At 46.5% G+C, this 72,089-nt stretch overlaps 2 protein-coding genes, 2 non-coding genes and 1 pseudogene across 11 annotated transcripts; 3 read left to right on the top strand and 2 right to left on the bottom strand.

Moving 5' to 3' along the window:
• Positions 1 to 15,581: 15,581 nt before the first annotated feature.
• On the top strand, positions 15,582 to 58,057 carry LOC135900384 (uncharacterized). 8 transcript variants are annotated; one of them, XM_065429865.2, is made up of 4 exons: positions 15,582 to 15,688; positions 24,218 to 24,303; positions 30,890 to 31,191; positions 51,195 to 58,057. In XM_065429865.2, the coding sequence occupies exon 4, from the start codon at positions 51,833 to 51,835 to the stop codon at positions 52,898 to 52,900; it is 1,068 nt and encodes a 355-aa protein (XP_065285937.1). In that variant the 5' UTR covers positions 15,582 to 15,688; positions 24,218 to 24,303; positions 30,890 to 31,191; positions 51,195 to 51,832; the 3' UTR covers positions 52,901 to 58,057. The 8 variants fall into 8 exon arrangements, 7 of the variants coding, with proteins under 7 accessions (XP_065285937.1, XP_065285938.1, XP_065285933.1 ...); XR_010563856.1 differs by lacking the exon at positions 15,582 to 15,688 and having other exon boundaries at positions 24,044 to 24,303; positions 51,195 to 52,699; positions 57,836 to 58,057; XM_065429861.2 differs by lacking the exon at positions 15,582 to 15,688 and adding an exon at positions 36,137 to 36,328 and having other exon boundaries at positions 24,044 to 24,303.
• TRNAG-CCC (transfer RNA glycine (anticodon CCC)) lies at positions 20,785 to 20,855 on the bottom strand. Its single transcript has one exon. It is a non-coding gene; the product is annotated as a tRNA-Gly (tRNA).
• On the top strand, positions 21,125 to 21,996 carry Blos4 (biogenesis of lysosome-related organelles complex 1 subunit 4). The gene has a single exon (XM_065429940.2). It carries the CDS (start codon positions 21,185 to 21,187, stop codon positions 21,797 to 21,799), a length of 615 nt encoding a protein of 204 aa, XP_065286012.1. The 5' UTR covers positions 21,125 to 21,184; the 3' UTR covers positions 21,800 to 21,996.
• TRNAK-CUU (transfer RNA lysine (anticodon CUU)) lies at positions 22,520 to 22,592 on the top strand. Its single transcript has one exon. It is a non-coding gene; the product is annotated as a tRNA-Lys (tRNA).
• A 9,779-nt stretch (positions 58,058 to 67,836) lies between the features above and the next one.
• LOC139054262 (piggyBac transposable element-derived protein 4-like) lies at positions 67,837 to 71,586 on the bottom strand (annotated as a pseudogene).
• Positions 71,587 to 72,089: the final 503 nt, after the last annotated feature.

Here is a 72,089-nt window from a genome sequence, read left to right as displayed (position 1 = left end):
TCCTCGTTTAGGTATTCGGTGAAGTCCTGGATGTGCATCGGGCTCAGGTTTCTAATCATGGCATTGGTGATTTTGTCAACTCCGGGAGCAGTGTTGCGCTGTGAGGCTCGTGCCGCGGCATACACCTCTTCCTCCGTGATGGGAGCGTCCAGTTCTGGTCTTGGTTCTCCTTCATATTTTAGGAGGCAGGGTTGTATGGCGTCGCTTCCAAGATATCTGGTTATTAGGGTGTCAATCAGATCCTGGTCGTTTCCGGGGAACTTGTGAGCGATTTCTAGGAGCGTCCGACTGGTTGTCGATTTCGTCTTGTCGGGCTCAATCAGGCAACGTAGGATGGCCCACGTCTGCGCCGTACTCAAGGTACCCTTGAGCGAGGTGCAAAACTGTACCCAATTTTGATGCGTCAGCTCGTTTGCGTAATTTCTGGCTTCGTCTGTTATTTTCTCGATTTGTAGACGTAGCTTCCGGTTTAACCGCTGTCGCTTCCACCGTTTGAGGAGGCCCCCACGGGCTTCCCACAGGTGTAAGAGCCGGCGGTCGACTTCGGGCGTCTCGACCGTGCGCTGGATGGTTTTAGTGGTTTGGATGTGGGCGTCCCGGAGGTGCTGCATCCATTCCGCTATGTCTGTTATACCGTTTTCGGGCGGGGGGTACTGCCTGAATGCCTCCCAGTCCGTAAGCCTAATTTCGCCAATTGTTCTCTTGAGTTTCGGCGTGGATACCGAGATGCTGAGGATGTAGTGATCGCTGCCCAATGTTTCGCCCAGGTGCGCCCATGAGTATTCCCTTACGTTTTTGACAAATGACAAGTCCGGAAACGTGTCTCGACTTACACTATTGCCTACTCGGGTTGGTTGGAGGAGATTGGTTATCAATTCGAGGCCCATTTGGTCAACCGCATCGAGGAGCGACCTCCCCTTTTGCATGTCTTGTTGGTAGCCCCAAGTCGTGTGTCTAGCGTTCATGTCTCCCACCACAACCAGCTGGTTGCCGCCAGCGGCTCTCACGCTCTCGTAAATGATGTTGCGGAAGTCGTCTTTCTGAGCCCTCGGTGGACTGTACAAATTCAGGATGAAGGTGCTACGTCTACCCCTCTTCTGCGGGAGGACTTCCACTAGCACGTGATTAATGGCATGATGTTGATAATGTTGTCCCACGGCCGTCACCGTTTTGTGAACTAAAACCGCGACCTTCGGTGATCCCGCGTGTTTAATTACGTAGTAACCCCGCAGTCTGATCGGCTGGTTCCCGACCTCCTGAAGGCAGATGACGTCGGGGGGGTATAGGTGATTTTGGATGAAAAGTTGGAGTGAACTTGCCTTCTTGTTGAAAGAGCGACAATTCCACTGCCAGATCACGAGGTGTTCGGGCGCGCTGCGTGTGGTATTAGCCATTGCTGACGTTCATGGCACCGCCGTCACAGTTTTCGGCGTCCCTGACGTCGCCCGTGTTGTTCATGCGCCTGTACGCCTTCATGCGTGGGTTGCTGCTCTCGTCGTCGACCCGCTTGCGCGAGCCAAACTCAACCTTGCGTATTCTTCTTTCAAGGTCTTCATGGCTAAGTGTGTTCTCGTTGACTTTATTGTTTAATTCACCCATCTGGTAAAGCATCTGTTGTATTGTAGCATAAATGCCTTCGAGGGTGACTACACTTGACTGGCCTGCCGCTGCCGAGGCCGCACCGGGTAGCGATGAGGGCGTGGTGGTTCTTGAGGGGGCAGGAATGGAGATGGCGGGCTGGTGGCCTTTAGTGCCGCTTTGCTGCCCCGCCTGTGTGTTGTTGTTTGTTTTGCTTAGCAACGCTTCTAAGCGTTGCATGCGTTGGTTTAGGTCGTTAACCTGAGCCTTCAGTTTTTTATTTTCTTCCCTGATGCGCGTACATTCTGGGGAGCATTTACTATTTTCACTGGTATTTTGAGCGGAGGAGCTACAAGACTGATTCCGGCTCACCTTGTTGTTGTTGGCTTGGTTCTTCTTGCCCGATTGGTTCTTCGGCTTCGACGTGGATGTCGAGGTAGAAGGCTGGCGCTGCCCTCGCTGCTCTCCTGGCTTTGGCCACTCCGAGCGGAGTCGGGACCTGGACCTGGACTGGGACTGGGACTGGGACCGGGATCGGGATCGGGACCGGGACCGGGACCTTGACCTGGACTGGGCCCGGGACCTTGAGCGGCTCGCCGAGGATTCCGAGCTGAACCACCGCAGGCGGCTTCGTCTTGGCCTTCTTCCATCAATGTCGTCGTCTTCCTTCCTCCTTCCGGGCGGAGGATGCTTTTTGGTGGTAGTGTTGTGTTTTAGCTTTTGCTTGCACTCGCGAGACCCCGTGGCGTGAGCTTCGCCGCAGACGGCGCACTTGAGCGAGCACTCGTGGCCGTCCGTCGGGTCGTGCGTCCCGCAAGCGAGACAGATCTTGACGTTCGGGGTAGGACAAACGTCCGATCGGTGTCCCATGCGCTGGCACACATAGCAGATTTGTTTTGTGGGCTTGTAGGGGTGGCACTCGGTCTCCCCTCCGTAGTAGTAGACGTATCGTGGAACGAAGGCAGGCATTAGTCGAATGAGGTTATCCTCCTTGAGTCCATGATGTCGATTTGATACCCTCCGAACTAAACGAACAGCATTTTCAGTTTTAGCAATTAGCTTGCGCATAGTCTTGCCATTTGTACCCCCTGACTCAACGGTCATGCCCAAGACCTTGATTGAATCGACTCTGGGTATGCGGCAACCGTTTCTTGTATATAGGTTAATGTCTCTGTCTTCTAACGATGTCCGCTCCTTGGGCCTTGGACCGCGTTTCTTGGGACTATACAGCAAAAGTTCCGACTTCAAGGGGGAGCTTCTGAGACCGGTGGGTTCGAGATAGGCTTCGATAGTGTCTATGACCTCCTGTAAGGCTCTTTCAATCTGACCGTCATTGCCTTCTGTGCACCATATAGTTATATCGTCAGCATACATAGTGTGTTTGATGCCTTCAATCTGGAGAAGCTTTCTGCTTAGGTCGACCATGGCTATAGTGAATAAACAGGGGGAAATGACTGACCCCTGTGGGGTGCCCCTCTCGCCAAGTTCCAGTAGTTGTGATTCGAGATCGGCCACCCGGAGGGTAGCCTTCCTATCCGAGAGGAAAGATCTAACATAGTTATGAAATCTCTCACCTAGATTGAGCAGAGATATCGAGGCTAGGATATGCGAATGTAGAACGCTGTCGAAGGCCTTCTCAAGATCAAGTCCCAAAACGGCTCGAGTGTCGCTAGAGTCGTTGTCTATGATTTGATGCTTAATCAGTTTCATGGTATCATGTGTGGATAGGCCTGGTCTGAATCCTATCATACTATGGCGCGCATTCACCAATGCATATACTTTTTTTTATTAGAATGGCTGATAGCGCCGAGTACAATGCCTGCGCGGTCGAGGAAACTATAGAACATCTACTGTGCTACTGCCCATCTTTTGAAAATGAAAGACATGACCTCTGCACAGCTCTCAATCAGTGAGATAGAAAGCAGTTCACCTTGAACAAGACCTTGGGACCACAGCCTCGCATATTGCAGCTACAAAATGCCACAAAAGCGCTACTGCGATATTTGAAAGCTACTGGATTGAGTCACCGTCTGTGATCCGGACTGAGTGGCTGAATGATATCCCCAGTGGACTTTCTCTTTCTCTTTTAATCTTTCTGTCCCCTTTTCCCTTTCCCCAGTATAGGGTAGCAAAAAACCGGGCTCAGTCCTAGTTGACCTCCCTACCTTTCATTTATCATTGCTCTCTCTCTCTCTCTTTCTCTCTCTCTCTGATGCAAAAGGTGCATTGACGTTTCCAAAGTCGTGCTTTAGATTTTCAATTCCGGAACCTTGTGGGTTCCGGAATTGAAAATTACCCGAAAATTACCCGTTGAAAATTACCCGTTCTCGTAAACATTTGATGCCAAAGGTGCACTGACTTTTCTGAAGTCGTACATCGGACCGTATACAACGAGACAAGCCAAATGAACACACTATCAAACAAATTGGCAAGGTACGCAGCGAGGTCCGATGAGACGAAACGTTTTGGTGGTTCATTTGTGCCGTCATGTCACAGAAATAATCGAATATCAACATTTTTGTTTTCACTTGCGCCACAGCATCCACGGCAAGACATCGAAGTGAGCGAAGGTAACTACGCTTTTTATTAGTCTTTTTCTACTTCGACTTTTATTCGCGAGGACACATGCAGCCTCTTCAATTTTCTTGTTCTCGCTACCCGCGGGATGCCGGAACCAGCCAGAGTGCATGCGTTTTTCCCGTGTTGCCCCGATCAATTCGCGCGGCGTACTTCGGTGGGCGTTCGTTTTTCTCTGGCCGAGTGGATTTTGGCCTGGCAGAGTTTTCGACCCTTTCTGGCTAGCAGACGGGAAAAAAGAACAATGGTCGCTCGCCACCATCACTGTGGGGACTCGACGGATTGCAACTCGTTCGCTTGAGGGCATCACCTTCACTTATATGTTATTGCAACTTCTCCGGAAAGTCTTTTGTCTCGCCTGTGGATACTCGACAGTATGCGTATGGGTCTCTGCGGACCAAGTGTCACACGTTTTCTTCGGTATATTCCTTCGGTATCCACATTAGGTGCCCAACGTAGGCATTCCACTGTGGCCAAAAAGCTTTCCTTTGCGTTTTCTTTTTTTCATTTCAGTGCCCCCGCCTCACAAAAGAAGAAAGTATATGTTCGGATTTTCTTACTTCTTTTGCGGAAAGTAATGGGCCACGGTACCCTTCATTTGCCGGATGCTCTTATATTATTGCGATGGCAATTATACTAGCAGTCCGGGTGCGTTCCTGCCGTCGCTGTCATGTTCCGTATAAACTCCAACGGCGATAACGTCGTGTATGCGCGAATGAAAGCGTATGGGAGGTAGGGGGAATGGGTGAACCGACGATGGTTTTGTGAGGTTTGTGATGGTTTTGTGAGCTCTGTCCATGCGCAACAGCGGGTGCCTATGTAAGCAAGCAGTGAGTAGGTGAAGCACCGTGAGAACTGACGGAATCTAATAGAGCAAATGGGGGCAGAGATGCGCACTGGCGCTGAGAACTGATGGGGCCTTTGGGGGAAGAATCGAATTGAAACACAATTTTCCTTAGAACGGATGCGCAAAAACAAAATATATAACTGAAATGTCTCATCCCTATATTATTCAATGAGACAGGGCACACAGAAAAGGCGGTGCTTTTCGGTCGTCGGACCTATGACGACCGAACACCGTATAGGTCTTATAAACGCGTTTTCGTTTCCTTTTTCCTTGTTTTTAACAGCTTGGCTACCGTTAGCAAACGACAGACCGAGGACGGCGTGAGCGAGCCATCCGCCACGTCGCGCCTTTTATTGTCTGTCTGTCAACACACAACGCAGTGCGACCGCCAAGAGGCGCCGGATTACGAGGCTTGGGAAAGAAATTGAAATAAAGAAAACGAGCGGCGATTGTTGCAGCCTTCTGTTTTTTAGAACATTTGTTAAGCTCGATACCCATGACAGACTAGGGAAGGGTTTAGAGTAAGTACATAGGAAGTGGGCCCGCCGCACAAAGTGAAAGCTTATCTCCTATCCTATTCCGTTACGCCGCTGACGGGGCGCCTCCAAACAAGCCCACACATATACCGGAGGGAGAGGCTTGGTTGGGACCCGGACAACGGAGAGCCAGGGGGACGGCTCTTGCGCGCTGCCACGCCGGCTTCAAACAGTCTGTCGGACAGTATAAGTCGTTAGACGCGGCGCTCTTGGGACCAACGTTAAGCCCGGAAAGAGAAAAGAGTGGTCGAAAGTCACCGGTCGCGACCCCTCTGCGGTGGTGCCGAACTCGTCGAATTGCGCGGCGGACGCGAGATGATCGCCCAACTCGTTAGCACCGCCCCCAACACCCAGCCAGCCAGCGGCGCGCCGCCCGGTCCCCCCGGGGTGTTGCGAGCCCCTGCCGCCCGCCCACAGCGAGGCGGGCGACACGTCGGCCGCGCTCGTTCAAGAAAGTTGTCGACGGTGGCACCCAACGATTGTCAGCAGGGGCGCCCTCTTCGACGAACAAAGCCGACCGCGCTGTCGTTCGTGCCGCGGTCGTGTTCAAACAGTTCAGTCGCCGCCTGCGGCCGGGCACAGTGGAAAGCGGAGAAAGGCGCGGAAGCGAAGCGTTGATGTCGTTATCCATGCCCGCGGCGGCGGAAACGTTTGGCGGCCGATGCCCACGCGTCGCCCCGCCTACGTACGTACGCACGTGTCACGTTCTCTCTGCGTGTGCGTCCCTCGTTTCCTCTCGCTCTTACCCGGGTTCATGGACCGGGTTAATTGAGAAAAACGGGTATCGACAGCGGAGAAGAAAGGAAGACGAGGAAACGAGTGTGACACCCCGTTTGCCCGGTACTACAGTGTTATCTCTCTCTCTCTCTTTTTCTTTCTTTCTTCAACATTCAAAAGACGGCGCGTGGCAACCCCCGGAAAGGCGCCAAGTCGTCTGGTTTTGAGGACCTGCCTGTTGCTCCACCAGTGTGGTCTTTCTGTGGTCGCGAAAATGATTTTTCTGACTCTGTTGTTGGCGTTATCGTTGGTGCTGGCATTGGCAAGGACGTCAAAAACGTTGTGTTTGGTTTACGTGTTTTTTTTTTCTTCCTTCTTTTTTTTAAATGTAAGGCTACGGCCACACTAGTGGAATAACACAGGCGGCGCATGGCCGTCGGCGACAGAATGCCGCACCACGATAACAAATGGGTTTCGGGGCTTTTTTATTATTTTGTTTGTCGGCGAGCCGGCGGGAACACCGTCGGATCAGGGAGGTCAATGGCCGACTACTTTACGGGAGTAATGAAACCACGTATACATATTACATTCTACCGGTGCTATATATATGGTGCAAAAACTTGAAGGTTAACAAAGAAGCTTGAGAAAACTTTGGGCACCGGTCTATACCTATCGATGGAACGGAAACTGATAGGCGTACAACGCCGAAGGAGGAATGCAGCAGCGCGGATTAGGGAGCAAACGGAGGCAGCCGATATTCTAGTTGACATTAGGAGGAAGAAGTGGTTTTTCGCAGAATATGTAACGCGCAGGTATGTAGATAATCGGTGGTCTGTTAAATATCGAGTTACAGAATGGGTGCTAAAGGAAGCGTATTGGAACGGTAGAGATTAATTGTAGGTGACGTAACAAAATTAGGTAATCTGCAGGCATACGGTGGCGTCAGCTGGCACAAAACAGGGGATTATTTGAGATCGCCACATTCGACCCGAAGTGGACAAAGATAGGCTGATAGTGACGATAACGATGATCCCACTTATCGCTATTCCTTCCGACTCATTCGAACAACGTCAAAGAGACATTTTGTTCGCTTTTTCTTTTCTCTCTTCTATTCTTTAAGTTTTCATTTCGTTTTCTTGTATACCACCATGAAGAGATTCTAGACGAGCTCTCCCAAGTGAGAAACAAAATCCAAGCAGCGGATATGTATGCGAACCCCGCTTCACGCAGGAAAGTTCGCTGCAGCACTCTTCCCACGCACACATCATTCGCCGCCCAGCGCCGGACGACCATCCCCGAAAAAAACCTCTCTCCCACAAAAGATATAGAGCACCTTCGGCGTTGCGCACATCTCTCCATACCGCGAGGAGCGGCTGCCGCAAACGACGTCGAGACGGTCGGTGCACGGGAGATCGACCGGCGCGAAGCCGCGAGGACCGTGCACGCATGGACTCGAATCGCGCAGGAAACGTACGGTTTCCGTGAGGGGGGGGGGGGGGGGAAGGCGTGAGGCAAGTCCTCACTCGCACTACGCTTTAAAAGAAAAACAAGAAGGGGTAAAGAAAAGGAAGTGGAATAAAATGAAGAAGTTTCTCAAGCCCGGAGTGTAGCACAGCGCTCGCTATATAGTAGGCAGCCGCGCAGATATATACGTAGGTCTTCGCGCAACACAGAGCGCGCCTTGCTCAGCGATTTGCGAGGATCCATGCTCTTCCTCCTCCGGGAGAAGAAGAACTGGGGCACTGTGCCCAGGAGACCTTCTCTCAACGGGAAGATGGGAGGCAAATGGAGGAAGGGAGACGTACGAGCAGAGAAGGAGAAGGAGGGGTTGGAGGGAGGGAGTATGCCCGTATATATATACGCGATTGCCGGAGGAGACATCGCTCGCCTGCCCTGTGTTCCATTTTGAGAGCGCAGTGCGTCTTCTTTGCCCTGCGTGTCAGTTGGCTATTTTTCGGTTTCGTTTCTTTTTGTTTTAAGGAATTCGCGTTCCCGCTCGACGCGGTGCAAACTATGCCGACTGCTGGAATGAAGAAAGAGAGAAAAGATCATCGCTGCGAAAGAATGTACGAAAGATGAGTGAGCAGGGGAAAAAAAAAGGGAATAAAATAGTTCTAAACAAAATTAAGAACCACTCTTCGACGCTCGGGTGATCGCTAGGAACGAGGGCAAAGAGAAAATATTACTTCTTTTTTAAAGAATCACAGAAAAGGGCCGAGGGAAACTTCTCAGCGCAGAGGAAGCTGTGTGTTTTCTTCGTTCCGGCCGTTATATGGTGTATAAGCGATATTTTTAACCTAATGGGGCACTTTTCCTTTATCCCACTCCGAGTTCACGCCGATGACATTCTGGGTCGGTTCAAATGCGCTTCATCTCTTCGTTGCTTAACTCTGGTCTCCTGTTATATATGGAGAGGTTAATGCAGCCAAACGATGCGTTTCCGCACTTGCGGTGCGTGCCTTGTTGTGTTTGTCGCAGTACTCTCCAGGAGTTGGTTACGGTAGGTGTGGGAAAAAAAGGAAAGCTTGAGAAAGTTGCACCAACCCGTAAAGTAATTTTGCCGTCGGCTACAAATGGTCGGCACACACTCACGGAGTGAAGACCTTTTTATCACTGCCGCTACTATACTGCTACACAAACACATGCGTGCCCACGAAATGACACTCCAAAGCAACAACTAAGAGATTATTTAACTTTGTTGAACCATCGACTAGTCACGATGAATGAATGAATGAATGAATGAATGAATGAATGAATGAATGAATGAATGAATGAATGAATGAATGAATGAATGAATAAATGAATGAATGAATGAATGAATGAATGAGCACAGGTTCGCGCTTGTTCGAATTAAGCAAGCCTTTGCTGAAAAGTCCAAGTGACATTCTATACAAATAGACACACAATACATGCAAATTAGGCAGATCCAACGCATATGCTGGAACCTAGGTGAAGGGAAACATTAGTGAAGCGGTTAATTAAATGCCATATAAATTAGATCGACGCTTAAAATTGGCTTCATTTTAATCGAATGTTACGTGTGTGCTCATACAATATTTTGTGATCGTTCACTGCACCAACTTTCATGTCATGCTGTGTCATGCCTATATACACAGTTTCCAAGCTATGTCGAAATGCAAACGGCATGTCCGTGCTGATGCACAATGTGAGGCGTCGACGGAGAATGGTCACGCGGACGAAGGCGAAGTATGATGACGTTTGCAGAGGAAAAAAAAAATGTAAGTATATATAGGCGGGACAAGAATAGCACCTCTTACCTCAAAAGTTTTCGGAACAGGGGATCCGAGCAAAATGTAAGTTTCATCGCAGCGTATTCACAGGTCTTCCAAATGAAAGTTTGCCGTTGGTACTTCTCCACATATTGATCACATTCCTCACATACATTTCACACTCTGTGGTAAAGTCGCAAGAAAATTTAACTTATTCTCCTTTTGCGTGCTCCAAAATATTCCCAGGGTGGCTGTACATGTATGTAAACACATTTAAATGCTTCTATATCCCCTTTGTGTCCCAGTGACACATACGCAGTGGTTCGAGGTTGAGGGATGCCAAGTATACGAAAAAATAAAAGGGCCATTGAAAGTATAGCGCAATTCCTTTAAAGTATGTGGGCTATAGGGCATCGTTACACTTATAGGTTTTCTGTAGTATAGCCAAGTGTTTCAAAAATGCAGAACAAAGGTGCGCTTATACTGCGCTTTCTTGCACAAAATGTTTTACTGTACTAAGCCGAAGCCTCCGATGGCACATATGCGTTTCTTTTTTTTAGAATGGAGTAGCCCAAATTAAGAAAATTAGTTAAGTCATTCAACGTCATGCGCTTTTTCATTAAGCGGACTGTGTGCTACCTATATGAGGCTGCATTTTATGCGGAGACTACATGCGTGGACATCTAGTTCTATTACGTGAAACAGAGGTGCGCTGTCTCGCACTGTACACATTGCAGGTCAACACGCAGTTGTTATAAAGGCCAGTGCCAATATTTATTATCCACAAGCGTATACGCTGCGAGTTATACGCACCGACGGATGCGAAACCGTGGTGGGCTATAGGAAAAGAAAGCTTCGCTTTAATTAATAATGTTAGCCCATGGCAGACAACATGTGCCAGTGTTACGAAGACTTTTATCCTTAAATATCACCACAAGATCATGGTTTGCAATTAAATCATCATGACCGGGCCCACTGTTACTACACATGTTCTCGATAAGAAATATTCATGCTTCATGCTCCCACGACACCACTTATAAATCTACAACCCCTCTTTCGGATTCGTGTCATTTCTCTGAAGAATCCATCAACGGCCTATATACTTTGCATCGACTTCGGCAGCCGATTAATGTGCTAAAGGATTCCCATCGGCAGCATTCGACAGGATAAACTGCAAGATTTTTTTGCGGGCTAGACTAACGGCTATATAAGTACTCTGGTCCACTAAAATTCCTTTTCACTCGGTGAAGCCATTTCAAGGCGAGAACAAAACAAACACAAGGAAGAGAAGTGACTGACGCCATCGAGCCCACCTGGTTTCCGGTCTTCTGTTATTTGCGTTGGTTTCATTTGCGTTTTCAAATGGCTTCACCGAATGTTAGTCAACTTACCCAAGAACAAGTTATTTTGAGTCAACCTTTCCATTCGTAGTAGCTGCCATGCTTCAACTCATTAATGATTAGTATCGTTTCTATAGAACAACGGTGCAGAATATGTTCGCGTAGACGTACATTGTATGTCAAGGCGCAGAAATTAGGTAGAATTTGCAGCAGCAGCCACCGCCGGTTCTTGCTTGTTTGTGTAGGTCGCATCGGGTTATACGTGCTTAGACAGTTCGTAGTTACGCAGAGACGCTCGTGCATACGTTTAAATGAAAGCACGCGTTGAAAATTATTCCGTAAGCCATGCACAGCATTCCTCATATACCATTGCACAGCACTGGACCAGCGTTAAGCCCAGTAATGTCATTGCAGTTACGCAGTACAATTAAGTTGGCGCCACATAACCTATACAAGCTTTAAAATGGTCCCTGTGGATAATTCTTCGAACCCCCGAGAAAGAAACAAAACACCCTATACCTGCTGTCACCTCCCCCCCCCCCAAAATAAAAAAAAAAAAGTTGAGGGTTTGATTTTACCTCCAATTGAAGTCGATCAAAGACAATGCCTTCCTGGGCGAATTGTGGGTGACAATGGGGCGCAGCCACCTCGACAGACGCTCTGGCGCGTCACCCCTCGCCTGAGGGGAATAGAAGGAGCGTCGGACTGTATACCTCTTTCTTTCTTTTTCTTAGTGCTCATCTTCGGAATAGGCCTACATTTTTGGACTACACATTCTTAATAGAACGGCCCACATTATTAGACTTAACTAACTTCGGGATCGGTCCACATTTTTCGACTGCTCTTTACCTTCGGGATCGGGCCACATTTCTAGACTGCCATATATCTTCGGGATTGGCGCCCGAAAAAGCCTAAAGGCCCAGTTATCCGACACGGAAAAGTGTGAATATATATACCCCCATTAACGTTCTTTATTCTTCCTCTCTCTCTCTCTCTCCGAAATTTTAGCAACCTGGGTGGTATTCTGGTATTCTGGGCACTGTCAAATTCTGCCAAGTTGTTGAACTCGCCATCTTGGTGTTTTGAGCCAATAGCAGCTTCGTGAGAGAAATAAAACTGACAATTAAGATAGCAAAATCAACAATACGGAAGAATATGACCAATTTAACAGCGTCAAGAGTGGTAGTATCCCGACCGGAATAGTAAAAAATTTTACAGAACAGCAGGGAGCCTATACATATATGCGCACGCGTATACGCCCTCAGGCGTTTATAGCCGTGTGTGCATACTGCGGAATTGAGAGAGAGAGAGAGAGAGAGAGAGAGAGAGAGAGAGAGAGAGAGAGAGAGAGAGAGAGATTTGCTACTGCAGGTTTGGAAGTTAGGGCAGGTGGCCTAGTGTGTCTCCCAGATGGGGGTGACGTCTTGTGCCCACGAGACGAGTGCCAGTTGTGTTTTCTTGTCTGCTCTTGTCAGCAGCTGGTTCCAACGCTACTCGGAGGGAGCTGGCAGTAATGATCGCATCCCCAGAGAATGTGTGCCCGAGTGGCGAACACTCCGTGGTCGCACTTAGCACAGACGGGGTCGTAATCCCCGCCAGTGATTAAATAAAGCCTAGAATGACTGAGAACGGAATCGATCTGCAGTCTGCGAAGTATGGTTGCTTGCGCTCGGTCGAGGTCGGGGTGGGGAATAGGGTACACGCGTCTTGTCTCCTTGTAGAAGTTAGTAATTTCAGCATAGGATTTGGGGGCCTCTACGAGAGCATCCGGGTTCGAGGGGCCGGCCGCACGGTTAGTTATTAGGCCTCGGGCTAAACGGTTGACCCCTTCGTTCCCAGAGTTCCCCGCGTGAGCAGGTACCCACACTAAGCTTACAGTTCTGTCGAGAGCGCAACCGCGGAGGATGTTTGCGGCGGGGAGACAAAGTGAGTTTTTCGAGAAATTTTGGATGGCTTGTTTAGAGTCACTGAGAACCGGCGGCGCGCTCCTCGTGGACGGTGGCGCAAGGCCATATACCGCGCCAGCTAGGTGACTATTTGTCACCGCCCCGTTTCAACGGGGATGCCAATAAATCATCATCAGCGACAGCAGCGCCCAATTCGATGTGCGGCGATCGCGCTAGCCATCGCGGATCCCCGCATACGGAAGTGGGCGCTGCTGTCGCTGATGATGATTTATTGGCATCCCCGTTGAAACGGGGCGGTGACAAATAGTCACCTAGCCGGCCACCGTATGCCGCATGGTCATGCGGTGGCGCCATCCACCAGGAGCGCGCCGCCGAAGGTGGTATGAGCTAGGGATAACACGGCGCTCTCGTCATACTAGTTAGGCCGTTGGTTCTTTATTCTATGGTTAGGCTGCCGGTACTCAAACGAAGCGTGTGCGTGCTCCCTCCCTGGACATTTCTGCAAGTTCCGCCAATACAAGTGAAGTTGCCAACTGTCAAACGGCGTGGTCTTGGACAAGCTGCAAGCATAGAAAACACTTGACGCCCGCCGTATCACTGCATTCACTCTGTGCGGCCGCGCGCAATGGTGCCCGCCGAGCCAGTTTCTTTTTTCTTTTTTTGCCTGTGTGTCTGAAATAATAGTAATGAAATATGTTCGTGTTGTACGCTGTCTATAAAGCTGCAGCGAATTCTGTCTCGGTGCAGTGATCCCACGAACTCTCAAGGAGCGGTTGCACGTGCACGGGCAAGTGTGTTATGTCGCGCGATATTTCCGTTTCTCTGCTGCATTTCGCATCGAGGTGTCACGCTGTACTTCCATTTTCATTTAATTATCACGCGACATTTCCATTTCGGAGCGAGTGGTACCACCAGCCTGTCTCGTTTCTTTCCTTTCTTTAATGGAACACACTTTTCTTTCGGGATCACCTGTGGAATATAAAGCGATTCGGTCTGCTCCAGGTGCATTATATGAAGAGGCGTACATGCACGACAAATTGTAATCGGCACGTAGCAATAAAAACGATCCACTAGTAAACATTAAAAAAACAAAATTATTCACTTGTTCGAATTTCAAAACTGGAACCGAGACTTAGTGAACATGCAAGATGTGCTCCAAAGCGCATTGGCTTTGCAGTGATTATTATTCCAAGCTGTCGGAGGTACATTCTTGTGTTAATCTGTTAACTGAATTGCCAATATATTTCGTGCCACATCTTGAAAACGCTGATGTCGAAATTGGGTCTGGACTTAGCAGACTCAACTGCTCAATTTAACGATTTCAACACGTAACAAAAAGTGAACAGTTAAAATGGTAATAAGGTGAATACTGTATTTATTTGAATATAGGTCCACCTTTTTCCTTTCTGTTTCTTTCCTTCTTTCAGAATGTTACAAAAAATCGGCTATCGACGTATATTCGTGATCAAAGAATGTCGACCTCTATGAATGAACAAAGCTAGCGGTAGCACAGAGCTAATGTAGTTTCCTCGTCGTGCCCGCCGTAAAGCCAGTCTGCAGATCACCCATACTGGCTTTAGCAAGCGATGCATATCGAACGCACTATAAGCAGCACCGAGGACGGCGTCGTTTGAGATGCCGAGTACGCCGGCGAAGCATCTTCTGCAGGGCGACTTCGCTGGCAGTTACGACGAGTATCGTAGCGCCTTGGGGAATCGACTAGTGACATATACTTACGGCAAATAAAGGTGTGTCATGTATGTTACAGTTCTTTCTAAATAAACAATAAGGGCCGACCTGAATTCAAGCTCTACATATTTTTATTTATCCGCGAATTCAACAAATAGGGGTCGACCTAGCTAGATTCGTATTCGGGCTACCTGCGAGTAAATACTTTGTTTGCAGTTACAGCTTTCTCAATCGACATTGCGACTGGCCGTGCAAGTAATTTCCACCTCTTCAGATAACTCCTCTGAACAGGTAGAATATTGCGCTTCAAGGCATTCAAAAATATTCGCCAACTAAAAAACTGCGTAATAAAACATGCTACATTACAAACGCGCCTACATTTATGCCCGAAAAGCGAAAAAAGAAAAAGCAAAACAATAAAGAGCGGGTAGGGCAAGGCAGTGTTCTTTCCGCTCTTGTACCGCTTTCGACGTAGTTCCTTTTCTTTTTTTTCCTCCCCACCTTATTATTATTTTTTTTCATTACGAACGCGGTACACGTAACGTACGTATTTGTTCCGTGCTGCGGGCTTTATGTCACAGCGTACGAGCATTTGACAGGACAAAAGCAAACATATTTGTGCGAACGCATCTGGAGCTGTTCTAAAGCACTCTCGCTGCGCAGCTATACAGGCAACGCGATAGCCCTTCGCAACGACTCAAACGTTTTTTCTTTTCTGAAATAAAAAAAAAAATGTTTCATTATGTATCATTGGTGAGCTGCGAACTGCAGTGCGGCTAAGGCCGTTGCTAAAACCAGCAGGTTCTCAGCCTACTCTCCTACTTTCGAAGCAGCCGACGCGGCAGCTGTGCGCATGTGAGCCCTTTCACGCTTCGTAACAGAACACCTGTGCCCTGCTCATGCCCCGCACTATGAGGTAGCGTGCCTGAACTCTGGTTCTCCCACGCTCGCGGGGACGAGGAGGAGAGCACTCAGACACCCTACACTGTCATGTTTACTGTCAGATAGGGTACCACCTAAGAATAAAGAACGTACTACGATGTCCTTCTCACTCCAATGGCCCCGCAGCGAAGTATGGCGAAGTGCGCATTGAGGCACCCTACAACAGACCCTACTGTCACGCCGACCGTAGCGCCAGCCTTTCCAGTGGTGACGTCCGGCCTAAATCAGCAATGTTGGATTCCGAAACTACAGGAAGTCGGTGCGTCGAAAAGCATCGGTGTTGCAAAACATGAAGCTGAAGCGGAGGCAGAGCTCGTTGAGCAAGGTATGTATACTGCTGAAGTGTGCACCGATGCATATAACGCCTATAGTGTAACTGCATGCGGAACTTTCATCAGTATACGGTCACGTCTAGGTGTTATCATTTCGTCTACTTTGTTTTATGCAGTCATGGCGTTCGAAGCAAGTTGTTGGGCGCCTTATGCTCTAAAGCTTTTTTTTTTTATTGCATTTGATAAACGTAAAATCGCAGACGACATTAGGTGATTTTTAACAAGTTTTCCGCACTCGAACGCTTCATTCTTGTTGGTGTCTTGTGTTAACCAAGGCGAATATGTCTATCCCAGGGGCGTAGCCAGGGGGGGGGGGCTTATGGGGCTTCAGCCCCCCCCGAAATTTTTTCGTGCTGTCCATGCACCGCCGACCAAAGTGACCTCCGGCGCCGGAAATCACTCTGGATTTTGTCTCGAATGTCTTTTTGACGCTCGAAAAGACATTTAACCGCGAAGATTGCAAACTCGGGCTGGATTTCGTGGCAACGCCCATACACCGGAAGTCACATAACGCCAAGCAGTCCCATCCGAGCACAAATTTTCGAGGGCGCTTTGATGGTGAGCGGGCTCGCCGCGGCATCTCTCTGAGGCCACGGAATCTGTGGAGCGCATGGATATCAATCGCGAAACTCTATGGGTATAAATCTCATAAGCTCTTGATGTGAAAGGTGCATTGACATTTCCAAAGTTGTGCTTTAGATATTCAATTGCGGAACTTTGTGGGTTCAATGTTGTTATAAACATTTGACGCCAAATGTCTATTGACTTTTCTAAAGTCTTACATCGTAACATACAACGAGACAATCCAAATCAACACACTAGCAGACGAGTTGACAAACAGGCAGCGAGGTCCAATGAGAGGAAGCGTTGGGGTGGTTCATTTGTGCCGTCATGTCACATAAAAAATATTAACATTTTTTTTAACCTACGCCAGAACATTCATGTCAAGATACTCAAGCCAGCCAAAGTAAATACGTTCTTATTTATTTTTTTCTACTTTGACTTTTATTCGCGAGGACACATTGAGCCTCTTCGATTTTTTTTTTTTTTTTTTTGTTCTCGCTACCCTAACCACGGGCTGCCAGAGCCAACCAGAGCGCATACGTTTTTTTCGTATGGCCCCGACCACCGTGCGGTACACTTTGATGCGCGTTCGGTCTGCTCTGGCCGAGTGGATTTTCATCGGAAAGAGTTTTGGACGTTTTCTGACTAGCAGACGAGAAAAACAAACAATGGTCGCTCGCCGCCATCACTGTGGGGACTCGAAGGATTGCACCGCATCCCTTGAGCGGAACCTTTCCGGAAAGTCTTCTGTCGCCGTTGTAGGATACTGAGCAGTATGCGTATGGTTCTCAGTGGACCAAGCGTCTCATGTTTTCTTCGGTATTCCTTCCGCAGCCCCATTAGGTGCCCGAAGTAGGCATTAGATTCTGGCCAAGATACTTGCCTATGCGTTTCTTTTTCCTTTCGGTGCCTCCGCCTCACAGAAAAAAAAAATACATTGTTGCGGCGCAGCGAATTGTCGCATGGTGAAAGTTCGATTTTGATACTTCTTTTCCGGAAAGTAATGGGCGACGGGACGCTTCAGTTGCCGGATACGTTTATCATATTATTGCGAAAGCAATTATATGGACACTCCAGGCGCATTCCTGCCATCGCCCTCATGTTTCGTATAAAGTCCAAGGGGGATAACATCGTGACCACGCGCTGCATGCTGTATGTGCGAGTGAAAGCGTAGGAGGGGAGGTGGAATGGGTGAGCCGACGATGGTGGCTCAGTCTTGTGTGCGCAAAGGAGAAAAGCGGGGAGCAAGCGCGCCGCCTTCCGTCGCGCGCAATACATCGGGGGGAGTGGATGGAATGGGGGCGGAATCTAGGATTCTGTGAATCTATGATTGTGCAACATGTTTATTTGCCTTGTTTGACGCATTATATACAGTTACTTCTTTATTACAGTATTATGTACGCATTATACAGTTATTACAGTTATACAGTTATTAGACGCATTATATACAGTTAACTTATACAGTTACATACATAGACTCATTGGAGACTGATACGTATACTTAAATATCTTGTTGCGAGGTTTTGTGTATACATGCAGTGAACTTTGTTTCCAGTGACACTTTTTTGTCCTTTATCAAGCAGTATTTTCGCATTTGCATATCCCATTGTATCTTTGAATTTCTAATGTACGAGGGCGAGTCAAATGAAAGTGAGCCTACCCTAACCGCGCAATAATGGTTCGGTTCATTATCTGCGAGGCATGCGCGTAGGAGAACGGCATGTCTCATTTACAAAAGTGACACGCAGGTGTGAAGATAAATGTTCTTTAATGCTCTCATACACTGGGTTGAATATGGTTGCGTCACATAATGGACACTTCAAAAGTTGAACAACTCGGTGTCGCGAAGTTTTTGACAGCTGAACGTGTTTCCAAAACAGAAATTAATCACCATATGACCGCCGTGTGCGTTGAACACTGCGTTTAATTGACCACTGTGAATCGTTGGAGCAAACGGTTCAAAGGACGTTGCAAAGACATTCCAAGACCGGGCCAAAACCATGGTGCAATCACCCCCCACACAATTTCAAAGGTTCATGAGCTGCTGAAACAAGAACGGAGGATAAGCATCGATGAACTGGCAGACCGTCTGAACATCAGTCACGGTTCGGTTCACGCCATAATTCATGAACTTCTCGGCTATCGGCTCTTTGGTGCGCAATGGATCCCTAAGATTTTTATCCAACGCGAGAAGACGAAGAAGTTTCGCTCTGCCTTGACTCATCTGATCGGGTATCACAATGAGCATGGCGACTTCTTGTTTGCAACTGTGATCGGGGACGAACCTTGGTGCCCCTACTACGAGCCTGAAACACGACGGCAAAGCTTACAGCGGAAACATTCGAATTTACCACGCCCAAAGAACGTAAAGGCCATCATTTCCGCTGGAAAGGTGTTGTTGACTTTTTTTTTTCGATCGACAGGGTCCATTACTGATAGAATTTGCTAAATCTTGAGAGGCTATCAATTGCTTCCGATATTGTGAAACGCCAGAACGGCAGCGTGTCGCAATCAAGAACGAACAACGTGGAAAATTGACGAATGGGGTCATCTTGCTCCACGACAATGCCTGTCCCCACGTCGCTTATGTGGTTAATACAAAATTGGCAAAGTTCAAGTGGGAAACGCTGCAACATCCGCCGTACAGCTCAGACCTGTCACCTTGCGACTTCTACATTTTGGGGCACCCGAAAAAACAGCTCAAGGGAACCAGATACAGACTTTTTGAAGCAGCAACCCAAGGAGTTTTATAAGATGAGAATCACGAAACTCGTTAGTCAATAGGACAAATGTCTAAATTCTCATGAAGACTGCTTTTAAATAAAGTACCCCATTGTTGGCTCATTCATTTGACTTGCCCTCATTTATCTTGCAGAACTCCTGCTTTTTATACGTGCTCTCTGTCGCGACTATAACTTCGGTGCAATTACTCACGATACACGACAAGGGACAGCTACTCCTGCGTAATACAATGGAACAAACGACAGCGTCATTGAGATTTCTCACTGGCCATTGCATATATACAAGAATGTAAGCATGGTTCTTGAATGACAAAGTTTCATTAAGGTATTTGTCCTCAACTTGTTCAGTTCATTGCCTTTTCATTTTTCATATCAGCGGCATGCACTGCTTTCCTGGTTTCGAACTGATATAGTTCTAAAGTTCGTGTGATATTTTCTTTACTTAATAAATAGACAAAAAACATGGAAGCATTGACGTCAGTTATGTTGGGCACAATTTTTGGCACATACGAGTATAATATTTTATGAAAAAAAAAATACATATTTTATTTGTATTTACAGAGCGTAGCTTTCAAGAATTCGTTTGCAGCATCTTTGGCAATGACAATGCAGTTATTATTCATGTATTTGATCCCTCGATAAATTGTTTAAGAGGAAGCTTTAGCTCGGGCCCAATCCGACGCGGCCTATTCAAATACTTGTAAAACGCAGAAACGCTTTTCTGAGATAATCCTGCTAATCGCTTTTATTGAAATTGGTTGCATTTGAGAGAGAAAGTTAAATCCTAGTGTCTGTTGGAAACAGAACTTCGATTTAGGGCCTGAATTTTGTTTAAAATATCTTGGAAAAATCGAAAGTTTGAAAAAATAGAAGCACGGTGTTTACAAACTAATAGTTATGCATGAAGAACAGATATTGTGGTTCTGTAAACGGCATTTATTATAACAGTCAAAGCGGACAAGTTTGCTGTGTCAATTTGTATCTTACGTTAATTGGTTACGTTGTGTACAAGGGTTCTGCAAAAGCCGTATTTCCACAATACTAAATTTTTTTGAGATTCATGTGTAACATATTTATTTTGTCCGCTGTAGATGTACTATTAGATGCAATTCACAGAATTGTGATATCATTTTTCATTGTTGAGTCACGGAGTTTTAAACTTGATAGTTTCGTTTGCAGAAAATTTTCAATTTGGGCCAATTTTTAATAAATAATTCACCTCCTAAATGAAAAATTCGAAGCCAGTAGTCCGTAGAATTACACTTTTTCTTTTAAATGCCACAAACCTCCTCAAATTTTCTGAAGTGGTTGCAGGGAAAAACGTGCAGCTACATACACACACACACATATATATATATATATATATATATTGGGCCAGTGGCGTAGCCCCCCCCGAACAAAATTTCTGGCTACGCCACTGGTCTATCCTGGTCTGCTCTAATAGCGAGAAAAAGAGAAAAGGAATCTAAAATTGCGCAACGCTGCGTGTATTTGCTAATTTGCTCTCAATATCGGGCGTTCATGCTCTGCGTTAGTAAAATCAGAATAACATTTCGCAGCCCATCAACAATTATAATTAAAATCATAGCTACGCCAATTTTTGTTTGGGGGCTGCGAAGGCCGTGAAAGCCCGTATATAAGATCGAATGAGTGACAGGCGAACATTCTTCAAATGTATCGCAAAGCCAGTCTCTCTCTGCCTCGTCAGTCAGGACAATGTGATTGATTAATTCGATGAAATCAGGGTAGAATAACATTACCGTTATAAAGAAGAAAAAATAACGTGCGCCGCCCGGGAATCGAACCCGGGTCGCAAGAATGGGAATCTTGCATGATACCACTACACCAGCGGCGCCTTGCACAGTAGCATGCCTAAGTAAGTATATATTGTCAATCCTGGCATGGCTAATGCTTGTTTGCCGACAGTTCGTTGAAAGGATGCAGCGAAAAACAACACCTGGAAGAAGAGAAACAAACGAGCTGTTTTGTGCTAAATCATTTTTGAGGTTTGTGCTTTATGCTGTCAAGTAACGAAGAACGTCAACTAACCGAGGCCATCCAAAGTGAGCGGAAAGGTCTCGCCATCTATCGGAATATTTGAAAAGCATACGACGACTCGGATACGCCCCCTGCGCTAGGTGCCGTGCGTGGTGGCATTGGTGGCGGTCGCCAGCTTGCGTGAGCATGGAGGCGTCCACAGCTGGTGCAAATGACGGTGCATCGTCAGGAAACGGAGAAACTCGTCAGCTCATGGAAGAACTCGCTGCCGACTACAGCCAGTTCTTTAGGGTGGACATATGCAACGACAAGCGCATACTAGACGAAGGCATCGATGAGCTGCTGGCGCGGCTGGACGAGTTCACTGGCCTCATCAATATGGTACGCAGCGACGACACCTTGTGTTTGACACACACGCTTCCGGACATCTGCGAGAAAAGCAAAGGTTTGGAACAGGTGTACGACCGAATCGACGCGCTGGAGAAGTTCGTCAGTGTTGTTCGCGAAAGTGTCGACGCGATGGAGGAGAAGGTTACTGAAGCTGAGAACGCCTTCGGCGGCAGTACCGTCAAAAAGTTCCTCTCAAGTCTTCCTTCTCCGTTGTTTGCCAAGAAACCGGCACCCCAGTACAAAAAGCAACTGCGTTACGAAGAACCGGACATATTTCGCTGTTCAGACTATCTATCTACCGTCTCGGCGGATGACCCGTTACCGACGAGTGTGTCAAATTTCTCCCTCGATACTACAGCTAGTGACCGCAGCGTTGAAGATGACCGGGCAGCACTGAGTCCAGCCGACTAGCTACAAGAACAAAGTTCGCCACGCACGGAACGCGTTCATCCCGCACCACGCAGAAGCCGTGTTGCGTTCAATAGCATTTTAGCTGCATGATACTTGGTGCATGATAAATGCGTGGCGTGTCAAGATGAAGTTATTTAAGCCTTTTCTTGTCTAATGGAGAAGTACAATTGAGAAAATATTAAACCTTAATAGCCAGATCGTCGTTGCTTATTATACCTACTCTGCTTGGTTGCGTGTGTGCGCTGTAACGATCGATCATGCATTATGCTCGTTTAGTTTTGCTTTCCACTGGACAAGGTGCAGAATTGGGCTGCTGAGCACGAGGTCGCGGGATCGAATCCCGGCCACGGCGGCCGCATTTCGATGGGGGCGAAATGCGAAAACACCCGTGTGCTTAGATTTAGGTGCACGTTAAAGAACCTCAGGTGGTCAAAATTTCCGGAGTCCTCCACTACGGCGTGCCTCATAATCAGAAAGTGGTTTTGGCACGTAAAACCCCAAATATTATATTAAGGTGCAGAAGCCGACACCTTGCGAATGAAGCGTTTGAATGCGTTCAAGGCACACGTGTTTTTTTTCTTTTTTTCTGCTGTGGTTTGCATTATGGTTAGCGGGAAGGAGCATAGTTAAACAATTTTTTTTTTAACCTTTCGCATTGACATAAGTAAAAGGCATTTAACTGTATATAAATACCTTATAATAGGGTGCGGTTCTCGTCCCGCCCGGCTAGCTCAGTCGGTAGAGCATGAGACTCTTAATCTCAGGGTCGTGGGTTCGAGCCCCACGTTGGGCGTAATTTTTTCCATCTCCCCATTTTTTCTTTTTTTGTGTGTGTACAGCACGGTGTTGATCAACTTGTAATAAGTGCCCATTGGTAGCTTGCACGCGCCTGGTTATGTTTTAGCAGCAGTGAGCAAGCTAGAAACAGCAAAGTGGGGATTGGAACAAGCTTCTCAAATTCACTTTACGGAAACACTGGCTTACTGCGAAGTCTTCATTTTTCGCCGCGCTGGTACGTATGCATGCGAATAAGACAATGCCTAAAATCAATAAAGACATAACAGCGGGTCACGTATAACCAAAGTAGTTGAGTCACAATTTAGCGCGCGCTAAAGAGGATGAAGTTTCTCGAGAAAGCCTGTGCGTTCACGAGACATTCATTAAATTACTTTGACAGTATCATTTAAATGCATTGTTACTTCGTGTTATTTTTCCCTTTTTCGGTCGCTTAGACATCGCCAGTGGGTCTGCGTAGCTAATGGCATGTCAGAACGGTCGTGGCAAGTCATAAGGACCATTGAGACACATACACAAAACTTTTTTTTTTATTTTGACACTGTAATCGACGATAGTAGCTACGTGGGCTTGCATATGTGGTGCCTTCTACTTTTTTTTGTAGCGCAGACACAATGAGAGGGGCACAGAAAGGCAAACACACAGCGCTAACTTTTGACAAGACATTTATATTTCGAGTTCTCGCAGGCGTACTAATGCTCCCCGAAACGTCAAAAGTGTACAGTTCTCGGCAAATATGAACACAACCCGGAAACCACACGCAGGCAATTTTGTGACCGCACTGATTACTTCGCAGAGTGTCCGTTGTTTGAAAAACAGATAATGTTGATGGCGCCATCCTTGAAGCACACGCTCGAACTTTGGTCGCCGGGCGGCCGTCAGATTTTTCGACCTACGAGCCATCAAATGCCGTCGCATCAACCGCATTCGGACTACACTGATTTTTGATGTAGCAGACTTAGGACCGCCTGTCGGCGATCCAGCTAGAGAAATAACGGCGGGGAACGAGTTAGAACCTCGATTCTCCGATCCGTAACCCTCAACACGAAGTCGTCAGTTTTCAGGACCTCATAAAAAAGGACCTACCATAATGGTCAAGTGGCAAAGGGCATTTGGGATTTAAGCTTGAGAAAGGCACATAAAAACTGATGTTTAAATAAGAAGTACACGTAAACTATCATCTACAAACATCATATTTAATATGATGAGCATTGTATTTACAATAGGTAGCGAATTTCACACAAGATGTGCACTCTGGGAACTCATTACCGCAGCTGTCATTCTTCACGCTGCTAAGAAAACGCAATCTATAACACAACATTATCATAAAAATAATCATATTTCAATCTTAACGTAATTTTTAGAAAACAGTTACGATATAAGAACAATTTATAAGCAAATAATTAGTGTTACTTATGGTCTCTGCAATTGAAATGTGCGAAGCGCAGTTCTCTGAGGCCATAGCGTCATAGCATAAACTTGGCATAAGCACCCGGTAATGAGGTTTGTTTATTCCCTAGTCACTGTTTTCCGTTTGCCTGTATCCGCACACTCAACAAGTTTGCTGCCTGAAAGCCTAATTTTTCCATTTTGGCGGCATGTTCGGCGGATTCGCCGACGAAGGAGTGCCGTTTCTACAACTTCTCATCAGAGTTCAGACAAGACTGTGGGAAGAACTCGCAGGCTGAAGTGCATCGTCGGCGCCTCAAGTAAGTGTCGCTGTTGCTAATTTATCTCAAAGGAAGTAGTACCTCTATTCTATGGTAGTATCACAGAACACCTATGTAGTACATAGTACGCAAGAGAAAAGGAGCAGCTGTGAAAATGCACAGAAAGCAATAACTGCATGAAAATACGGGAACCGATTCCCGCGCTTTAGAAACATTCGAATGGTTTAGGTAGAGAGGAGACGCGCAAGCGGCGCGGGTGTATGGTAGTGCCAGATATGAGCATAGCGTAATATTGTGGTAAAATAGTAAAAGGTTACTGTGTGTTACTCTATGCTATGAGCGTTATGCATGGTGTAAGATTCGTCGGACGATCTCGCCGCTGCCACCATATGTTAGAGTTGGCGGACGATCTACGAGCTGTAGGCCGATCTCACCGCTGCCATTCAGATGCAAGATTTGGCAGTCGTAGCTGTAGGAAGGAGCTTGACTCTTCGTCGGGACTTAGGAGAGCAGGATTTATTTCCATGTTATTTACAATTGAACATGAGATACATCGACAGTCGAGCGTGACTCCCAAATGGAGCCCGCAAGACGAGCATACAGCAAACAGCTTACGAGCACACAGCTCACGAGTACATTTCGAGCACGACAACAAGCACTCTCTAGCAGCCGACAATCGCTGCTTATAAGCACTCTGCTCGACCTCATAGTTCGACGTCATTGAAGATGACCCGCCCTTTTGGAGGAGGAGGGATCACATACACGTGCCGCACACTGACGTGCCTTACCGCTGGGCTATCTCTCACTTCTACACTCTGTTTTCTTCGCTACCCTTTTTATCCCTCTCACCTCACCCGTACAGCGCCGTGGAGGTGCTCTTGCATGAGAGGCAGTAACAGCGCTGTACTTATCTCTTCCTTTTCCCCTTTAAAACCACTCACACATAATGGTGCGGAGCCGACGTCAGAGGAGCGCGCCCGGGTAGCACATTGTCTTGCGTCTTGGTCGGCGCGTGGGAGGGAGCCTTCGTCGGCGCCCCCGCGGCAACTTCCCCACTCATAGCAGAACAGGGCAGCGTTGTCGTGTTGCGCACAAAGCCAGCTTCGTCGAACTCGGAGCCGTCCCGGGTGGCGCGCCCGGGTGGCACATTGTCTGGTGTCTCGAAAAGCTCATGGGGAGGTTCCGCCAATTACCTCCCCACGAGAAAATCCCTGAGCTGACCCCTCGCCACGTGGCTGCCGGATATCCACAGTTCTCTGAAGTGCACCACCGTCCCAGTTGGATCGGAACACGTGCAGCGGGCTGAAATAGCTGCAGGCCGATCCTAAAAATTGGCGTCTGTGCGCCGACATATCGTGGACGACATGTAAACTTTCGCACGTGTGCTGAAACAAGTTGTGGTTTCGGATCTTTGCTGCAACGCTGGGAGTCGCCACTGGTTCTTTGTCGGGCACAAAACCGATGCCTCTGTTGAGGCTCGGCCTGCACTTTGGCAGGCCAAACGCAAGCATAATAAAAACTCGCATAACTTCATGACTTCCTACAATGAAATTGTGAAATGGTACCGACTAGAGCGAAGGACTATGCCGCCACCTCATCCGGGCTTGACCCGTAAGGAGGCGGTTTTATACAGACAACTTCAAACGGGGTCGTTATTCACCCCGGTGCTGATGAGGCACGTGTGTCCAAGTGTTTATGAAAGTGATCTGTGTTGTGTGTGCCGAAAGGAAAGAGCCACTGCAGCTCACATCCTTTGGGACTGTGCTAAGAATCCGCATGAAGCTGCAACGATAACAACGATTCCGCCGCGGCTCGAGGCCGCAACGAGGTCCTATGACCAAGACGTCCAAACCCAGGCTGTCCAGCAGATCTCGGCGGCCCTCGAAAGGCAACGACCGAGCAAAACCGGAGGCAGGCTGCCACCCCAAAAGAGGGGCAGGCGTGGTCGACCAAAGGGAATAGTGCGGCCGCGGCCGAAGTAGAGGCGCCACAGGCCGCAAAGACGTTATGGCCGCGTCACGGTAACGCCTCCCTAACAGGGGAAGGCTAACTGTTCTGCAGGCGTTCAAAACAAAGTTTCGTCACTCACTCACTCACTCTTCAGCTGTGTAAATGATGATGCCGGTTCTTGTGTTACCTCAGCAGTGTCCTTGCCTTATTACCAGCCTGCAGAGCACATTGAGGACTTCGTCAGTTACTGTTTCTATGGTGTCACCACTGCATGATTCCAGCCACGTCATCGTCAGTACTGCTATCATTGTTTATGTCTTCAGAAACACCATGTGCTTCTCATGTAGCCAGCGGATTTGCCTCCCTCCAAGTCTGCTGATTCGGGCCGAGCTGAGTATCGGGCATTATTGGTGACTGGCAAAATTAGGCTAAGCCAAATTAGCTGTTCATCTTGGGCAGATTTCTTTTGCATTGAACATATGAGAAATCAACCATATGTTCACACATTGTTTCTCATAAACAAAAAAATCAACTTAATCTGCTTTGTGTCAATGGGAGTGTACTGTAACTATTGTAATAAAATGTTAATTGAACAGTAGCTCTTTAGATCTCTGGATTCAAGTAAATGCATATATGTCTTGCATTTCATGACCTCGGTAGTGACTAGGCCATAATCACAAGTATGACAATATCAAGACTGGACAGAACTCGATAAAAGATAGACACTGACCACAAAATGGGATCGAATTGACTCCCACATGATAACCTTGTTCACAGTCTTGTGAACAGGGTTCCCATGTGGGAAAATGGGCACGAAGTTGGACAAACCACTCCAATGACGCAGTGTTTCTCCCCTCTGATGTAAATTTTATTTCATATCCTGCCGTAGTTTTTGTGTTACTAAATTTAAAAACTAAATCATCATGTGGTCCTGACAACCTTCCTAACGTGTTTCTGAAGAGATATGCTGAATCTGTTGCAAAGTTTCTAGTTATTCTATTATGTATTTGATTACTCCATGGACAGTTACTGAGCAACTGGAAGATAGCCAGGGTTGTGCCAATACACAAGAAAGGTGACCGCACATTATTACAAGGTTACCGTCCAATATCACTTAAATCTTCATGTTGTAAACTAATTGAACATATTATTGCCAACCAGAATAATTAATTTTTAGATGCGCACGCAGTCCTCTCTCATTTCCAGCACGGGTTTAGAAACGGATACTCAACAATTACACAACTAGTGACAGTAATACATTCACTCGCTTCATGTCTTGATAAGAACGGTCAGATTGATGCAATATTTCTTGACTTCAGTGAAGCTTTCGATAGAGTTCCCCATGACAAACTAATATTAAAACTCAGATGCATTGGCCCCACGAAAATTTTAATCATATGGATATCAAACTATTTAACCAATCGCTACCAATTTGTAGCAGTTAATGAGCAACAATCAGGTTGCCTTCCGGTCAGCTCTGGCGTGCCCAAAGGAAGTGTGCTGGGGCCATTATTGTTTTTCCTATATATTAATAACATTACTACTGAACTTGATCCAAATGTCCAAATCGGGTTGTTTGCGGATGATTGTGTGCGTTTTCAAGAAATAACTTCAATTAATGACCAAATCCATCTTAACTCCTCTCTTGCTAAGATTTTTGAATGGTGTGAAACTTGGGACATGAAACTTAACACTGATAAGACCGTCTTTCTTTGCTTCTCTCGCAAAAAAGCTCCGCTTTCTTTTAACTACAGGCTAGGTTCGTCACCTTTGATAGAAGGGACTAAATATAAGTGTTTGGGTGTCACACTTACTAATACTTTATCATGGAATTTACATATATATAACATCTGCTCTTCCGCATTTCGTAAACTATTCATTTTAAGACATAAGCTTAGAAATTCTCTCTCTAGCATAAAATTACTTTCTTACAATTCACTAATTTGACCGAAACTTGAATATGCGTGTGTTGTCTGGGATCTGTTTAATAAACAATATCACCCGCCTAGGGAAGGTACAGAGAAAAGCTGTAAAGTTTATTTACTGTAAATTTTCCCCGTATGACTCGCCCTCTGAATGAATGCAGATTAACGGTATCTAATGTCTTGAACAGTGAAGAAAAAATGTACGTTTGCAATTTATTTTCTTGCTTTGGAATCAAGATCTAGCTATTAACTCTTCTCCATATCTGTCGCTTTCAACGTCGAGGCATACCCGCCACCATCATCCTAATTTCGTGACGCCGTATTTTGTGCGAACAGGTTTATTCAAGTTTTCATTTTTTTTCTTGCACGGTAACCGACTGGAATGATTCTTTATTTCCTTTCACCACACTTTGATGTTTTTAACTTTGTTATTATTGTTTTGTTGCCATTTAACCCTCCCTGCTTGGACCTGTACAAAGCTTGCAGTATTGAATAAAGAAAGAAAGAAAGAACCATACATGAAAATTGCAAAAGAAAAAAGAAACTGCAATTTATTTCAGACAACAGAATGGTAAGATTGTCATGACCGCTTCACGTGTTGCTAGCACATTCCAAGATAACAGTTCAATTCACTTTATTTCCCAGAAAGAGAGAGCGAGAAAAATAAAATTTCTGGAGGGGTTTGCCAGTATTGTGTCTCGGGGTCGAAGACGAGAGACGGGTCTCTTGGAGCAGACGAAGAGGAGAAGAAAAGCTTTATACAATATTTACATATAGCAGGTAATAGCATACAAGTAGCAGCACTGCCTTAAAGCCCATCGGCAGGAACGAGGCAGGATCGATCAATGCTGACGTCAACCACGCTACTTTCCTCTTTTGTCGAGGGAGAAATCCAAGCTGCATACCACCGGTCTCCACGCGGCAAGTGGTCAGCAGTGGAATTCTGAAGGCTATGAGTGGATTCGTCGTGTTGTTCTATTCCCCTGGGCTCCTCAGTTCGACCCAAGGAAAAGGCTTGGCAGTTTGTTGGAACTTTGAAGGTTGTCAGTGAATGTTTGAAGCCCAGCACAAGCGCAACCACTTCAGAAGAACGAGGGGGGAGAAGGGGGGAGTGCCTGTTGCCTGGATGAAGGCACACAGTGTGGCATAACACCAGCCAAAAACTGCTTCAAGCAGCTTGACAGGGCCAGGAAACCCGTACAATGTGGATGGCAAGACGACAGACATGATTATAAGTAACTTCCAAAATACAAGCAACAAATGCACTGACTCCTATCTACTATGTTTAAACATTATACATTTAGTTAACAAAAGTAATTTACTACGACATGAATTTAAAACAAAAAGTGAAAGAAGTACAAGAAAGTAGCAAGCCGAAAACATTTCAAGTAAATACAGCACAACGTAATAGAACCTTGCGCTAAAACATGAAATAAACAATAATGCTATTACTCTGTTTACAAAGCACAAGTGCAGGTTTTTAAAAGTGAAATTTATTACCTGATTGTATTGGTGTAGTAAACTTCGTAAGTTGTAGTGCAATGCTTGATGTTTATATTTACTTCTAAACGGTGGAACATAGCAGATGTCATTGTTTCGGGTATATGGGGTAGTATCTTTATGCATTCGGCTTCATTATCTCTCAAAGGGGCCCTGAAACACTTTTCTAAGTAATCATAGAATGGCCTCACTCTTAAAGGACGTCACCTCAAGAATCTCATGCCACACAATTTTTTGAATCCTTCAAACATAAGTGGAGTTATCACATCCATACCCAGCTTTCCCTCTCCTTTCCTCATCACTAGCATGCTGGAAGCTGCATAGCAGAGAAGCCATAAGGGCAAAGCCCCGACCAAAATTTGAGTGTCACAGTGGTGGCAGGGGTCATTGTAGCACCCTGTGGGGGCTGCAATTGACTACCCTGCGCAGCCCGTGGCTGCCATCTCAGAGGCCAGCTACATAGAGTGAAAAGATGAAATTATTTCCCCTCCTTTTTGAGATCGCACATATATATATTTTTCATTTGTTTAACTCAATATTGGCAATTATGTATTGCTTAGAATGCTCTCCCAACCATGAAATTTGCCAATAGCATTGGTGGGCCAGCTGCTTTTAATGATGCAGCATGACAACAGTGTGTAAGCCAGAGCAAGCAATGTTTTGCTGTATTTGACAACAGATTGTTCATTTCCTGCTGCATGCAGGGGGCATATTTTGGAACAATCCATTTCGGCGATAGCATCACCATCAGGCGCGCATTCATTGGCTGGTTGAGCAAAATCGGATGATGCAGTGCTCAACCAGCCAATCAGCGTACAGCGATGGCGAAAATGTGGCCAAGGTGATTGTATCACCGAAAGTGATTGTTTCAGAATACGGCCCCAGTGCAGTAATATCTGGCTCGCATGTTCACAGCAGCCTCTACAACAGATTGGTAACATTTTCTTACTGCGTTTATAAAGTTTTTCAGGGCCCCTTTAATGAATGCTTGAAAGAATCAGAAGCAAAACAATGCTCAGAAGCTACAATCCACAGTTTTACATAAGTGGATGTAAAAAATGTTCATTCTGCTTGTGTACACATGCTACTTGCATCCCTGTGAAACCCAGGCAAAGTTTGGGTGTTGCTTTTTAATGAAAATGGTGCCTTAAAACTAATGTGAATGAACTTTCGCAATTTCATTTTTCAGCCTTGAGGCCATTACATTATTTACGTGATTATTTTCATGATACGAGCAAACTTTATTACAGTCACATCCACGACATCCGGCAATCTTCCACCACTGCTCTCACCAAGTGAGGAGGGAAGTGCAGCTGGCATCTTGCTAGCAGGAGCTGTGCCAATTTTGTGACGTAGTGGTTGAGTTGTTGTCGTCCATAGACAAAGGATCCCACGCACAAGCTTCGACATTGCCTGCAGTCTTACCGGAGTCTCTGGAATTTCAAGGCTACTTCGAATCTTGGGAGTCGCCGTTGCTCCAAGAATTGCTGGTTTTGGAGGATTCCCCGGCGCACAACAGCAGTCCACCGTCACAAGCAACTCAAGCTTCGGCGTGAGTCACGAACAAGAGACATCGAAAAGCATTTGGTTTGCAGCTATGACATCAATGGGAATGAAAATGGAAAACAAGGACGAGGATCAATTAATATTAAACACATTAGTTGAAGTCTCTAATGCAATCAAATCGTGCAAACCACCAGACGATCTCGAATATTTTGCAATGTTTCTGGTCAAGCACATGAGAGAAGTTAGAGAAGAAAAACATCTTGATATGGCAATCAAGTTGTTGCAAGTTGTAAAGGAATTTAAAGAGTAGTGTTTATTTTTAATGTATGCCTTTTGCACAATAAAGCCAAAAGACAATGAAGTGAAGGAAAGCATAGGACAGGTATAACTGCTTTCAATTGAAATCTGGAAGTACTGAGGAAAAGGGAAACTAAAGTGTATGAAAAAGTAACTTACCACTGGTGAGAGCAGAACCCACAATATTTGCATTATGCATGTGTTGCTCTACCAATTGAACTGCTGAGATGGCTATCTCTCTGCCAACTTTCTTGAGTGTAGGTGCATGTATACTATATCTGGCCGTGGTAGCATTAGCCAGCATTACTCGCTGGATCACATTCCCAGGGCCAGATCTAGTATACCCAAGTACTCTAGGAAGTTAATGGAGGGATAGCTGTCGCTTTAGATGAATTGGTTATGGGCCTGGCTTCCATCAGTGGCAAGTTATCTTTTAGTCCACTTTCAAATAAAACCACAGTTAATTTGCTCTGTGGTTTCTTTGGCTTCACTGTCTGTTGGTTTCATATCGAGCCCCTCAGTTCCTTTTCTTGTTATTAATTTTGTGTAGTGCTGTATTTGTATTTTCGAGCATAGTAATTGAAAGAATTTCATGAAGATAATATTTGTGGGCCTAGTTGGTTAATCATTGTTGCTGTAGAGACATGTGCAAACAAGCCTTGTCCTGTCATTTTTCATGTGTCCATTGTTTTGCACTAAACAAAGTAATTATGTGCAAACATGTTGTAGCAACACACTTATGAAAACAAACAAACAAAATGGCTGACTTACAAGTAAATGTTTGTTGTCGCAAAACAGATGTTCAGCTGTTTGATGTGTCCCCGCTCTGATCTCATCATGCCATTGAACTTGTCTTGCAGCGTTTAATCTTTGGTTTTAGTTAGCACCTTCTAGTTTGTGCATGTGTCCCCAAGTGCCTGTACAAAAACAATTTAAAGGACCTTTCACCAGTCCTCATTGGAAATTTGGGTTATGCACTGCAAGTTGTAAAATGTTGTTTTGGAAATGTTCTATTGCAAGCATTTTTTCAATGAATTCATTATTAGAGGATGTTTGCATTTCTGACCTTCTAATTAGGTCAGAAATGGTAAACTTTTGTGGCACAGTAACATGGTTTACATTTCTACTAAATATAAACATTATGTAATGCTGTAATGCTCTCAGAACATTAGAAAATGTAGCTGATAACGGTAGTGTGTCACCTTTAAACACTTGAAATCAACATATTAAAAAAAAAGAAAACCTGTATTTGATCCATATGCATTTCACTTTGCACACAGATTTTTCATAGTGTTCCACTAAGGATAATCTTTTAGTGAGAATTGAGCTACCAGTATTATAACATCTTGAGTAACGTCTGTAGTGTAATTAGGGTATGATATGTCTCAAACCTTCATTTTAATCAGTTGCTTGGACACAATTTTGTGCCCATTGATACTCAATTGCTTATCATATCGGGCATAACATGCTCTGTCTAGTGATGCTGTGGAGAGAGCAATGAATCACTCGAAATTTATGACACTAACAACAAGGTGGCAAAATTAATGTGACATTGAGAGTTCAATGTAACCCGCTAAAAGTGATGAAGGTGATCTATAAATTTTTATAGTTTTACCACTGTTTATAGTTTTATAGTTTTATAGTTTTACCACATTAGGTTGCCCACCCTCCTCCAATGCATGCATGGAAGCACACACATGTAGGAACATATCTGGAAAGCTTCTGCAGAGTAATCGGAATATACAGGGGCAAACATTTCTGTACATTTAAGTTTACTTCATGTACTTTCATTTGTAATCTATGGGCCCAACAAAAAAATGACTGTGGCTTAGCTAAGGTTCAGCCCAGGATGCGAAGCATACTAGCCTTTATTTTAGTTGTTGAACCACTGTTTAGCCTGGTGAACTGCTGTTGCTTGGCTATATTTGGTTCGGCTAGACGAAGAAACAACTCATGCGTTACTCTGCTTCGCCTTCAAGAGTGGAACGCGACAGCGTTCTCGTCGACCCGCCAAGGGGTGTAAAACAATGGGCTACGGCGCAGCGACTACGCGCCCCGCATTGGACGCGGTGAGCGTCGAGCAACGCAGCGTTCGGCGCGGCAACGAAATGTGCGCCTGAGCAAGCGACGAACGCCTGAGCCTTAGAAACAGCTCGTTTCTAAGGCAACACCGCGTTCACTAGAGGCGCTTTTGTACCGCTTTGAAGCATCGTACTCGTGGCTCAGTGGTAGCATCTCCGTCTCACACTCCGGAGACCCTGGTTCGATTTCCACCCAGCCCATCTTGCAAGAGTTGAGCCAAAGCCACCTAGAAACAAGCGCAGCTGCTTATATACCGCCGCGACGCCGCGAGCGACGGCGCGAGTTGGAGCCCCATTTCTCCTCTGTCGTGACGTCACGGTGTCACGTGGTATTGAAGGCGACACCGCCGCGCCTGAGGAGCTGGGTTGAGCTCTCGTAATATGCTTCGCATAAAAGCGTTAGTCTTTGGAAAAGTGTGTACTGTCCAGCTCTCATCCAGCACGTTCCCTGTCGAGCCCACACTATATTACTATGATAATTGAACAACTTTTAGCTTTTGTAGCTTCACAGTGGTGTGCATGTTTTCGTTGTGACATCTGTAGCCACAATGCACAGACGCAACTTCTCTTTGATGCAACCTTTGCTTTTAACTATCGGGTTCAGATATAGCTAGCTCCTGTGTGACTGCATGCTGGGAACAGATGCCTTTTGCCCTGTACCTCGCCATAAGGGGTGCCACATATGTCTGGCTCGAAACAGCAAGGCGCTTAGTTCATATTACAAGCAAGTTGCTCACGTGATGACATTTGCCAACTATTAAATGCCTGTTTTATTTTTCTTCCGTGTTCTTAAAATATGTCCAAATCGGCGAAAATTTCGCAGGTGGGCATTTTCTGGCATATTTTGTTTTCTTGTGGAAAATGAGGAACTCGTGTAGTATTGTGCAATACCTTGCCATACACTTGCTATATTTATTAATAAAACACAAATTCTTCGATATCACGTCCAACAAAAGACAGACAAATACGGACTACAGCACCACATAGTCAAGCACTCTTGAGTTACGCAAAGCAGTTCGCAACACAAGGAGTCCGTTTTTACTCACTGCTCAACTATTGTCATGATCAATTTAACATGATCATCACACTCGACGTCATAAATCTGCTAGATGTCCTTGATTACTGTAGCTGCACCAGAAACATTTCAAATCTTATGCTTCTGCCACTGGATACAAAGGAGTTCAAAATTAACTGTGAAGGTACAGATACACTGAAGCATAGATTGGCGAACTCGCTCAGGAGTCGACTCACACACACTGAGACCGACCTGTGAATCTCCATCTGAATGAGCCTTGCTAATAAAATTTTGGTGAGCAAGTCTGAGTCAGCTTTATTTTGCCGACATATGTGCTGAAGTATATACGTGCAGATTGTTTTGGTGCAAGGTGAAAGTTGTGAGTCACCCACTGCGGCTGCTTAGTGGCTATGGTGTTGGGCTGCTAAGAACAAGGTCACGGGATCGAATCCCGGCCACGGCGGCCGCATTTCGATGGGGGAGAAATGCAAAAACACCTGTGTACTTAGATTTAGGTGCACATTAAAGAACCTCAGGTGGTCCAAATTTCCAGAGCCCGCCACTACGGCGTGCCTCATAATCAGATTGTGGTTTTGGCACATAAAATGCCATGATATTTTATTATTATTAAAGTTGCAAGTAAGTGTAAAGCTTGAGCTGCCTTGCACAGCAACAACTTGGTGGAGGTCTCGCTAGCAAGTTCATTTGCCATCATCATCATCATCATCATCATCATCATCATCATCATCATCAGCCTGGTTGCGCCCACTGCAGGGCAAAGGCCTCTCCCATACTTCTCCAACAACCCCGGTCATGTACTAAATGTGGCCATGCCGTACCTGCAAACTTCTTAATCTCATCCGCCCACCTAACTTTCTGCCGCCCTCTGCTACGCTACGGAATGGATTCCAAGGGAAGGGAACTTCCCTTGGAATCCATTCCGTAACTCTTAATGACCATCGGTTATCTTCCCTCCTCATTACATGTCCTGCCCATGCCCATTTCTTTTTCTTGATTTCAACTAAGATGTCATTAACTCGCGTTTGTTCCCTCACCCAATCTGCTCTTTTCTTATCCCTTAACGTTACACCTATCATTCTTCTTTCCATAGCTCGTTGCGTCATCCTCAATTTGAGTAGAACCCTTTTCGTAAGCCTCCAGGTTTCTGCCCCGTAGGTGATTGGATTGGAAAAACTTTAATAAAAGTCCTGCAGGACGCACGTCAGCGCGCAGTGGGCGTCTCCCACGCAGGGACCGACAGGGAATACCTGGCGGCCGCTGCGCGAGCCTGCTGGACGGCCCATTGCTGGTCTTGTAGGAGCAGGCTTCTTAGGGTCTTCTCCCACCTGTCGGAGGTAGAGTCGGGCGGAGCGTTTCTGCACTCGCAGAGCACGTGTGCGAGTGTCGCCGTGACCCCGCACGAGGGGCACGCATCGTCTGGGTAGACGTCCGGGTAGATTATGTGTAAGGTGGCCGGGTTTGGATAGGTATCCGTCTGTAATAAGCGTAGCGTTAGCGCCTGCGGCCTGCTTAGTTTGGGGTGCGGGGGCGGCAAGAGACGTCGTCCCAAGTAAATGTGTTTGGTTATTTCATTGTAGGTTATTGGGGCATCCCTGTTCGCCTCCAACTCATCGAGACGTAGTTGCCCGGGGGTGACGGCGCGGTCGGTAAGCGCGCACGCAGCGTCGTGGGCTGTCTCGTTGAGGTTGGGCGAGGCGCCCGGAATCCGACCCAGGTGGGCGGGAAACCAGATGACGGTGTGGTGTTTGAGGGTGCTTGGATCACCGTAGGTGAGTACTGGTACATTTGCCATCAGGACTATATATAACTGCCAACATTATTGACTTCTTGTTGTTCTGGAGGCATTCTCTTTTATGGCAGTCAGTTAATTCTCTTTCACTGTGCACTCAGTCTTCTAGCCTTCCAAATTTTTAGTGCTACCTTGAAGACTATGCTATGAGTAATTTATCAAAATATAGTGCATACTGCCATGAGTGATACCACGTTAACTATATACTCATGTTTAAATCGCATATATAGTAAAGGACTCAAGTACACATACATTTCAGTAAACAAACCCATACCCAAACACATCTTTGCATGGGTCCTATTCTTTATAATGTCCAATAACTCCCAATCTAACACGAAATTTGCATAATTTGAAATCTAGAGAAAATAAAGAAATGATAAAGTCCAAAAACATAAGCTCAATATCTTGCCGAAGTTAAATGCTGAAAATGCAGAATCCTAATTGCAGTAAACTGTTGTTGACTCGAACTCTGATACTATCTCGAAATATCAGCTAAGTCGAATTTCTTTTTTCCGGCCATGCTGTCAACCCATGTGTTTTTCACCTCTTATATCGAAAAGCTTCTATGCCTAACTTCGGATATCTCGAAATCTCCACTTCGAAAATACCAAGGAAAAGACAACGGGGCAGCATCGCTTGCACTCGATTTGCACCCGGCGGCAGATTTTTAGCATCGACCCCACGCCAGACCGCGCTCCCCGGTTATCTTTGCCCCTTCTCTCTTTCTGTTTCACTGCTACTGTGCTGTTGCTGGGTTGCTCGCAGCCACTTTGTTGTGGCCTCACAACATGCAGCGGTGAGCTGCAGTCTTTCTTTTTTTTCTTTTTTTCCATCATTTAGGACGCTATCAGTGATGCATCAGTATGGTCACAGCAAAATAATCGTGACCTTGAGGTACGATGATTGCCACTTTTGAGCAGGCATGATCAGCAGACGCACTGTGCCCAAAAGAAGCCAGCTTCCGAGCTCACAGCGATCGGCAAGATCGCCTCTGGATGAAGTCTCACTTCATGCTCGCGTAATTGTACGTGTGAAGCATAAATGCCGCGTCACTCACACGCGTCTGCTAAAGGCATTAGCTCTTGCCCTAGTTCAGTTTCAGTTTTCAAAGTGGAGTTGTCCTGAATTCATTATGATGAAGAAAGTAGCAGCGTCCACTTTTTGGATGTCTGGAATGGTTATGCTCGGATGGCTGGCTTCAAATTTTGCATTAGGATTGTCTTGATTCTTTGACAAGCATAATGTCGGACAGTAACACAATTACCCATAGACCCCAATGTGTACAGTGCCGATCGATGCACTCGAAAGAGACCGAGAATATTACTGGCGGTATTTTAGAAAGGTTCCGTGTGGTCTATGCGAGGCCAGTGGGCTTCTCTTTTCATGATTTTGCTTACCTTGAAAAATTTCCCCGGTTTTTACAGCTTCAAGTTAACGGAGGTTTATGGGATATGAGAATGTGGTGCAAGAATTTGTAAGGTGTGTGTGTGTGTGTGTGTGTGTGTGTGTGTGTGTGTGTGTGTGTGTGTGTGTGTGTGTGTGTGTGTGTGTGTGTGTGTGTGTGTGCGCGCGTGCGTGTGTGTGCGTTTGAGTGAGTGAGAAGGGGGGAGGGGGCGCTCTCTGAACTTGGGGCACCATAACGGAGGACTATTCCAAACTTTGCTATTCCATTTCTGCAATCAGCCCTCCGCGATTGGTCAAAAACATTTTTGGACCACCCCTTTTTCGCCTATCTGTCACGCAACATAATGAAAACCGAGATAGCTCCCCATCTGACATGTCGTGTACATGCTGATTATGCATGATTTGACTGAACAAAAGAAAAATAGCTATTTCTGATTCGACACCTCTTCCCCATTACCCCTCGGCTATTGGTCAAGAGTTTTGAGGCTGCACCCACTGCACCTGCCTCTCACGCGACGTCACAAAAGCGCAAAAACTTGCCATGTCAAAGTGACGTGTATGCGTTAAAGATGCATTAATGTACCGAACAAAAGTGAATTTTCTTCTGAATAGCTGCAGGTTGTCCCATTCTGAAACAAATAAAAGATGGCTGCTGCCGATCACTTAGGCACTGGCTACTCGCACCTCCCGGAGAGCATGGGTTTATTTGTGTGTAATAAAGCTTTCTGTGTAGCCATGTAATGTTTTCGAGCACTTTCAGCACGTTTACGGCCTTGTTCTACCAACGCTTCTTTGCTGAGGATCCATTTTAGTGACATTCTTAAGCTTCTGTCGCATGCCGCGGCGATTTTGGACCAGCCACCGAAAGCTAAGTAAGGGAAAGCAGACCAATCGCAGATACCGGCACCGCCCTCTTCATCTGGTTAACGATTTTCAGTGCACTGGCTCGGCACCATTGAATCCCTCTCCACTTGAGTGTGCTCCTTGTTTCTTGTCAGCCAGTTAGATAAGACAAGCCGCTCAGTGTAGGCAATGTTATTCGTTTTTCAAGCAAACAAAAGTGACCTCCTATGATCGAGGAGAGCGTTTGATTGATCTGTTCAGACACCCTGCGGGCCACCGTCCGATGCTTGCATCGGCAGTTACGCAAATATGATGTCAGGAGGTTGGAATAAAAACATATTGGAATAGTTCTACGTTATAGGGCCTTTGGTTTCATATAAAATATATGACCGTATAACAGCACGAATAAATGTTTTTTTTTGTAACTATGTTCTGATAACAACTCTTTATTCCTCATAATTGATCCAGTATTATTGTTTTCTTACACATAACATAACAAGTAACTGAAGAAAACTGCTACTGAAATTAGTACAGAATAGTTGCAGTGCTTCTCGTCTTTCCTATAGATTCGAAAGTTTTAAAATAGTACTCTTCACAATTTACCTGTGCACCCTGGTGCAACTACCTATGTTTCAATTATAATCTAGTTAATTGTTTGAACTGTAATATCATGAAGGAAGGACCTTGTGGCATATTTGGCTGGCCATTTGAATGTACAGTGGCAGTGCTACTAAGGCCATGAAAGATAGTTCTAAAGCTGTACCACGAAAATAAGTAGGTGAGGGGGCACTTACTTAGCTTCATTACTGCCATTCGAGACCAATTAAAGGGCCCCTAAGCCACCCTGAGCTCGAAACTTATTTGGCTGATGTGTACTAGTCTACAATGAATGCATAAACGAAATAATTTTTTTTTAATGGTGTCATATTAGCAAAGTTACAGGCGTTTGACGAATGACTATGCGGCCACTGCAGTTTCTCACTCACTTTCACTATACTCTCCCCACTGGTGTTCTCTTCTCCTCACCGCATACTCTAATGCAACTCAGTGTAGTGCAGTGAAAGCTACGGGTCCTATCAACACACCAAAGGAAACGATTATCCGTGTACTCTGTGTGATGCCCACTCATTAGAAGTTTCATGAAAGGTTTAGCGGTGCACAATGGGGAGGGGAAGCCCTTCTTTATTCTTGGAACACATGGTTGGTCCTCGTCGTGCTGGTGCTGTCATCCCTCGTCAACCAACCAGTTCAGAACTTTTACCTTGATGACATCACCTGGTGAACCCTGTTGAGACCATGATGTGCGAAGAAGGCACTAGAAAGGCCAGGAGAGAAGCATGGGATTGTTTTTTTTTTTTTAATTTGCGGTGTCACCACAACATATGGTGCTGCCGCATTCACCAAAAAGTGATTGTCACGGCATTCTATACACGATGCACGTGTTTATTTGAAATGTGTCCAGTGACGTCGGAGGTGGTTTGGGACCTTTTAATTTCACATTAAAGCTCCATTGATGTCTAGCATGACCATTGAAGCACAGCAGGGTGCTCCAAAGTAACTAGTAAAACACGCCATTAGTTTGGTTTAACTGTTCCAAGTGGCATTTTTGGAAATGCCCATGCGTAACTTAGAGGCAATATATGCGGCTATTACATCCTTGCAAATCAAAAGCATATACCTAGGATTGTTTTCTGAGCAATGTAAATTAATTTCACAGCAAAGCGGGGTGCGAAGGGAATGTTACCAGTCGCTTAAGTTCTATGTCCATCACTGCCACATGGACAGAGGAGTCTGTGTGAAGGTTAATAGTGTGCACATAGGTCGGCATACTCATTCAGGAGCATATTGACTCATACTCGCTCCATACTCACTTTAGAGGCTTAAGATAGAGCATTAATGAATGATGAATTAAAGGTGCGAGTGGGCATGAGCTCGAGTGAGTGTCGGTAAGTTTGAGTTGATGTGAGCATGAACAGGAGTCAGTGTTTGTTAATGTGAGCATTTAAATGGTAAGAATGGTGAACGTGAATGGTTAATGTGAATCAGTGACGTTGAATTTGAGTGAATGTGACTATCAACATGAATGATTCTTGGCAACTCTGAGTGGATATGAATATGTGTTTATAAGTGCTGGAAAGTGGGCTTGGACAGAACTATGGGCATTAGTGGGTGCTGGTAAGTAGTGGAAGTGACCATGCATGTAAGTGTTGTTATAAGTATGAGTAGGTGCGAGTAGGAACATGAATGAAGGCCAACAAGTGGGAGTGCATATGTGTCTGTGAGTACAAAGCCTGCAAAAATATTGGTGAGTGAGTGCGAGTGGGTGTCCCCTTATTCTGCCAACCTATGAGTGCAGATGATGGCTAGAATGAATGAGTGGTTCATGGTGCCATTCCGTGTTGCCTTTTCCCGTGATGTACAGCCATGGTATTTGTACCTTTAATTTTGTATTCCTTTTGCTATAGGCGATTGCAGAGTTGCAATTGAGTTGATTTATTTTCACACAGATCTTGCAATAAAATAAAATCAGCTGATGCAAGACAAGGGTAAGTGGGGATTGCTGGGAGAGGTCTTTGTCCTGCAGTGGTCATGAAATAAGCCAATAATCATTGTTATGTTTAGTACACACTACCAAAAATGATGAGGCGGTTGTTTTTTGCCCTTATAATAAAGTAGCAGCTCTGTAACCGAGTGTGTACCTGAAAATGTGTCAAGAGCTGCACCATTACTGCCTAAGTGTCTGTAGCTCTGACAAAAAGAATGCACTGGAATGCAAAAGCATGACAAAGAAATGACATGCACAGGACATATAGAGGCTCTGTTTAAACAAAACATCTGATTATGTCAAAAACACTTGCAAGTCTGCACTTGCCAGCCTGCACTTGCAGCTGAATTCAACTGTATTTTAAAGGTTCAAGCTGTGCCCATATTTTTTCTAAGGAGGAAAAGCTAATTGTTTTGAGCTTTGTGTGTTGAACATGGGATAGTTCGAACAAGAGTGGATGACACACGTATATGTCATGTGTGCTAACAGCCACGGTAGGGTTGCTGTACATTATATTTTCTGGCAAAATGGGGGGCTGTGTACAGAAAAGTCAACGAAAACAAGAAGAACTTGGTTAGACAACAATGAGAAATTATAAGGGTAGGAGTGTAAAAGGGTGAGAACTGCATGTAAATGTGTACATGCAGGAGAACATTGACCACGATGAGAGTATGAGGACATCAATTCCTAAATAGGTCTTGTTTGCAGGCTGTAGCCTCGCACAGCCTCTTTCAAGCCATCAACCGAGTCTTTACTACTGCAGCATATCTAAATTGGTCTTGAAATGAAAGCTAGGCTTGGACTAGCAGAATGATCCTCCTTGCATGAAGACAATGCCTATCACAATTTGCAGTGTGTGTTTTCACTGTATAGTGCCTGCTTCTGAAAACTTCTAAAATGTTACGTGAACGAAGGATTAAGACTGGAGACTATTTACAAAGTATATATTTACAAAAGGTAACTGCAGCGCTGGCCAGTTCAGCCGACAGCTCGAGAGCCAGAGAGCGTTCGTCGTCTTCATTGGGGCACCCGCATGCATTGGCCGCAAAAAAATATGCAATATGCATGTATCATTACTCCTGGCGGCAGAAGCACCGTCCCGGGGTGTCCAAATATTGGTGATAACAGGAGAGTAATATGGCTTGAAGCCTGCGGCATGCACAACGTCAGTGGAATTTGGGGCAGATGAGGCACTGGCACTCACTGGGGCGATTTCGTAGGTGACTGGAGTCGCGGCCTGCAGCACTCAATATTGGCCTGTGTACCTAGACGGGAGTTTTTCTGGCAGGCCAATGTGACGAGTCGGGGACCACAGAAGTACCAGAGATCAAGGCGAAAAGTGGACGTCTCTGCATTGGCGATCGTATAAGCGCCGTTGCATCTCTTGAGAGGTCAGGAGGCGAGCACGGGCAATTTCGCGTGCTTAGGCTGCCCTGGTGATGGCGTCAAATGCACACTAGCTGGTCTTTGCTGCGGCGGATAGAAGGGATGCACCCAGTGGCAACGTAGGTTCTCGGCCGAACAGCAGAAAGAACAGAGAATAATCGGCAGTGTCGTGACGTGAACAATTGTATGCAAAAGTGACATAGGGTAGGGCAAGGTCCCAATCAGTTTGGTCGGATGAGACGTACTTTACACGCATGTCTGTTAGGGTATGATTCAGACGCTCAGTGAGACCATTGGTCTGTGGATGGTAAGGCGGAGTCAGCTTGTGCTTGGTTGAGCAGGACTGCAGGATGTTGGCAATGACTTGAGAACAAAATGTCCGACCATGGGCTGTGAGCAGTTGGTGTGGAGCACCATGCTGCAGAATCATGTTGCGTAAAAGAAAATCGGTGACATCTGTGGCGCAGCTTGTTGGAAGCGCTCTGGTGACGGCATAACGCGTGGCATAATCTGTCTCCACAATATTGTATTTAAGGTAAATAAATGTTTACTTTGCAGCACATTTCAGACTCGTCACTTAATCCGAACATTGAAGAGTGTGAGCTCATTTTGCAGACTATGTCAAATCACTATACGTTAACTGTATTTACATTGCTTCAGTGAAGCTTACACTGCACTGATAGTTGCCATGTTATCTTTCCCCGTTGCTGTGTATCAGCCGGACGCCAGGGTGGAACAGACGTTTATTGATGCAGTTCCTTGTTATACGGTGATGAACATGTGATCCGCCGACTGCTGCTTGCGTGGCTGATAAGCGATACTCGCGCAAATGCAATGTGACATGCGATATCAGTACACAACATTCCTTTTTCCGAAGATTCGTTACACAATTCCAAAATGTCTGGTTAGTCATCAATGCCATAACGTGCGACTGGCCATCTAAGGCGTGTTGATCTTCGCGGCTCGACCGGGTCTTGGGTAGCATGGCCCGGACTTGCCCCTGCGGTTGCTTCCGTGCTGGCCGGCAGCTGTTGTGGCCGTCTGCCTGTAGGAGGAAGCCTGACTTGTTAGTCTGCACTTGGGACTGGATCGGCTTCGAGCCTCGTCCAGGTGCTCCTCAACTGGTTCCGGTGCCTGTGATGGCGCTCGCCGTTGTCTAGCTGGACGACGTACTACACCGGGCCTCGGACTGCCATAACTCTGGCCACCTTCCACCTTGGACCTGGACAAAAGCTTTTAACATAGACCGCGTCACCGACACGGAACCTCTTAATCTGCGGTCGTGGCAGTTCAGGCACGTGTTGCCATCTGGATGAAGTCTGTCCAAGGCTGTCCTCAGCCTTCGTCCTATAATTAATTCTGCCGGAGGTTTTCCTGTGACCGAATGTGGCGTTGTGTGCTGTTTAAACAGGAACCACGAAATCTTGCACTGCGTCGAACCTTCCTGTTGCTTCTTTAATGCTTCTTTAACTTCTCTTACCATACTCTCCGCCCTACCATTACTGGCGACATTAGGAGGTGCTGTGAAAATAGCATGCACACCATTACACTTTAGAAACGTTTGCAACTCCAAGCTAGTGACTGCTGTGCCGTTATCTGAAACGATAATGTCTGGCACACCGTGTGCCGCAAACAGCTTCCTTAAGCTGGTGATGACAGCTGTAGCCTTCATAGATAACATTACTTCGACCTCAGCCCAGTTGCTGTACGCGTCTACCACGATTAAGAATACTTCTCCATTAACTGGGCCAGCAAAATCAATGTGTAGGCGACTCCAAGGTTGACCTGGCTTGATCCAAAAATGCAGTGGAACCTTGGGATCGCTTTGCTGGTTACTCTGACATAGGTGACAGTGCCGTACAAACTCTTGAATTTCGGGGTCCATTTTCGGCCACCACATGAGCCCTCTAGCTGATGCTTTCATGGCACTCATCCCAGGGTGATTTGCATGCAGGAGTTGAAGCACACTTTCTCTAGCTGTGTTAGGAATTACAACGCGATTCCCCCACAGTATGCAATCGCGATGCAATGACAACTCTGAGTTCCTCACCTCGTAAGGCGCGAACTTGCTGTTCACTCGTGTTGACGGCCAGCCACTAAGGATCCATTCCTTTACCATGGATAAGACTTTGTCCCTCTTGACCAGCGTAGCGATGTCTGCTACCTGCAGCGGTGCGCACTCGACCGCTTCCAACAGGAGCACGTCCCCAGGTGGCTCTGGCTCATCTTTGTCTTCCGGAGCTGGCAGACGACTGAGTGCATCGGCGTTCGAGTTCTCTTGGCCTTGACTGTACTGAAGGATGTAGTTATACGCAGACAAACATAAAACCCAACAGGGCATTCTGGGCGACACAACTTCAGGCACTCTCATGTCCGTGTTAAACAGGCCCAGTAGCTGCTTGTGGTCTGTTATAACCGTAAATTGTCACCCAGCAAGGTACTGGTGGAACCATTTTACGCCAAAGACAACAGCCAAGCCCTTTTTATCAGTCTGAGAATAGTTACGTTCACTGGCTCCAAGCGTCCGAGAAGCATAAGCTATGGGCTGTTCCTTCCCGTCAGTCACACGATGGGCTAGCACTGCCCCCTCTCCCACAGGAGATGCGTCGCAGCACAAAATTAAAGGACATTTGGTGTCATAGATCATGAGTACAGTGTCGGAGCTAAGCAATTTTTTCAGTCTCTCAAATGCACGTTGGTGCTCACCTGTCCACTTCCGTTCGTGGTCATAGTCGAGCAGTCGATAGAGTGGTTCTGCCGCTTCAGTCTTTCCCTTGAGGAAACTGCTGTAAAAATTTAGTAACCCCAAGAAGTCTTGCAGCTCCTTTTTGCTTGTGGGTGCAGGTACATTATGGATGGCGTCTGTCTTGCTTCGGCTTAGATGTATTCCCTTGTCATCAATCCTGTGACCCAAGAATTCAATGCTCGCTTTGTTGAATTCGCACTTGTCCTTATTTACTCTTAACTGCGCATTCTGCAGATGCGATAGCACGGTCTCTAATTTCTCGGCATGCTCTTCTACGTGACGGCCAGAAATCAAGATATCATCAAGATAGGCTTTCACGTCTAGAATGCCTGCTAACAGCGTGTCAATGACTCATTGAAACACCCACGGCACTGCCGAAATTCCAAACAGCAGCCGTTTGACTTTGTGCTGTCCTTTATCGTGTTAACTGTGAGCATTTCAGCCGACTCCACGTATAGCGTAAGCTGTTGATAAGCTTGAGCTAGATCCAGCAGTGTAAAAAATTTGCTTGAACCCAGAGCTGTGAGCATTTCCACGGTAGTCGACAAACCTTACCCGTTGCATTTAATAACTTTGTTTACGGTGCTGCGGTATTCACCGCACAGGCGTAACATTCTGTCTTTTTTTCCTACCACTACCAGTGGTGTGGCCCAGTTGAAGTACGCGACGGGTTCCCATGCCCACGTCGTCCTTGAGGGCCAGTGGAACTGGTCGACTTTTGAGAAACACTGGTTGGGCGTCGTCTTTTACTTCGATGTGAACTGGTGGTCCGCTGAAGCCAGGAAGGTACCTGCGAAACACCTCGGAAAATTGTGAGAGCACGTCTTCCGCGTTTACTTGCTGTATTCCCCGCAAGCAAATGCCTAACGGCCTAAACCAGTTTCGCCTAATCAGGTTGTTGCCTCGATTCTTTACTACCAACAAAGGCAGCTTTGCCTTCTGGCCCCTGAATTCTACCAAGACGGTTGCACGACCCAGCAGCGGTAACGCCTCCTTTGACCAGGTTATGAGAGTTGTTCCAGAATCTTGGAGTGGTTTTCACCCCAATTTCTCTCGATTACTCGAAATGCATCTTCACTCACAATTGAGCACGAGGCTCCGGAATCAACCTCCATTGGGTCTTCTTGCCCTTGTATCTGTACTTGAACCATAAACTTCTGTTCTTGCTCATTAACTTCTCAGAGTGAAAACAATGCACTCATTTCGTACATGCCCTTGCTCTTTTCAACTTTCCTTTTTTGCTAAGGCGTCGTCTTCTAGGCCACTCTACTTTCATCTTTTGAACGACAAGCCCTCTCTATATGTCCAACCCTTTTGCGTTTGAAGCATGCCGCTTTTCTAAAGCTGCATAAATGCAAGCGTGCTTACTGTTGCAACGGTAGCAATTGGAGCCCTCTGCCATAGCGTCTTGCTTCGTGCGGGTTGTTTGTCTTGTCTTTTGTCTTTGTCATTGTCATATACAATCGGTGCATTTTACCGGTGCTGACATACGGCGCAGAGATTTGGAGGCTGACAAAGTAGCTTGAGAGCAAGTTAAGGACCGTGCAAAGAGCGATGGAACAAAGAATGTTAGGCATAACTTTTAAGAGACAGAAAGAGCAGTTTGGATCAGAGAGCAAATGGGCATAGACGATATTCTAATAGACATCAAGAGCGAGAAATGGTGCTGGGCAGGTCATGTAATGCGCAGACTAGATAACCATTGGACCATTAGGGTAACAGAATGGGTACCAAGAGAAGGGAAGCGCAGTAGAGGACGGCAGAAGACTAGATGGGGTGACGAAATTGGGAAATTTGCTGGCGCTATTTGGAGTCGGTTGGCGCAGGACAGGGGTAATTGGAGATCGCAGGGAGAGGCCTTCGTCCTGCAGTGGACATGAATAGGCTGATGATCATGATGATGATGAAAACAACTGACAGCTGATCAACGTGAGTAAGGTCTGGAGCCGAATCAACAATAAAAGAGAAGTATTTTGTGCGTTTCACTTCATCAACGAGACGTTCCTTGACAGCCTTTGCCATATGTTCAATAAATTCATCACAAATGGTTTTTTACAGACACGATGGGGGACCTTTTCCTTTGTTCCTGTAGAGTTTGATGTGCTCCTCTAGAAAGGGATCAAACTTGGCAATGGCCTCAAGCACTCCCGTATAACTGCCATTTCTCGGTGAACCAAAAATCTCCTCATTGCCCCTAAACGCTAGGTTGCGCTCAGCTAGAAGCTTAACTACAATGACTACGCGCTTCAACACCTCTGTCCAGTAAGCGGTCTCACTGACAAGATGCTTAACCAGCTCCTTGTCAATTGTGCTGCTCAAGTTAGAGCGGGCGAGCTATGCTGCCACGTAGTTCCGGTGCTCGACACTATTTTCATGTGCGCAAACCTTTTCTTCTGCTCTTTTCCAATCAGAAAAGCTGTGCGTGGTGAAAGCACTGAGGTTGCTTGACATCGAAAATAGTTTGCACATGAAACAGTAAACGTAACCGTTGGACTTCGAGTACATTAACCAGTGTCGCTCGTATGCCTCCCCATTTACAGCCTTTCGCACGAAAAGATGAGGTGACATATAGTGTTTCTGAGTTTTGTATTGCCTTTTGGAAGATCGAAAATTTTCTGCCCGATTTTGAAAATACCATGGCCCTTTCTTAAGGCATACACTCCGAAAGCTGTCAGTAATAACGTCCGGCCACTTAGCAGGGTCACTTCGGATAATCTCGCAACGTACCTCTTGCTGCGGGGGTCTCTGTACTGTTCTGTTGCCGCAACGAGAGGCCGTCTCATTTGTCCTCTCGAGGCACACTTTGTGGGTGGGAACATGATTATTTGAAGCCAAACTAACAGGAAACAAGTGAGTCGGTTCTTGGAGTGTTGTTTCCTGGCGCTTGTCAGTAGAAGGGGGAGGCTCATCAGTGAGCTTTGGCACCTGTTGATCAGCAGTAGTAAAAATCGGTCGTGGTGGACCGGACCCCTGAAGCTCTGTGGCAGCGGTCCGGCCAAGTAGTATAGACGTTGCTGACTCAGGAACAGGACAAGGCTCGGTTATCATCACTTGCTCAGAAATATGGACGACCGAGGTAGGCACCGTTTTCACAGGATCCAGATAACCAAGTTGAGTCAAACCTTGCTTCTTGCCAGGAAACCGTGGTGATAGAGTTGGCTAGTCCTCCACAGAAACACAGTCGGTACTATTGGGAGTTTGACACGGACTTTGGGTAGAGCGATCATACTGCTCCACGGAAGCTGCATTCAATAGGTACTTTGTCATCTATGGTAGCTTCTTTTCACGTTCTTCTCTTTCTAACTTTGCCTTTCGTTTTGACGCACCACTTTGATGATCCCTACCGAGCATTTTCGCATGAATGGATGTTAATTGTTCACCGGGCACTTCGTCAATCCGACGCGACCACAGGTGTCCAACGTTCGCCGTCCCGATGACTGGCGCACGCTGCCTGGATGGTCCGTGGCTGGCCGAGAGTGGTGCGTCCCTTGGGAGCTCCTCAGTGGGTGGGCTTATGCAAGCTTAACCGGCGGCTCGAGGCTGAATCGCAGCCCGCGATCAACTTCCTATAGACGTGCGCCGCGTCTGTCTGTTACTAGCGCCAAAGCAGGTGTTCACATACACATAGAGTTCCTTGTACAAATTCCCTCCTTCTCCGTGCGAACTCCCTCCTCCTGTTCCGGTCTCGTCTTCCTATTGGCTAGGAGCAATCGTCTGTTCTGGGAGGTTCTTGATTTTTCTTTCGCCCAGTCAACGCCGAGCGCGAGAATGAAGGGGAGAGGGTGACTCCTAGCGCGGGCGAAGTTACGTACCCTCCGTTGCCTCTGAGTCATCTTTTTCTACTTCTTTCTGGAAAGTTCGGCGGCCAGTCTGACCTACTTTTTCCGTCGAGTGCACGTGAGGGTGCACAGCCACTAGGCAGGAATGGGCCCTGGAGACAGGCCTTTCTGTCCAGCTCTCCAACTTCCCCCTTCACACTTCCACAACCCTAGCCTGAACAATGAACATTCCATGCCCCACGGCACGCGGACAAAAGCATGTGTGACGTCTTCTTTCCTTTCCTGCCTAGACTCTGCCATGAGACTCATCATCATCTGCTATCGGACTCATCCTCCCCCACCCAAATTACCATCACAGTAAAGAAAAGTCGAATGGGAGGCATTGTTGGGTACAGAAGCACATCCTTTCTATGAGAAGGACAGCGGCGGGACTATTTGAGAAGTGGAGGGTGGCGTGGTGGTGACAAGGGGAAGGAAGTTTAGGTCCTCATCTAGCATTACATGTTTTAGGTGTTTCCCCCTTGCCCCTCCTCTCCAGACAGCACTGGACAGACAGACTGACAGGAAACCACGAAAACTTTTCCAAGCAAATGCACCTCGGTTCGTAAGAAAGAGGACCCTGCCGGGGTGGCGGGGGATTCCTGTTTTTGCAGCTCGACGAGCTCTTCCCAAATGATCAGGGTAAACGCATGCTGTTACATTAAGTGGGGGGCCCTGTCTGCTCGTTCTGGTTTTCTCGCTTCATACATGTCGCTCGAAGTTCCGTTGCCCATGGTTCCATATACTAAGCAGGTTAGAATAGATGGGCCCCCTTCCCCTACTGTCCGAGGTGAGGCCCTGGGCTGCAGCCCCCTTAGCCTCCCCCTTAATCCAGCGCTGGTTGCTGGTCTTAAATGTGTTTACGGATATTTCCTCTACAGTTTTTGCTGACATGCTAAGCAAATAGCAGTTTCTGCTCAGAATTCCTCGTGATGGCTGTCCAGTATTGTAGAATGCAGGTGCATCATCACACATGAACGCCTTTGTTTGAACATGGCCTATTTTCTTGCACACAGCTCTGAAGAGCTGCATGGCTTTCTTGTCGACTCTACTGGTTACACAGAAGGCCACCAGAACACCAGTTCCAAACATGTCCATGTAGAGCAGCGTGACTAGGAGGAAGTCAAAGGCTGCAGAAATATAGTGAACAATATCATGTTTACAGAACGCTCTTGAGAGAAATGTTCAAGTGATGTCTTGCGCAACAGACACTGTCGCACTAAATTTTTGCTAGAGAGAACCTGCAGAGAGCTGGCATTTTTGGCTGCAGACTGACCACTGCTGTTGCGCTGATATTGTGAAGTTTGCTTACCATAAACCCCATAATTTATTTCTTCCCTGCAACATTTCAGGTAACCATTACTTACATAATGGTCCCAAGAAAACATGCAAGATATCTTCTCTCAGGGGTCAAGCATCCCAAAGTAGAGTTCTAAAATTATAACAAACAACAAATAGAACAATGCAGTTATATAAAAACAAGAAAAGCATACAAACAAGCAATGTTGCTCCATAGCATAATTAGTAAAAGCAACATAGAATGCATTACAGGTACTGATGGAGGTGACGGAGGTTCGGAAATGGTTCCAATCAGTGCTTGTTTTTGGCAAAAAAGAATTGAAACATGTCAAGTGTACATGTTGTACACTACAAGTAGAAGCTTGTAACATGTTCGAGTAATGTGGCCACATCATCCTTTTAAAGAATCATGACTAACATGACATTACCGCTGAACATCAACTTTGCCGCAACAACTTGATTTGAGCGAGTTTGTTCATCTTGAAAGTGTGTTGAAGTAACATGATGGGACGAGGACGAAGAAATCCCTGTTGTGTGTGTGTTTTCTTTGTCCTCGTCCCATCGCGCTACTTCAATATATCTTTAACTTTGCCATCTAAACATGTCTTAAATTAGTGGAAGTCATTCAAACGAACACTGCAATTTACTGTGCATGTAATGGCCACATCTTCATATGATCAGCATGAGTAAAACAAATTGTGCAAATATGTTAGAGAATAAATTTTCTTAGCTGCTCTGCAATTTCGCTCTTTTCCCCACTTTCTGCAAGTGAGAGTTCAGGTGCATTCTCTTTATCTCTGTGCAGGCATTGCAAGCTTGATGCTCTACGCTGTGTCACTCATCTCTGAGAAGAACATCGCCGTTTCCCACTGACCACCTTTCTCCTGGGACTGGCCACTGGGTCCTCTTCGCTTCGGCTCCGCACCGTGACAGCAAAATTTGCTTGTCGCTGATATCTTGAGTGCGCAGAACTACACCAACACCTTCATACAGGTGAGCGCTCTCTACTGACCCCTCTTGAGGCTTGGGCGAGCCCGAGGGAGGACACCAGGCCCGAAAACCCGGCCCCTTTGCGTCACTGCCATGCTAAACCTCGCGACGCAACTTCCCTCTACTGTGACCAGCGTGGAGGTTCATGTGCAAGGTACGGACATGGTCCCAAGCCAATATGACCCTCGGGACTAGACCCAAGTCCTGAGAACACAGGCGAACCACCAGGAAAACAGACAAGCGACCCAAGGTTCAAACGCCGAGCCTGCTGGTCAGGAGACACAGAGTCAGTTGGGAGAAACACAGGAGACCGCCACAACTCCCGCACTACACCGCTCCTCGACACAGCTACGCAGGCTCCATACAGCTGTGCAAAAGGTCAAGCAACCGCTGGCTCTTGCCCCAGACGAATATAAAGTCATCTTCCGCTCCCAGGGAGGACTTGACCTGACGATGCTCCAGCCACACTACCTCCTCACCGCTCTCATGCAGGCTGCTGCACTGAGCGACCCATCTACGCTGACACTTCAGATTCACCCCGTCAATAACACTTGCATAGTGTCTGCGGCGAATCAAAATGACACTCTCAAGCTCGTACAACTCCAGCACATCATCTACTACCAACCTAAGTATGCCATGGCGGCATATATTGCACCACGTGATGGCTCAGTTAGGGGAGTTATCACGAATGCCTACTGGAAAGAATCGCCGCAAGAACTTCTAGCAGACTTGATCGCCCGCAACCCCAACGCTACTATACTAGATGCTCGACGGATGGGACTCACACGCTCGATACTCATCACCTTCGGTCAAGCCATCGTCCCACGAAAAATATTTTGTGGCGGAGGACTGCATCTGTGCAAGCCCTATACACCAAGGGTCGAGACCTGCAGTAACTGCTGGACCATAGGCCACCGCATGGATGTCTGTATCCAACCTAGGACACACAAGTGCCCCAGATGTGGCGAGTTACACCCAAAGGAGCCAACTCCATCATGCACTCCAGTCTGCATCATTTGCCAAGGCCTGTACTTGTCTGGGACCCGGGAATGCAAGCACCGCCACCTCCATAGGGCAACCAAGCCCACCTCCGAATGCGAAGCACGATCCCGGCGACGAGTAGACCACCGCTCACCACGCAGTGCAGGATCCGAACGCCCGGAACCATCTGCTGGCCAGCAAACAGGGTGCTTCAAGAGCTCAGACCGACCGACATGGACCGACAAGCTGAAGACGCCCAACGTGAACACAAAACTGGCAAGCAACATCCCGCTCACCCCGGACCCCCCTGACCAGGAGCTTCGGGCTTTGTGTGTGGAGGTAAGTCGACTCACAACACTTTTAGCACACAACCCCGTTCCCCCCTGCTCACCCCAACATCACTCCTTCCACCCACTGTGGAGTCACCCATCGCACCTGCCATACCCGCCTCACCCTCCTATAAAAAGAAACGCACATTGGACTTGCATGACAATTATCAGGCCAAAGACTTGGAATAAAAATTTGACGCTAAATTGGTAGCTCTGGAGGCGTGCCTCGAAACCAAATTCACAACACTCGCTGAACAGCAATCTTGTCACCTTGAGCAACAGATGGACACACTTTTCACATGCTTAAGCCTAACTTTTGAACGTACTTTTGCACAATTTGAGACGCGCCTTCAGAGGCTAGAGACAAATACCAGCTCTTCGCATGAGGGGTCCCATACCTCTGTCCTACACCTACCTACTCCTCCTATCCCACTTCCACCACCGTGAGAACCTATCCTCGCCCCACCCACGCTCCAATATGGCGGGCCGGGATAATTCTACCTACCTATCACTAATCCAATAGAACTGCCGCGGCTTTCGAGGCAAGTGTGCGCCGCTGCAGCTCTTAATACCTACCCTCCCTGCCATACCTAAGCTCCTTTTGTTACAGGACACAAAACACCAAGCCAAACTTCCCAGTTACCACGCAGTACACTCAGACACCACCAACAACCCTTGGGTATTCACACTGATACATTGCAATATTAAACTTCCCAGTTACCACGCAGTACACTCAGACACCACCAACAACCCTTGGGTATTCACACTGATACATTGCACTATTACCTACCAAGAACACACGATCACCTCCACCACCCCGTTTGTCCTCATCGAAATCATCCCCATGAAACGTAATACACCTCCGATCTTTATTGCCAACATATACCACACCCCACGCCCAACCATGACCACTCTCTATGCTTTACTCCAGAAAATTCATCGCATTGCACGCCAAAATCTCCTACTCATAGGAGGCGACTTTAACTCTCAGCATACAAACTGGGGTTATCGGTACACCACAGCACGGGGTCGCAGGCTTTGGACTACCATCCAAGACCTGCGCCTTACTACACATAACAACTTTCACACACCAACCCGAATCGGCAACAGTGTAACCATGGATACTAGTCTGGACTTTACACTCAGCCGTTGCCTCAAAGGTATCTCGTAGTCACGGACGCAACACACACTCTGAAGTGACCATTACATTATCGCCATCCAAATACCTCATACACAACACAGCCCTCGACTCCTCACCCACAATCTTATTAAATGGGACGCAATCCGGTCCGCACAACCAGAACACTCAGACACCCCGATACAAGACATTGATCATTGGGTTGCATCTTTCCTAAACGACATAACCGCACACACACAACACATTGCCACGTCACCCGGCACCCCAACACTGAACACACGCCTAGCCCACCTCTGGGTGGCACACCACAGCATCCTAGAGAGATGGAAAAGCCAAAACATAATAGAAAGCTAAAACGAAGACTGGCCACGCTACAGACACAAATCGCTGCACACGCCGAGGAGCTGTGCCATTCCAACTGGGATCAGGTGTGCAACGGTATATCTGGCACCCTCTGTACCAAGAACGCATGGCAACTCCTACGGCATCTTGTTGACCCCACACACTCGCGCACGGCATCACAACATCACATTACACGCCTCATTCACAACTCCACGCTCTCCCCCAACACCCTTCTGGACCAACTCTGGACAGAACACATGGCACCCGGGCGCCTCCCCTCCTCTATCACCCTACACAGGAGCCCCGAATGAGGCCCTTGACATCGATATTTCGGAGCAAGAGGTCCGCATGGCCCTCCAAAACATCCACACAAGCTCTGCACTGGGAAAGGACAGAATAACAAACTCTATGCTCTGTAACCTGGATGATCAATCTATCACACAGATTAAAGTATATTTTAATCAATGCTGGAGAGACGGCACCCTGCCACAGTCCTGGCACCATGCCAATATTATCTTCATCGCGAAACAGAACAAACACCACACCATATCAAACCTCCACCCCATATCACTCGCATCATGTCTCGGGAAACTGCTCAAGCATGTTGCTTTAAACAGACTCAATCAGCATATGCACGACCACAACCTCTGTCCGCACAGCATGGTGGGCTTCCGCCCAGGTCTCCCCGCCCAAGATGCCATGCTTCAATTGACACAGGACACCTTTGACCCTCTCATCCCTGCTCATACTAAAGCCATCTTGGCCCTGGACTTGTCCAAGGCCTTTCATCGTGTAGAACGCTAAGCGATCATGGCGGCTCTCTCCCCCCTCAATGTAGGCGCCCGCATGTACACCTACATACAAGTGTTCCTCTCGCGACGCACAGCTGAGGTTCATATGGGCTCCCATGCGTGCCCTCCATACACCCTCAGCGGAGTGGGCACTCCACAAGGTTCTGTCCTTTCCCCTTTTCTCTTCAATTCCACACTCATTCCCTTAGCCCATGCTCTTCACAATGTCCTCCACCTTCACCACACCCTCTAATGAAGATGACATCACTCTGTGGACTACCCACGGCATTCATGGTGACATAGAGGAAACTTTAGAAACCCCCACAAACATCACACAACAACACGCACAAAGCATTGGTCTCTCCTGTTCCCCGGAAAAGTCCCAGATACTTCTCATGCGTCCCTCACCACATACTCTTACCACGGCGCCCATCACCATTACTATGGCCGGACACCCTATCCCGGAGGTCAACACACTCCGGATCCTGGGCCTTCACATCCAGAGCAACGGCCAGAGCACTTTCACTCTCTGGAAACTCAAGCGGGTGACGGAAGCGCTGTCACACCTCATCTGCAGAGTTACCGGCAAACACTATGGCATGAAGGAGCATGATTTGTGTCGTCTCATTCATGCCTTCATACTCAGCTGTTTCCTCTACACAATCCCATATCTTCGACAAGAAGAAATTGCCATCCTAGATGCTATGCTTTTTAAAGCCTACAAGGTGGCCCTACACCTCCCCCCTAACACGCGAACCACCAAACTTCTCCAGCTTGGGCTCCACAATACCACACATGAACTCATTGAGGCCCACAGACAAGCACAATACACTTGCTTAGCTCAATCTATCACAGGACGTTACGTACTAGACGCTTTCCGAATTCGCATACCAGCAGCCGACCCCACACTCCTACCAGTTCCCCGCCCCATACACATTCAGCTCATAGTAAAACCCCTTCCTCGGCCCGCCGCAAAGCCAGTGCAAAAGCTCTACACAAATACTATGGTTTCGAAGCTGGCGCCGTATGGGTGGACACGGCCTGCACGGGCAGAGGTGCAGCAGCTGTAGTCGTTGACGATACACTCCAACCCATCGCAACTCTCCACCTTCCTGGTGCATCCACCCCGGAATTCTCGGAAGAAGTGGCGATCGCGCTTGCCCTCACACACACTGATGCCCGGTACGTCCTTACCGAGTCAAAAACCGCTCTCTTAAAATTTTGCACGAGGACGAGTCCACAAGACTGCCTTCTACATTCTCAGTTTGCCCTCCGCAAAACCGCCCCGCCATGTGGAAATGATCTTTCTTTTTTTTTTTAGCATTGATTTAGACACAGTGAAGGTCTTGGATGGCAAGGCTAAAGACAGTACATTATCTGCCTGACTAAGGCCCTCTAACCCATACATTGCTCAACAGTGAGGTAGCATATCATAACATACAGATAGTATACACATATATCAATAGCATGGATTAGACACACATAGCATACGTTACAAACATACTTGAATTAAATACAACAATCACTGTACATCTTTCTAAGTAGAAACAGTTTAGGATCAACAGAGTAATATGAACACGAAAAAAGATTTATATATATACAAGCACAGTATGAAACGCACTTAAAATAATTGTACATAAAACACACAAGAAACTAATTAGCACAATGTCAATCAGAAAGGGAAAGCAAATATTTTTTCATGGCACTTTTAAAGCAGTTTAATGATCTGAAGTTTTGCGCGATAGGGATCGTGTTAGGATGTGCATTTATGAAGGATGGGACTAAGTATGCTAGTTGTTTTCTACCATAGTTGGTCCTGCAAAATGGCACTCTAATATGGTCATGCCTGAAATTGTATTTGGTGTAACTTGAGAGGTGGTTTTGATAAAAAATGAGTGAATTTTTCTTGAGTTCGCCTCGTATGTATATAGCGAGCTTAAGTTCGTACAGTTGATTAATTTTTAAAAGTGCATGTTTTAGGAAAAAATATGCCGTGTGATTGCGGGGTCCAAGGTTTTCAACACAGCGAACTGCTTGTTTTTGGAGACATATCAATCGATCCAAGTTTGATTGGAATGTAGTCCCCATACCAAAAGGCAATAACTAAGATGGGACTGAATTAAAGCATAATACAGACGACGTTTCAACCAAGTAGGAACAAGGTATCTAATCTTAAACAATATGCCTATTGACCTACAAATGCTAGAATGAATCTTCGTTACATGAGGTGTAAAACTCAGGTTCTCATCAAAAAGCACGCCTAAAAGTTTAAAAGCTGAAGTCCGCTTGATTACACAGCTATTGAACTTTACACAAAAAGCACAGTCATCAGGCCTATTTCTAGGCTTAAAAACCACATATTTTGTTTTGTTGACGTTTAACTGCAGGTGGTTCACTGATAACCAAACTAAAAGTTGATCTAACCGATTAATAGCTGTAATTACTAGCACTCGTAGACTGTCACATGAGAAAAACAAATTTGTGTCGTCAGCATACAAGACTATATCTAGCTCGAGTAAGCGGTATGTTTACAATAGAATAAAGAACAGTGACTCAAAATTGACCCTTGGGTGCCTGCCTGTGCACTCTCGGAATCCCGGCAACAAAGCTGCCAATGAGTCGAGCTCTTCTCGGGAGCGCATGCACTCGTTCAGCGAGCTGACCCAGGCATATTGCACCGAACGCCAGCTATACCTCCCACCCCACCAATCTCTTGGCAATTATCACCAAATACTATGGCGCGACCTCCAGACCCGCACCCTTCCCTCCCCCTATTTCCTCTCCCGCATCCACCCGGGAGCATACATCCCCTCGTGTGCTCAATGCACTCACCCCCATGCTATGCTTACCCACATTCTCCTTGAATGCCCGGCAGACCCTCCCCCACGGGGCCCGGAGCTTTTGACTACCTGGGAGGAATGGGACACCCTTCTGCGCTCAACGGACCCGGCCAGGCAGAAGATTGCCGCTGACTGGGCCGCCCACGTTATGGAACTCCATGAACTCACAAATGTGTAGTGCAGTGGGGTCGTGCGGGGACCCTGGGACCTACGTGCCTGAACCCCTTGGTCAAATAAAGTTGTTTCTCTCTCTCTCAGTTTGCTCATTTTCAAGAGTTCCGCTTGGGTAACCTGGTCTCCCAGCCACAAAGCAGATTGCTTCATCTAGAAAATCACATCAGGTGCTTAACCATTTTAATTCAATCGCAAGTACTACTACTGACTCATTCTCTTGCTATACTCTGTGGTTAAACCAGAACCCTTTTGCAATCACCATCTTTCTCGGGGTGCAGTATTCCTTGAGAACATTGACAAGCTCTTCGTAACCATTCTGTTCCCATTTTTTGTGAATGAGCATATTATTCAGTGTATTATATGCCTTTTTTCTTCTGGCTGTTACCAAAACAAAGACGTTCAACTCTGTGTTCACATGCGTGACTTGGAGGTAGCATTCGAAGTGCTCAATGAAGGACTGCAAGTATTCATTCCTGTCTTCGACAAACTGTTTGAACGAACCATGCACAGCCACGATGCCGTCTTCCCCCAAAGTGCTTGGGCTGTCTGCCGGCAGCGGTGCTTCAGTTCAACAGCAATCCCATGCCAACGGTAACCACTGTTGTGGCCTCAGTGAACGGTATGAAATAACACAGGCTTGTGCCAGAACAAGGTACATAATGAGGTATGAAGTACCTGTAAGTGGTTGACCCCACTAAATAAAATGGCTCTTACACAGCATTTCTTATACACATGGGTGGACTAGCAGCACTCTAAGGAGTTGTCAGGTCTGCTAACACTGGCTGAAAAGGATGAGAACAAAGGAGAATGAGGCACATATAAAAGTCTGTAACAATTGTTTAGTAATAGAATCAAAACAGTGACAGGCTTATACCGTGTCTTTGAACAAACACGCTACCTCAAAAGATGGGATGGCCATCCTATTATCACAGGCGTTTTATCCGATGACAAACCACGGCATCAGTCAGTGACATTGCTGGAAGATGTACCATACAAATCAACATGGAACTGTGGAGTCCTGGTGGAATCAAGGCATTAATAAGCAAAATGAATAGTTATACAGCCGCAACCTTACCACAGTCCCTGCAAGGCATAGCAGCTACCTTGCACACAGAGGCAGCAAGGAGCCACATGCAATTTCAAGGATAAATGCAGTTGATGTAATATGTCAAGAGACAGTGAAGTGAGATATGTTTGATGGCAGTACCATTGCATACTTGTCAACCAGTAAACTTTAGAATTTGTAAAAATGCAAAATCATAGAATGAGCCCTATTTGAATAATTTTTAAAAAGATTAGGGAGAGTTGGCAGGGATGCAGTTGGTGCTGCTGTCTGGATAGAATTTGCTCTTCAGTATGCCTGTGTACAGAACCACTGATGAATCTTGCTAGAATTTTTTTCGGTATGCCTATAAACAGAACCGCTCATTAAGTGACTGATTGGATGCTTCATGTGCAGCCATAACTATGTGGGAACACTAAGAAATGGTACGATCAATGCATTACACAATGTGGAAGTATAGTCAGAAACACTGAAAGACAGTTTGCTTCAAACCTTTCAGTTTAGTCTAGCAAGGGTGGGACAGCAGGAGCAATTTTGGAACAGAAAAAACTTTGTTTTGGAGCAGAATATTTAGAATTTGGAGCAGTTTATTTGAAGCAAAACACTCCAGATCTGGAGAAACCAAAGTGATCTCAGTTTTTGTATTAACTCCTTCAGTCATAAATAGTAAATCAGAGCGCACAAGAGATTGTTGTGCTCTGCCTTCTAGTGTTTACCAGGTACAGTGAAATAGCTATAATTATAACTCCCATAGTTTGAACAAACGGATAACTTGAACAGCATTTTGGATCCTGTCGTGGGGCAAGATATTTAAATTTAGAAAGAAATCTTGGTACTCGAAACATAAAGGCATGAGATAATTATGTAGAGCGAAATTCTCATTTCCACCAGCTGCTTATCGTGGAAGTATGAATTCTTGCAAGCCAGTACATGATGTGAACCTGCAGCTCCATTCACGTTTGGTTAGATGCTTGCTCTGCACAATGCAGGAACACTTCCAATAATTGGAACCATGATTTACTTAAAAATGCTTCGTAAAAATCACTGTACTAGTGATTTTGCCTTCAGTGTGTCTTTGATGATGCCCATGCATATAACCAATGGAAATGCATGAAGGCTAGACAGCTGGCAGCCACAACAAAGGGCAGAGCCACAGAGGCTTCGCAGCGTACTCCACTATGACCAACTCGCATGGGTTGCAAAAGTGGGGCTTAAATTTAGCTTAAAGTTAGCTTCCAGCAACATTATGAAGGTTGTGCAATTGGAGCACAACTGTGGGTTGCAAGGCCGTACAGTATTGTGAAAAACTAATTATGTTGTAATGTTAGGAATGAATAAATCTTAATATATAAGTTATTAATCATCTAACTGTATTTAATGTGAATTTGTTCAATGAAGAAACAATTTGTATTTATAGATTTGTAATTTGAGTCCAAGCACACGTTGATACATGCGTCTGCTTGCTGAGCTACTTATTCTCTGGGCCTCGCCTGGGTCATGCAAAGGTTAAGTGTAAGTGGTTACTGGTTTGGTTCATTCTTGTTCCTGATTTGTCTCTGGGTTTTGCCATTCCTGCTTCTCTCACCTAGCTTCAAATTAGTCTACTCCAGCATCATATTTCTTTTTCTTTTTGTAAAGCAGGTAGCATGCTCACTCTTCCTTCAACTTGGCGCTCTTCTTGACCATGGCTGTGTGCCATGGGAAGCGGTGGTGTGTAGCAAGGTGCCAGAGTGTTGACGGCATTGGTGCTGTGCCATATCGCTTCCCCAAGGACTCTCAAAAGTGAATCGTGGTGTATTACACTAGCAAACATGTATACTTAGCTGGCAGATTGCAAAGTGAGACCAAATTTGTAACTATTTTCTAGCTTTGTGCCACAGTCAGGCATATTACAATTTCTCCCTTTCATTGATATTTCTCCACCTTGTGATGCTTCTGCAGAACTGATTTGCCATATTCAGTGTTGCCTTGCTTTGAGTTGTCAATTAATTCGGTCTTGCTCTGCTATGAGTTAGCCTCCTGAATAGCTCAGATGTTAGAGCAACCACCGCGAAGAGGTGCTGGTCTCAGGTTCAATCACCAGATTTAGATGAATTTTTCTTCAATTGCGACGCTTTCTTTCTGAGAAGCTCATGTGGGCTTCCTTTGTAACTTTGTACTACAGTTAGGTGGATGACAATTATTTTCTTTCATGAGCCTTTATCTTGAGGGCTTCCGCAGAACTATTTTGCCATAGTCAGTGTCCCTTTGCTTCGAGCAGTTTATCATTTCAGCCTCGTTCTGCAATCTGCCAGCCCCCTGGTTAACTGTTCATGCATGCATACTGCATGACCAATGCCTCCTTCTGGCATAACACAACTAGACAACACCAGCCGCTGGTTTAAACAGCTATCTACCTCTTATTGAAGATGACAGCATAGAGAAGGGCTGCAAAAAAAAAAAGAGGTTTCTTTATCTTGGAGAAACGGGATGAAAAAGCTCCTACAGTTGTCAGTACTGGCAAGACTGTGAAGGAGGCCTGTGATTAGATGATCATCTTGCTACATGCACAATTCCTAACAAGAAAGGTACCCGCCGTGGTTGCTCAGTGGCTATGGTGTTGGGCTGCTGAGCACGAGGTCGCGGGATCGAATCCCGGCCACGGCGGCCGCATTTCGATGGAGGCGAAATGCGAAAACACCCGTGTGCTTAGATTTAGGTGCACGTTAAGGAACCCCAGGTGGTCAAAATTTCCGGAGTCCTCCACTACGGCATGCCTCATAATCAGAAAGTGGTTTTGGCACGTAAAACCCCAAATATTAATTAACAAGAAAGGTGATGAAAGACATAAAAACAGCACACACATATGACAAAAAGCTTGTTTTTACTTACCAGCTAGTGCTTATACTACTTCTGCGCTAGGAGCAAAAAAGGGAATGAACTGGTATAGTGTTGCTTGCTTACTTTAGCTTGGCCACAGCACTGCGCAATATCTGCCCGTGATCTCGGCGTTCTGCATGCAACAAGTGCAGTTGCAATCCACAGTTCAGGCATCTAATAGATAACAAAAAAAAAAGACCTTAGCCTAACACTGCCAACAAAATATAAAGCCAACCTGAGGCATTCGCCGGCCCTTACACATAACTGCAAGCATTTGTTGGCGTGGGGAGCAGCCACTGTATTTTGTCACCACTAAAAGCACTGCAGCAACGCCTGCTGCAAACTATTCGCACTTTCCAGATGACACAGCGAAAGCTCAAGATGGCGGGGATAGAATTGATGGAGGGCTCGAGGAAATGTGCTTGTCACAAGTAGCAGATGTGGCTTACTAGTCTGGCCTTTCTGAAAAAATGCAAAGCGGTCTCATAGAATGTGATGCTGCATAATTGTCAGCCACGTTACACATATTGGAATTAAGGAGACCGCAAGCACTGTAGTATGTGTTCAGTCCCTGCTTGCAAATAAAGGTGTTGTAACAATCTTCCATTCCATTTGTGCTTTTGCATGACGTACGGTGATATTAAAAATTAAATTTTGTTTTTTACATGCCAAAACCATATTATGAGGCAAGCCGTAGCAGGGCACTGTAGAATAATTTTGGCCACCTGGTGTTCTTTAATGCGCACCTGATGAACATGGGTGCATGGGCGTTATTGCATTTCACCCCCATCGAAATGTGGCTACGCTGACCGGGATTTGAATCTGCGCTCTAGAGTAGTGCAACGCCAAAGCCACTACGCCACGACAGCTGGTTATACGGTGATTTTGCAAAAAAGCCACTCTAGAATCGCATCTTGTGACAAATATATCCCAGCTAAACTGTGTATTTTTGATGGAGCAACATTACTCTTCAGCTGCAATCACGAGGACGTGAGCTTTCAAAATATTGTATCGCTACTCCTAAAAAAAAATAAAAGTGGAAACACTGAATGTGGCACAACATTCAAAACACTAATCAAGGTGGCCCCCAAAAGAAATTTTCTTGAAATACTCGTGTGCAAAGCCATTTCCTCACTCACATCCTTCCCAATTTGGAGCTTTATGGCACACAACTTCGTTCATTTCTTAGCCTGGTGCGGACTTATTCTCGCCGATATTCCATGATTTTTGTACTTTGGCACAACGAATAAAGTTATTTTTCATACGTGGATAGTTTGTCGCGATACCGAAGAGTACTGTAGACTGTAACGCTGCGAGCCAAGAACCCATCACTCCCATCACCTCTCTACAGCTTCGGAAAGAATCCACGCGGCTGCGCCAGCGTATTTGGAAAGAGTGAAGTTGTGTCATAGAATAAAGAACCAGCTTTGGAGAAGGGAAACTGTACTTTCCACGGTAGTACGAAAACAAACAGCGAAAGTGTATGGGACTTACGTAGGGGTACGGCACATGGTGCTGCTCAAACAGAAAGCAGAAATGAACTTTTTTTTTTTACAGCAAAATCTAATATGGCTGCTTTTGACCGGCAGCATACGCTGGTGAATGCCGTGCTCACCCTGCTGGCTTTGCGGCATGCCTCAGTGCCTTGCCTGCTGCGTAACTGGTGCATTCTAATTGCCAGGAGAACAAAGAGCCTCTACTGATGCCTACACAAACAAGCCAGAAGTGAGTGGACAGAACGGGCAACTTCTATGGCAGAAGACAAGCAGTGCACCTTCTCGTACAATAGCAGAAATAAAATTTGCGGGTCGAGATACGCTGGAATCATTAACGCAAGCTCCTAAATGACTCACCTTCATCATCACACATCATGGTCTGGTAACGATCGACAACCAGCAGTGCAAACATGTTGGGTGGCGTGTCCCACTTATTTGCGCCAACAGCCACCGTTGAAGATAAGCTTGCATTGTGAAGCAATCAGCTGGCGCAGGCGTTTGCTGCCGCAGCCAACATAGTGAAATGAACTGCCCGACATTTTAGCATTGACTCCTTTTCAACCTGCACATTTTTTCGGTGGCCGCTAATGTGTGGCTCACACTTGGTACCCCACTTTGTCTCAATATGGACAAAGTGGTTTAATGGGAATCGCTTTCAGCATTCATTTTTGCAGGCCTTTCTACCCAAGTGGCTATCAACTTCATACACGTCGGACCATATGAGCATGCAGGCTGGTCCCCGCTCACGCTAAATCGCGGCCAAGGAAGGCCACAAGCACAATTCACCCACGGCTACTGCAGGAAAGGATGGAACGGGGAGCGCCAATAATCATGGTGCGTGTAAATTGGGAGTCTAGGCCACTGTGCAGACTGCAGGAGCTGTATCAGGAGTTTTTCATGTCGCTCTCCATTTTCCTCATTGACGCTTTTCATGTAATCATAATATTTGAGAAGTTGATTAATTAATTAAGACTAATTTTCACATTAGGCAGACTGAAAAAAATAATCTTAGTATCTAAACAACATTACCTTGGTTCTGTCCCGCTACATGGCACTTGCATATTTTTAATGTTTGGCTCAATTTTCGTGGGACACCCTGTATAGCATACCTGATTAACTCAAGCATGCTAGGTGACTATTTTTCACCGCACCGTTTGAAAGGGCATGCAAATAAATAATAATAACACATCATGATCACCACATGTAGCGTTACTGTATGCTCCCTTTGGAGTGCCTAAAGGGAGCCTCTACAGTGACTCTAACTGTATGCGTAACTTAAACCCCACATAAAACAAGAAAATGACTCAAAATGTTTTATGGCGTTTTTCACTGGTCGATCTGGAGCAGCCGCCTGAATCCTCGAGCGAGCGCTCGGCTTTCACCAATCCGAGTCTGCCAGTGGAGCGCACGAACGCTCCGCGGGAGATCACACAGGAAGTCTGCGTGCACGTGACACAAACCGGTTCCGCAAACTATGCCCAACACAATGTCGTGCGTACCGACCGGGTACCGATTTCGCTTGAAGACGGAAGTGACGCCATGTGACGCGTTCTATTTCCGCCCGAATCCGCGTCTCGGCGGCGGAGCAAGTGAGAGCGATCCGGCGCGGAGCGAGTTGGTCCGAAACGACCAGTGGAACGCGCGAACCCGCTCCAGATCGACCAGTGAAATTCGGATTCGATGCCGCGGAGCAAAAAATCCTGCTCCGAATCGACCAGTGAAAAACGCCATTAGATGATGCGTGCGCTGCTTTTGTGCGAATCGCACAGATTTGTAGATTTGAAGAACTGGCGGAGTTTTACATCCACATGTTGCACACGGCGAACACTGGAGTGAGGAGGGCGTCCACAATTATTTATGTGACCACTTATAGTTCTGTAAGACGCATGGTGAGTGCATGAGCGCATTTGAATACCTCCACAATCGAGTTGCAGCCTCTACGGGAGTCAAACCCACGACCTACAGGTATAGTGTTCACTAGAACTGTAACTCAGCTGGCCGCCATGGTGCTGAGCTTTAGTGAATCGCTCTGCGAATGCAATTATTTTCATTTCTTATTAAAGTGAAGCTTTCTTAGAATATCTCGCCGGGGTTTGGGTTGTCACTTGCATTTCTCTGTGGGTATAAAGTGCATCGATACCAGAGGACATAGTGTAATAGATAACTGGCTGATCAAGTGTATGTATACTCAATAGGATAGCGACTTAATTGGTATGCCAATCGTCACACCAGTGCACTATGTGCGGCCTCGAAAGGATTTTTATTAGAGGTGTTTAAGATATTCGAAATTTGATTTGATTCATATTCGATTCGAGAATTCACTATTCGAAGTTGTCGAATATTTGTTTCTATCCAATATATAAGAGGATAGAAACGCTATAATAGGAGTCTTGAGGGAGACCACGACGGATGTGAGAGCAGTTCCCTATGGTTATGCTGCAGGATATATATAGCTGCGGTTGTTGCACACAGGTGCACTGGTTCTTGACTGGGCCCACGGCAGATAATTATTGCTCAATAATTTGCAGCCATTCAATAAGAATGGCTGTTTTATACACAAGTCTGCATACGTGCATCTGTTGATGCGCTGTTTTCTTATTGCATTACTATCACTGCTGTGGTGCCCCAGGTAACTGAAATCAGTTTTTTTACTATTTACAAGCTCCTCAATTATTTGAATGCCTAATTGCAAATGGTATTACATGTATGTCTGTATCAAGGTATTCCAAGCCTGATTGATCTCTTTTTCTCACCGGATGGACTGCATGCAAACTTTATATTTGATGTTGCTTCAGAAACGAGCAAATATTCTATATTCGGGGATCGTTCTTGTAGAGCATTCGTATTCCATTAGATTTTAAAATCTCACTATTCGAACTATTGTGGTGTTAAGTCTTTCGTAACGTGGGCCGATCCTGGAGGTGGTGCAATCGAAGGCTGCAGCTGATCCCGGTAATGCTATCGCATTACAGTCGTTCAGGTGTGCACATATGGCATGTGAGCCTGGCCTTCTTTGCCTTTATCTCCAGGTTTTGCGTCAGTGTCTTGCCAAGTAGATGTAGAGAAAGCATGAAGCATTGTAACATTGATGTGGAGAAGTTTGGGGAGGAAGCACTTGCCTAGTGACACTGGTTTGTACATCCCATATGGTATACGTATATAATTAAGTGACCCTAAATGACCATTTACCAAAGTCAATGTAAGGTGCAATTCATTATATGTCTGTTCAAGGGGCGCAGACACATTAAACGTGAAGTTACGCTTCATGCTTCTCAGTACATACATATGCATTTGCAATTCTGTAAGGTGTCCCAGCTAACGTTAGCCAAGCTGTTCAAGTAAAAAAAAAACAAAAACAAAAGAATGAAAAGACACGGTGCAAGATTTGATATCAAGACGTCTGGTGTTCAGTCGTATATTACTATTTCGTATTATTACTATCTACATTACTGTTGTATTCATTTCTTTGTCATTGTGTTCATATAATATGTATGCATTTATATTGTCTGAATGACGTTGTGTGGCTGACGTGCCCGCCCCCCTCAGTAATGCCGAAAGGCCCCGAGGGTAAAAATAAATGAAAAAATAAAAGTCGTCACACCTCTGACGACCTAACATAATTTACCTGGTTTTATAATTGTATCTTACATCGTTTTTTTTTAATCGTTCATTTCTTTGAGAAGCTTGGCTAACGTTAGCTGGGATACACGGTGTATCTGTGCGGCGAGACCACAGCATATCGGTATTGATAGTGTGACGGAAGCCAATTTCCACGGTGCTTTGGATCAGCCTAATTGTATTCATTCATTCATTCATTCATTCATTCATTCATTCATTCATTCATTCATTCATTCATTCATTCATTTATTCATTCATTCAGCGATATCTTTCAGTCGCCACATTTTTGAAGGGGCCCTGAACCATGCCTCAGGCTTGGTGAAATAACGTAGTCCGTGGGAAGCGTACGCTGCTGTGAACATCTCAGCCAAATTTTGCTGTCGTACACGGTGTGTGGAACTCCCAAGCACCTCGCAAAGTCGCCTTTCTCTCAGACGCTTTCTTTTGAACACAAGCCTGCCTCCTCCTCTTAGGCTACCAGGGGAAAAAGGGCAGTGTTTACTAGGTAGAAGGGAATATTTTTTGGCGGCTATGCACGAATGCCTTATTTATATTGTTTGGTATCAAAATGTAGCTAAGGGAATTCCCTATTCATAACATAAACGTTGCATATATATTTATTACACAAATTAATGAAAAAATGTTTATAGTGTAAAAATTTATACAGTGAGGATATCGTTCCGCTTGAAAAAGGCGCACAACATTGAAAATATCAGGGGTAAAAAAATTTGAAGATATACATTTTGTAGCCTAATATGTCCTAAAGAGATAACACAACTTTCAGAAAGTTTTTCGGAAAACTGTTTTTTCCACACACAAAAAAAAGTTAGCGTAGTTGAGTGGCGTGCCATTCTCCAAAGCAGTCCCTCGTCGGGATGAAACAGAGATACACACAGCATGACTCACAAAAAACTGCCATCTTCATCTCTACTTTGTTTTTCTCGTAGCAGAGCTTGCAGCTACGGCGCTTTTCTTGCGCCCGGCCCTTGTGCTCAGACTTCTTTGGAGGAGGTGGAGGGTGACTATGTCTGTCGTCCATCCCAAAAATCTGGTTTACCAGCTCTATTCGAAATGCAAGCTCGTCAAAGCCAGTCTTTCTAGAGAGCTCCTCTATCTTGGGGTGATGCTCCCTGTATTTTTGGAAAATGAAGCTGTTGACGACAGCAATGGCAATGCAGTGGAAGAACAGTGTCTTCTACCACCTGGCACATTTCATCAAGACATTATAGGAAGCAATAAGTTGATCGGATGTGTCAACACAAAGCATGCCCTTATTATAGTCTTCTATCAAAAGCGGCTTCCTGATGGGGAGCTTTGTCCATTCGTCTCCTCTCTTCACTTTTCGCATTGCAGTGACGTGATTGTTGGCAGTGTGTGCTGTGCTTATGTTTACAGCGCACTTGTCTTTCCACTGCAAGTACAGCACATCACGTTACCGCAGCCAGCGAATGTCACCTCGAGTTGCTCTTTTCTCCCAAGTGGAGTCTTTCAACTGGGAGGGAAATCCACGACGATCTTTGCGCGTTGTTCCGCAACAGAGAGTTTTCTTTTCAAGATGTTCAGAGAGGGAGGTGGACGTGTAGAAGTTGTCAAGGTAGACGACGTAGCCTTGATCCAAATATGCATCACACAGGCGGGTTGCAACGTCATAAGCCAGTCCCTTTGAGCTGGGTGTTACTCGCTTCCCGGTGTAAACACTGAATTGAACAGTGTAGCCTGTTCTTGAGTCAGCGAGGACCCATACCTTATACCCCCACTTGACCCCCTTGGTGCACGCATATACTGCCGAATTCCCCATCGTCCTTTTGATTTAACCATTCGTTCGTCTACGCACAAATTTCGGTACGGCTGAAAAAGCTGACCTGACACGTCATTCATATGCTGCAGTAGATGTGCGATCCTGTGCAGCTTGCCATCGCGGACAGGGTCAGTCTTTTTCTCCGGGTCCATGACACTGATAAAAGCAAGGAACGAAAAAAATCGGCTCCTGGGCATAACCTTTGGAGGAATGAGGCCAGAAAATTACTCCGAGGTATTCCAGTACAGATGCAGGCGAGGTAGTTCCACAATTCCCATGTATATCAGGATTCCGATGCATTGCATTCCTTCACCCGGACTGAATTTGTTCCATGAGCCGTCCTTTTCTGCGTAGGTCTGCGTCTCTAAAATATGTATCCACGCATATTTGTTTGTGTTTTCGCAGATAACGTTGATTAGCTCTGCAGTGAAAAATAGTTGGAAGACATCGACGGCCCGTATGAAGTACCGTGCATTACTCCGGAGCGCGCCGCCAACTTCGACCCCCGGGTTTCTTCTCGGAAAAAAACTGTACGCGCTTTAAAGCTGCTGGCAAGGAATCGTGTCCGTATGGCGTTGAAACCCTGAAAATACATAATGTAGCTGTGAGTGCATGCTCAACTGCCCATAACTATCTATTAGTAGTGGAAATGTGCGCCGCACATAGAGCTGACACTCACCCACTGGATGTTCGGCTTTTCGCGGCGCGGGAGGGGGGAGACACACCAGAAAGCAAAAAAGCAACAAAACATAGCGGATCACATTGTGTGTTTCCCACTTTCTAACCTAGATGGCGCTAGGCGCTCGCAAGCCGCGCTGGAGCGCGAGAACTTGAACTTGAAATGCGTCGATCAAATCGATCGATTTGAATGCGTGCGTCAATTTGTCGTACAAAAATCCCTCATGTGACCTGATCCTAGGTGGCTAGAGACAGCATTGTTTAGGGATTTTTGAGAAGGCGCGGTGCTGGTGTCAAGCGACGCCGTGGTGTGTTCGTCCTCGGCGTGATCATTCTCTGGACCGCGCGTTGTTCAACATTGCTTATGAGATTGTACGTGCGTGGTGGTGGTGAAAAACTTTTATTGCTCTCACAAGAGAAGCACATGGAGGTTCGCATATGGGCCGTTCGCATATGGACCCTTAAAATACTAGGTAGAATCCCTACGGGACCCCAGTGGCATCGGCCGCTGCCCGGGCGCGCTCGACCAAGGCCCTTTGGGCCTGCAGGTCATAGCAGCCGAGCAGGATCGCCTCCCAGTCCTCCCGAGTGGGGTTGGGGTGAGGGGCAATAGCTGGGTTAGATGGGCAGGGCCACACCATGTGGTAGATGTCCGAAGACTTCTCCGCACAGTGCGGACAACTGCCTGTGAAAGAACGATCAACATGTTTTGAGTGCTGCCGGGCACAGCAGAGTGTTCGTATACAGACGGAGTAGAAGCCGCTCCTCCGTCTTAGACCTTTACTCGGGCGAGGGTAAAGGCTATGGCCAGATTGATAATGCACGGCAATGTCTTTAAAAGAATACGCAGGATTGAATTCGAGATCCTGATCTAGGGGGTTGAGAAAGGAAGCCCGGAGAGAGAGCGCGCGGGCGGCGGCATCGGCTGCCTCATTCCCCTCGAGACCCATATGAGCAGGAGCCCATACTATGTTCCAGTGAGCGGGGTCCCCGGTGTAGGTACAACTTTGAAGTAGTCGGTAGGCTAGTATAGAGCCCAGCCTTGCTCGACGTTCCGACAGGCCCCTCTCGAGTCGGAGATAATTGTTTTGGAATCAGAGTGGGTAGCAGCCACTGAAATGGCGACTTCCTCCGCATGAGTTGTGTCGCGGGCGCGAAATGTAAGCCCGTTAACTGTTTTGGACTGGTGGACGACTGCAGCCGTGTACCATCCCCCATGGTGGGGGCCGGAGGCGTCCACGTAACAAGTGCCGGGTTTCGACCCCTAATGGCGGCCCAGGGCTTCCGCCCGCGCCAGGCGCCGACCATTATGGCCCTCACGTGTCATGTTGTTAGGAAGAGGGCGTACGTGGAGGGCGCATCTCCACTCGAAAGGGAGTCGTACTCGCTCTTTCATAAGGGTGGTGTGTTGGATGTGTAGTCGGTCAAGGAGGCGGCGACCCGACAGTGTCTTAGAGAGGCGTGTGTATTGGTCAGTTAAGTGAGCCTCTCGGAGCTCCCAGAACGTGTTCACCATGCCTAGACCCAGGAGACGCTGGTTGGAGGTGGTCACGGGGAGATCGAGGGCTCTCTTAATAATTTTGCGGAGGATGACCTCGAGTGCATCCTCGACTTGTTTCCGAAGGTGGAGGTAAGGAGTCGAATATAAGATTCGACTGGTCACGAATGCATGCGCCAGCCGCAAGGCGTCTTTGCACCGCAACCCCCCGCGTTTGTTGGAAATCCGGCAGACCATGCGGCCCACCTGGTCCCCCACCTTACGGAGCTTGGCCAGGGTAGTGTTCGACCGTCTATGTTGATCAATGAAAAGGCCCAGTACCCGGACTTCTGTGTGTTCAGGAATTGGTCCTGTCTCCAGAAAGAGCTCAATTTTGGCGGTACACTTTGGTGAGGGGCGTATGTGTACAAATTCAGATTTTTGAGGGGAGCATATTGCAGGCCACAGTGGCGAGCATAACGGTCCACTATGGTCGCCGCTTGTTGCACGTTGGCCTCAATGTCTCCGAGTGAGCCATGCGTGGCCCGCAGGATGGTGTCGTCGGCATACAGTGCATGCTGCACACCAGCGACAGCACCCAATTGGGCCGGCAGGTGCATCATAGCCAGATTGAATTGTACGTGCGTTGCTTGTGTGTTGGTTGTAGGTTCTGTGCTACTTGGCGGAAAGCCGTGAGTAGTGGCGGTGCGGCAGTGCGGCTTTGGCCTCGGTGAGCTCTGGCAGTACAGAATATGCGTTGTGTGACCCGTGCTTTCTTGAGAACCCGGCATGCAGTGGTGACAATTGAAATATCGAAGTGGCCTAGCGCCTCGGCAGCGAAGTTCTGCGAACCGCGATGTGGCGTCGCCGTGTCCGACTTTGCTCAACGGACATCGAGGGATGTGCTGCTCGCTGCAAGTCATGTAAATGCAACTGCGTCAACCGCCCACTGTTCAGCGCTGAATGTGTGTTCTGTGTGCTGTGCTTGAAACGAGTGGTGCAGCCGTGCAGCGGGGGTGGCGGAGGAGCAGAGTGGTTTAGGGGCTCCGTTTGCGCGTTCACAGACATGTGCTCCCGTCTTGGTCTCATTAGCGGCTGTCGCGGGATTGTGGTGTGCTAGCTCCTT

The sequence above is a fragment of the Dermacentor albipictus genome, chromosome 1 (assembly GCF_038994185.2).
Source record: "Dermacentor albipictus isolate Rhodes 1998 colony chromosome 1, USDA_Dalb.pri_finalv2, whole genome shotgun sequence".
NCBI classification, from domain to species: Eukaryota; Metazoa; Arthropoda; class Arachnida; order Ixodida; family Ixodidae; genus Dermacentor; species Dermacentor albipictus.
This window is presented reverse-complemented; position numbering and strand designations above follow the sequence as displayed.

What these genes read in the sequence shown, in the direction of transcription:
- Blos4 (XM_065429940.2), top strand. Translation starts at nt 21,185, where the DNA reads ATGGAGGCGTCCACAGCTGGTGCAAATGACGGTGCATCGTCAGGAAAC.
- LOC135900384 (XM_065429866.2), top strand. Translation starts at nt 51,833, where the DNA reads ATGCTCCAGCCACACTACCTCCTCACCGCTCTCATGCAGGCTGCTGCA.